The sequence below is a fragment of the Mangifera indica genome, chromosome 18, assembly GCF_011075055.1.
Source record: "Mangifera indica cultivar Alphonso chromosome 18, CATAS_Mindica_2.1, whole genome shotgun sequence".
NCBI classification, from domain to species: domain Eukaryota; kingdom Viridiplantae; phylum Streptophyta; class Magnoliopsida; order Sapindales; family Anacardiaceae; genus Mangifera; species Mangifera indica.
In genome coordinates this window covers 3,124,175-3,196,263 of record NC_058154.1, presented here as the reverse complement: position 1 = coordinate 3,196,263, position 72,089 = coordinate 3,124,175, and the positions used below count along the sequence as shown (strand labels likewise).

Genomic DNA, 72,089 nt, shown 5'->3' with positions numbered 1-72,089 from the left:
ACTTTAAATTATATGAGAATAGTTTAGAAATAATATTGAAAAAATAGCATAATTTATTAATTTTTATAAGTTAAACTTCATACACAAGTAAATAATCCATTAATCAAATTAGAAAAAGTTAATTCTAATAATTACAAGAATAATGCTCATTCTAACAAATATGAAATTAAGAAATTATTCACAGTAAATTTAGTACATCACATATGATTACAATTACTCAACTAAAACATTAATCAAAATACATCGATTACATATCATTTGAACAAAGACATAAATTATATAATTAATAAAACTAAATAGAAGGTTCTCAAGATCTTGATCCTTTACCTCATTCGGATGAACCTCATGGGATAGAGCTCGGAACCGGTGCTGGACTTTTACATTAGGTTCAGACATGCCCTAGTTGCTTACAACGACTACATATCTTTGGTGTAACATTTTTCCCTTGTGAAGGGCATTGATTTCTGTTGGAAGGTTGACCCGGGTATGACAATCGAGAACGGGGGCAGGATAACTCTTTCTTCTAGTGCATGCAACCATTCTGATTGGTTTCCGAGAGGGTTGATAGGTTTCGCATATATTGCATGATAAAACTCGGTCCTGAAGAATGGATGAACCCATGCATTGACATTTGTGAGCTTTATGTGTATTCCAATAGCAATAACATGCATGTATGGAATACATGAAAGCTAAAACGTTTTGCACGTACAAGACATTTCATTGAAGTCCACAATGCCCATGTATCCACCAAAATCAACAACCTAAAGCCTAAGAGTTGTAATTGGTTGAACTTTTAAGTGCATAGACTTTAACACATAACGACTGATCTTCTCTTTCGTCCATGGGGTAACATAGTTAGAGCATTAATCTATAATTTGAAAAAAAAACAACACCACATCTGTTAATAACAAACATAAGGGAAGAAAGACATGCTAAAATAGATAATTAATAATAATTGGCTACGTACTTGCATGGTTTCTCCTCTCATAAAACCATCACTATAATGTGCCCCGAATGAACTTGACGAGCATCGTGATAAGCAGACCTTCTGCATATCTGATAAGGGCATTAAACGACTACATAATATTAGTTGTCATTATGTTATACTGATGCCCCGAAAAATATGTCCTACTTTATCGTTGAAATCCCACCTCACGTAGGTAAACCCTAGCTTAAGGATTCATTGCATCATAGTCTCAAAATCTACTTCTGTATATGATTTTATGATTTTACGATTTTCCAATATGCACCCGCAACCTGCAAGGTAATAAATAATATGAGAACTTCATGATTAAAATTTATAAAATGTTAAACGGAATAAAAATTTTATACATGTTTAAACACGTAACTTTTGAGTTGCGTTTGTATTTTGATCGCATGTTACACAAAAGATGTTGACAACAACATCAATAATGGACATCTAGAAAGACTTTAGCCATTACAAAGTATATAACATGATGTCGATTTGAGATTATCAACAACTTAGGGATTGTATAGATGCATTATTTAACCTTTCCAAGAAACTAATACCATATGTCGTGATCTTTTTTTTTATCGATATCGAAAGCAATTGGGTATATCTAGTTATTACCATCGAGGCCCACCATAAGGAATAAATAACCGAGATATTAACCTTTAAGGAAAACAGTGTCAATGCAAATAACAGGTCAAATATAGTGTCTAAATGCGCGACGGAACATCCCAATACCATGAAAAAAATACTTAAATCAATGTTTATCATCCGTTTCAATAGCAGTCACAGTTCCTAGATTAGTATGCTATAAATTATAGTAATAATCTGGTAAGTGCATAAATGATTCTTTCGGTGAGCTCTTCAGTGAATTTAAAACCTAATTTCTTACCTGTCAAACCTGTGAATATGAAATGTCAATTTTATGCTGGTCGGCAATGTCAAAAATTATCTCTTTAGACTGATAAATTCGATCAATCAAGATAAACTTTGACCTCATTAATTAACCTAGAGCCCAAGCCCCAGCTTGTGAGTGATGTGACATTATTTGATCAATTGAACATGCGTGAAGTGGATCCATTTTAATGATTTGGAAGACTTCACTGACTTTGGCTTTAGTTGTAGATAGAAACCAATGACAATTTTCATCATTACATTTAATCTTCCATCGCCTTGGGTCAGACTTAAGTACCCTTTATTGAAATCCTTTCTCTAAGGCAAATTGATTCACAACATTTTTCAAGTATTGTTTGTTATGAAAAATATTACCAAGCTTTACAGCATTCCCTTCTCGGATCGATCTTGTACCACTTGATGATGTTGATGGCTATGGAGAAAAATCAGGAAGCTACTTAAACGAATCAGTGGGGACATTGTCAAAAAATGGCCCAAAATAATTTCTGCCACCCAAGATAGGATCTTCAAATTGTAAACTATTTATACCCCCGATAATATGTGACATATGCTCGGACTCTACCTTATCAAGAGGAATATCAATCATGTTGTTCCTTTCAAAGTCATCTAATTGAGAACTCTATTTTTCTCTCCATGAGCTCATTCATTTGCAATATACAATGCATTATTACTGAAATCAATCAAGTCTTCCAAAACATATTATTTTTTAACTTTACTAATTTGTTCTTCTTGTCGTTCGATCTGGGTACATGCGATAAAAATAAGAATATATTCTTGAAAGTATTAAGACATACTAATAAGACCTTGGACATATTCATCATTTTGTATTTGTACTGGGCAATCGAGCTTAATTTTTTTTTTGCTTCATAGATAGTAGAAAGTAGTTTCTAATTGGATCAAGACCATAATACTCACTCAAAGTTGAATGAATCTTTCAAATATTGTTCCAGATGGAATTTTAATCAATTGTTTACATCCTCCAACATATTTCATTGTGTTGTCATCATGTTGAACCCATTGTCTTTGGAAACGAATCGGCGCATAACTAACAATTTTAATTATGAATCCTACAATGACAAATTTTTGGGAAAAATTAAATATTTATAAGAAAAAATCCGTAATAACAATTTATTGATATATATGCTACATATAATTTCTCAAAATATCTCAACCTACTAATAACATATCATTTAAAACCATTTAAAAATATTTACTATCAAAATACCACTTATATTTTTTTAAAATTTTAATTAACCCCCTATAATTATCTAACATTTTATAAAATATCCTCACATGTTGTTTTGTATCAAAATACATCTACCTATTCCTAACATTTCATTTAAAACATTCTTATAATGTTTAATATCAAAACACCCCCATTATTTTTTAATATTTTATTTAACCCCTATAATTATGTAATATTTTATTTAACACCCTTAAATGTTGTGTTCTTTCGAAATGCATCTATCTACTTATGACATGTCATTTAAAACCGTCTAAAAAACATTAATATCAAAATGCCCCAATATTTTTTAAATATTTCAATTAACCGTCTATAATTATCTAACATTTCATATAACACCTTCACATGTTGTCTTGTATGGAAATGCATCTATCTACTCTTAATATATCATTTAAAACCGTCTTACAATATTTAATATCAAAATACCCTCATATTTTTTTAACATTTAATTTAACTCCTATAATTATCTAACATTTCATTTAACACCTTTGTATGTTATCTTGTATCAAAATATATTTATCTATTTATAACATTTCATTTAAAATGTTTCTATAATGTTTAATATTAAAATAGCCCCATATTTATATAATATTTTATTTATCTCTTATAATTATCTAACATTTCATTTAACACCATTGTATGTTATCTTGTATCAAAATGTATCTATCTATTCTTAACATATTATTTAAATACTTTATTTATTGTGTAATATCAAAATGTCTCCATATTTTTCTATCATTTCATTTAACCCCTAATTTATTATCAAATATCCAAATGTCCTCTTTATATGATATACGAACTAGATTTAACAAATAAAATTAAGTTTTGAGTTAAAATTCGTATAAATACTTTTTTCTGATGTATCAACTTTTTTTTTTGAATTCAGAAATACAAACTTCTTGTTTTCGAACAAACTCGCAGTAATAGATATTGAGTAAAAATGAGAGTAAGAGTGAATATTTGAGTAACATGAGAAGTGTATGTAATGACAGTGAAAGTGAGAGAGTTTATATAGATGTGGTGAAAGATAGTTTTGATATTTTAAAAATATTTAGGGCATTATTGCTTAGGAATAGAAAAAATGAGCATTTTTACTTAGAAATAGGAAAAATAAGCATTTTTGCTTAGAAATAGGAAAAATGGGCACTTTTTCTTAGAAATAGAAAAAATAGACATTTTTGCTTAATAAAAGGGCAAAATTGATATTTAATTTAATTTCCCTTTTTGAAATTGTTGAAAGACGTTAAAAGTTTAAAACTTTTTTCAAATTTCCAAAAACCTTTTGAAAAAAATCATTAACACCCTTAAATTTTCAAAAATTATAAACACTTTTAAATAGATGAATATACATCATTAATACCCCCTAGCTCGAGTTCAACATGAATGAAAAATACCCAATTCAAGTTTGATTCGAATTTGTTGAGCCCAAAATTAAAGGTCGCTTGAGTTTTACTCGAATATAAAATGATTCGAGTTGGTTTGACTAGAGTTTGACTCAAATTCATAGCTTGAATTTGTATTTTAATTTAGCTTGAATTCATGGTCTGAATTGATAATTTGAATTTGTGAATCTGATTCATGACTTATTGACAAAACAATATCCTTTTATATAAATAATATACAAAACTATCGATTCGACACATACATTCAAGTCCAATCGAGTTGTAAATTTGAACCACCTATTTAAATTATAAATTCCAAGCAAACTAAGCCACGAATTTGAACCATATATTCAAATTATGAATTTGAATCGAAATTGAGCTGAGCATCTCTTAACTCAAGTTCCGCTAGATTTTCAAAATGAGCCAAATATTTCGATTTGAATTCGAGTTGAACCACCTTTTGAGACCATACTAACTCAATTCGAATCCAACCTTACTTTTACTTCTAAATTTTTTTATATTTAATTAAAATTAATATAAAATTGAGATAAAAATTATGTAATAAAAATTTAAGAACAAAAAGTTATTTAACTTGAGGAATTTTTTGTCATTTTAACAATTTTATAAAAAAAAAATTAATAATTTTTTAAATAAATTTAACATAAGGGAGAAAAAATGACTTTTTTGAAACTTAAAGGGTAAGAATCATCATTTCTTCAAACCTTGGATGGAAATAGTTTAACACACACGCATGAAAAAATACAGTTTACAATTTGGTTTGGTTAGAAACCGCCTAAACCATAACTCAAGCTATAAACTGTTTTTTAAAAATTCATAAACCCAAACCAAATTGTAATTTTTGAACGATTCGATCCAATTTTACGGTTTGAATTAAATTAAATACACCTCCAAGAAGATTAATTGGTTAAATAACTCTTAAACTTTTAAACTATCAAAACGTGTTTTGAGTTGTAAACTCAAAAACAAAGCCGTGATAGACTATATATTTAAATGAATAATATCTTGAGAGTGGGTTAAATTATTAGATTGAATGTCACGTAATACTTCTATAAAAATTTCATCAACTACCTTTAAATTATAGAAAACTATCCTAAACTTACCTGTGGCATAAGTTATGAAAACTAAGTGAAAGTATCAAAGTAAAATAGAATGATTATGCCATTCTTTTTTCTAAATAACTTTAACATAAATCTTTTAAACCGAAAATTAATGCAAGACGTTTCTACAATGCCATATTATTTGTAAGATTATGAAAAATAGATGCCACAATAATTAGTCAGCCATTTAAATTGTTGACTGGGAATCAGGGTCATATTCGAACAATTCGAGTATTTTTCTTCCACCACTATTTCTCGATTTGGTGTGTTCGTGAGTTTAGATTAGTTGTATACCATCAATATAATTTTAAAAGTTAAAAACATTTAATATATACCACTAAAATCTAATACTTACACCTAAAACTTACATTTACTTGTGCCAAACTTTGATTCTCAGTATGAAAATTTTATCAATGCTATTAGCTTTTAAAATTTGCACATAAAACTTAACTTGGAACTTTGAATATGAGGAAATTGACAATAGATATAAGCTACATATTTTAACTTTAATTTTTTTAGTAAGCTCAAATCAATAATTTTTATCTCAAGTTTGAGTTTAATAAGCAATATTTCAATGCTACTTAGTTGTAGAGGCGTAGTAGAAACTCAAAGAGAGAGGCAGATGGGGCTTTCAGTTATCATATCTTTTTATAAAAATGGTTTGAATGCATTCACAAGATTAAGGAATATAAGTTGGGAAATTTCTAACACTAAGTTTAACCACAATAGGTAATAACAATGTCAGTTATGTTCGACATAATCAAATATATTTGACAATTTCTAAATTAGCAATCAGAATTCAGCAGAGTGACCTATTCATCTCTTCATTTTTTATATCATTCTTTTGTTTTAGGTAGGCTTTATACGGCTATATTTTTTATAAAATGTTTTTTCAATTAATAACCATTTTTTCATTTTCAACCGAATTAGTTCTAACTTTATATATATATATATATTAGTTGTAGTATAATTTGGGTTAGAGAATACTTCCCACTACAGCTTGGGTTTCAAAGGGCTAGCTTCAACTACGTCAAGCCTAAATATAAGTTGATCATTTGAGTTCGGTTCGAATTTATTATCATGAATTCAAATTCAATTCAAATTAGTTGAAGATATCGTTAATAGGTAATGACATGATAAATAGTATTTTCAACAAGATAAATAATATCAACTAGATAAACAGTATTATCAGAAAAGGATTTGAATTGAACTTGAATTCATTTGTAAAAACTTTACCTTAAATTCACTTTGAATTAAGTGGAATGTTAATTCAAAACAAATTGACTTGGCCTGAGTCAACCCCTCATGGATTTATGGTAAGTAATATAAAAAAGACCAAAAGACTTATTCCCTCCCAAAGGTTTAGTCCATTCTCAAATACCCCACCTATAGTGTTTGAAACACCCAAAATCCCAACCATGAGTCAATTTCTATTAAAATTTTTTGTTAGGGTCAAAGGTAAAATGGTCATTTAACTATTAATATTAAAAAAAATAAAAGTTTATATCATTTTACCCTATTGTTTGAAAAACTAACAATTTTTCCCAATATTAAGTTTTGAGAAATTATATTCCTCTCTTAGGGTTTCAAAATCGTCCATCCATTTACCAGCGACTATCCAACTCCGTTTGATTGCTTTCTCTTCTCGTGACTGGTTCAATTTGTCTTTGGCTGCTTTGTCTTCCCAATCTATCATCGTTGAACGGAAAATGACAACCCAGACGAATCATCTCCAGATGATGACAAAGATGATTAGTTTTCGTCATTGTCTGGACAAAGATGAATCAAACGATCCGTCTTTGCTGTCTGGGGTATAGACAATGAAGATTCGTTATCCAAACATTGACATGTGTCATCTTGGTTGCCTTCATCGTTAAAGGGAGAACAAGAGGTGTTATTGTCCATCATCAATGGCGGAGGAAGAAGTTAGACAGAGATGGATGGTTGCTAGTGAATGGATGGATGATTTTAAATCTCTAGGAGGGAAAATATAATTTTTTAAAATTTAATTTTAATAAAAAATGATTAGTTTTTCAAATTAAGGGGGCAAAATGATACAAATTTTTATATTTTTTAATATTAATAATTAAATAACTATTTTACCTTTGATTATAATAAAAAATTTTAAATAAAATTAGTTTATAAATGAGATTTTGGGTTTATCAAACCTTATAAATGAATATTTGAAAATGAACTAAACTTTGGATGGGAATAAATGTTTTGACTTGGATGCGTATTTTTTTATGACTTGGATGAGATGGGAATATCATATTTGAAAAAGAGAATTGGACGCGTATTCTCTGTTTATTATAGGCCTTTTCAGAATAATAACATTCCGAGATATCCAATTATAAATTTTTTTTTTATGGGCTCGCATTTTATTTTTGTCTATTGAAGATATTAAAAAATATTTTTTTATTAAATCAATCAAATTTTCAAATTTTTCTTATAAAAATATAAAACTTTTAATGTTTTTTTATTGGAAATACCAAACAAATATAATAAAAATTGTTTATTTTGTTTTGTTTTACAAGTAAGGTAATTAGTTTGATATATTCAATAAAAAATAAGAAAGGTTTTATTTGATAGCAAAATTTGAAGTTCTGACTATTCTCTAAATTTATTTGAAAGTTTAATTTTTTTAAAAGAAAAAAATTGATAGTTTAATATCTTTATATATTCATGTCACGACCTTAATTGTATATAGAAGTTATAGTAAGAGGGTCTTTTACTAAAACCTTGTAATCTTTCTCTTTGATAATGAATAATTTAATCAGTTTGATTATCATTCTTTTGTTAATTTCTTGATTTATTTTACTTCACTGACGTTTTAAATTCGTTTTTAGTTATTGATCGTGAGTTAATGAGTTAAACATAGAGACTTTGAAATTAATTTAAAACATTTTTATATCAATAGGGTTAACCTAGAGTAGACTTGAATCAAGTTAGCTAATTCGATTTGAATTGATGTTTGTTTTAATTCAAATTGAATTTAAGATAAAGTTTCAATTTAATAGCTTGACTCAAATTTAATTTGAATCCTCTTTTGATAATATTATTTATTCCACTGATAATATTATTCATCTCATTGATAATACTATTTATTCTGTCAATGATCTTTTGATGACATCTTTGACTAGTTCAAATTCAACTAAAATTTGATTCAAACTAGACGTAATAAATTTGACTTGAATTAGAGTCAACTTATGTTCGGACTCAATTCAACATAAATCTATTCCTATGTTCACCAAATTATATAATTATTCCTGGGAGAAAATTACTAATCACTAAGAAAGCTTTTAGGGGGTGTTTGGTTTGGGTAATGTTTTATTACTAAAATAGAAAGATTATCTTGAAGATAGATTACTTAAAAGATTACTGGGTATAAATGATTACTATGTTTGATAAAATTTGATAGGTATAAATAATTATTGTATTTGGTTAAAGGTAATAAAAGATTACTAGTACATTATTTTACTTAAATGTCCTTGAATATAATTATTTTTAAATAATTTTCCTATTATTTGTCATATTAATTAAAAATAAATTTATTTTTGTCTCAAAAAATTAATAAATACTAATATAATTATAATAAAATCAAGATTACCTTGATAATCTTTAAATACCTAAGGTGAAGGTGGTAATCAGATTACCACCTATATTACCTGTCACGTCAGTATAGGTAATAGATGATTACTGTTACCTTGATAATCTTTGATAATCTTTTATTATTGATAAACCAAACAAAGGAATAAAAAATAGATTACCAAGGTAATCTTTAAAACCCATAACCAAACGGCCCCTTAGATGTTTTTATGAAAGATATTTGTCAATAAAACTTATGCCAAGCTATCTCTGATGAATATCGATTGTCTTCACAGTATATGAGGAAGCATTTAGGGAATTAATATAAATTCGGCAAAGTTGAGCGAATCTACTCAACGTAAAAACGAATAAGTCTGGGCTGCAATAAGAATCAATCAATTTAAGAAAAGAAATTGGCAAGTTCAGCAATCGACCTTCACAAGAAACTTGGAAGAAGAACAGTCTCACACACACACACACACACAGAGCGATGCTTTGAAAAAGTAGAACATTACGTAACTCACCTCCTTTTGAACGTAACTGTAAAGAGCGAAATGGTTTTCACATTTAATATATATCATATAAATTTCGCTATAAATAATACATTCTGACTTCAAATTATTAATTTTTCTTTGAAATTGTCAAAACAAATAATATCAATTTGTAATTCGAAAATGTAGAACGTTAAGTTAAATTTTGCTACAATTGTTATACTGAAAATGTAGAACGTGAGAACATTTGCAATTTGATTTAAACAAAAAACTGCTTTAGTATTTGACTTGTTTTAACTTGTAGTTGTGCCGGTTCATGGTTAAACCACAAGTCAAAACGAGTCAAAGATGGTTGGAAATGACAAGACCGACAGAAATGGAGTTGTCAATGGGGGAAAATGGTGCAACGATGGGTGGAAATGAGGAGATCAATATGAAATGGAGCTGTTATAGACAAAATCATTGTGAGATGGAGCTGTTGGAGTTAAAATTGTCACAGGATATTGTAGAGACAAAACGTCACTGAATAGAGCTGAAGAGATGAGATCGTTGTCGCATGGGTTTTCTCCTTTTGCGTTCCATTGGCCTTCACATTCCTTTTATATTCCCGTCATAAAAAAAAAAAAAATTTATTTGATCTCTGCACAAATTGAAAATGTAAAATAACCCTAACATAAATATTAGTTTGATCCTAAGCAAAGCGAAATAGACAAAATTACTCCTAAACAGCTCATCCATCCAATTGCTAGTTGACCCAAACCGCCCCTTCATCAGGTGAATGTTAAGTGTAAATTGCAGGCTGCTTGGCCAGGTCAAATATTGTAAGATTTGACAAAGCCTTACTTCTCAAGGAGCTAGCCTTACCAATTTCTCCCTATAAATAAGAAAGAAGAGCAAACAAAAGCTACCCAACAACAAACTTCTTAATTAAGAGTTTGCAAGCTAATTATTAAAAGCATCAATGGCTTCACGTACATTAATCCAGCTTCAGATTTTTCTTATTTTGATTCTTTCAACAACAGCTTTCTCAGACGTCTTGTCTCCGTATTACTATGAGAAAGTGTGTCCCGAAGCTTTGCCAACTATCAAACGAATAGTGGAAGCTTCTGTTTACAAAGAACGCCGCATGGGTGGCTCTCTTCTGCGTCTGCACTTCCATGACTGTTTTGTTCAGGTAAATTTACCAACTATTAACTTTTTCTCATTCTCACTTACCTAACAATCTTGGTTAATTTTATACGTTTCATGCATGCATTCTCATATACTTTGCCTTTATCGTCCAGGGTTGCGATGCATCGGTTCTCCTGGATGCGACACCCACCATTGACAGTGAAAAGAACGCACATCCCAACCTCCATTCCCTTAGAGGTTTTGGAGTCATTGACCAGATTAAGAAAGAGGTTGACAAAATTTGTGGAAGCCCAGTTGTTTCTTGTGCAGACATTTTGGCTGTTGCAGCTCGTGATTCTGTTGTTGCGGTATGCAATTACAAATCCTTATCAATCATTTGTTTTCGTTTTTAATTTCGAATAACAACAACCAAAAACATTCGGACTATAACATTTTTCTAATTGAAATGACTGATCTCTCAAATATTTTTACAAAAGTGACGGAACTTTCCGATTTTTCTCAATAGCAAAGGACAAACTTTTACTATTCTCAAACTAATTATCTTGTTGGGTCGATATATTTAATAAAAAATATTAAAAATTTGGTCAATACTTTCAATAAAAAATGTTAAAAGTTTGATTTCTTTAACAGAATGATATTAAATTTTGATCCTTTCCATAAAAAAGGTGACAGATGAGGCAATTAGCAACCAATGCATGAAATATGGGACAAAAATCTTTATATGTATCAACAAAATTCTGTGGCTGATTTGTATATTAAAAATGTGCAGCTTGGAGGACCATCATGGACGGTGGCATTGGGGAGAAGAGACTCGACCACTGCTAGCAGGAACTTAGCCAATATCAACCTTCCATTAGCAACATTCAATCTCGCAGAATTGATCAGTAACTTCAAAAACCAAGGGCTGGACGAGAGAGATTTAGTGGCGCTATCTGGTGGTCACACTCTTGGTTTCTCACATTGTCGTCTCTTTAAGCACAGAATTTACAACGTAACAAAAATTGATACTGAGTTTGCAGAAGAGCGCAAAAAGTCATGCCCACGTATAGGAGAAGACAACAATCTTGCTCCTCTGGACCCAACATTTGCCCGTTTTGATACTGCATATTTTTCAAACTTGATAAAAGAGAAGGGGCTTCTTGACTCAGATCAAGCACTTTTTAATGGGGGCTCAACCGATGAACTGGTAAAGACTTATAGCTATAACCCCATGGCTTTCTTTGCTGATTTTGCTAACTCTATGATTAAAATGGGGAACATACAAGTGTTGACCGGGAACCAAGGTCAAATTCGTTCAAATTGCGGGAAGGTGAATTCCTAAAGTGGTTTTATGTCTTAAAGATGTGGAATTTTATTTTTTTTCTAGTAAAATAATCAAAATTTCAAATTTATTCATGAAATAAATTAAAATTTTATTATTTTTTATTGAAAATATCAAACAAACACAATTAAAATTATTGATTTATTTTGTAAGCAAAATAATTAGTTTGATATTTTTAATAAAAAATAATAAAAGTTATTTCATTTAATTAGTAAATTTGAGAGTATGATTCTTTAATAAGAAAATCATAAAGTTCGATCTTTTTGATAAAAAAATAAAGTTAAGTGTTGTTAATAAAAAAATAATAATTTAATACTTTCAGATGTTATTATTACTCCTTCTTGTATGTCATTGTAATTTGAAATATTTAAGTTTATATCATTATCTTCTTGTTGTTACACAGATGTTTTTCGCACTAAATAATTACACCAAACATAAAAGTGATCATGGTTCTTGTATTTCAAACATAAAAGTGCTATATCTAATACAATGTATCCTTTCCTAATTAAATAAGTATAAATTTCACTAGAAAGCATAGTATTAGCTCTTATTCACAACTCATATACATGATGAATTTAGGGATGTAATAAAACTAAATCGAGTGCTATTTAATTTGAGTTTGATTCAATTATCTTAAGATAAAGTTTGAGCTTGAACTTGTCAAGTTGGTGAGATCTCAATTTCAGCTCAACTTCATTAAGTTGGTGAAATTTCGATTTGAGCTTGAGACAGAATTAGATGATTTGAGTTTTACTCAAGCTTGGATTAAAAAATTAAGCTTGAGACAGAATTATATGTAAAGCCATGAAGTAATATTTTAAATAGTAGTTCTATATACACAACTTTTGTGCATAACTTTATGTATAAACAATGACGTGTTATCATCTGATTAGATAATTGAAAATTAAAGATAAAATAATACTCAATCACATAATAATACATCGTTGTTTGTACATAAAGTTATGTATATAATATTATTGTATTTTTAAGGTGTAAGAGACAGTTTGGTTAAGGGGCAATAAAGACTATTTCGATAATTTATCTTTTATTATTTATATTACTTTATTTGGTTTATAAGTAACAAAAGATTTTGGTAATCTTTTATTATCAATAATGATGTGATAAGAAATCTAAGGAGTAATTTCATTACTATCTCTATTTTATTTATTAATATATTGTTAAGATAATCTTGATTTTATTATAATAATTTTGTTATTTATTAATTTTTGAAGGACAAAAATAATTTTATCTTCACCTAATAAAACAAATAACATTACAAAATATTTTAGAATAATTATATCTAACAGTATTTAAGTAAAATAATATATTAATGTTTTTTTATTATCTCTAAACAAATATAATAATTATTTACACCTACCTACTTTTACAATTTTTGTTACCGAGTAATCTTCAAAATAATTTATCTTTAAAATAATTTTTTAATTTTGATAACAAAATATTTCCCAAAGTAATTGCCTCTTATGTGTAAGATTTGAAATTTTTAAGATCTTACTAATATATTACTTAAACCAAGTAGTGAGCTCATCAAGTTGATTGTCTTCAAGCAAGAGCCCGTCTCAAGTTACACTCCTAGCTCTAACCTATCATATTCTAAATTTTCATTTCATATATTTCTACCTATCCTTGTGCTTATTCAACAAAGCATCTTCTCAAAAATATTAATGTAAGGTCAATTTACGATTTGGATAGTGTAATGTTAACATAAAAGAAATTCAATCTTATATGCAAGATTATCATATCAATGGTAAAATATTGAATTACATTAATCGAAATTTATTGAAATACCAAATATATAACAGTGGCTTGGTCATCGAGAGGCCACTTCTCATTCAGTCTGTAGGGCAGGACTGTGAACCAACAATCCAGCAAAAGGGCTTAACAGCTCTTTTATCAATCAAAGCTTTCTGAATAAATGCATTTAAACATTGATCACATTAAGTTCATAACAAACTTTTATTGAATTATTGAATTATTTGGTTTTATTTAACCAAATTATAATTAACATTAATCCACCTTAGTAAATTTTTAAACCTGTAGAACATTAGATCAAATATTTATTAATAGAGAAAGTAGTCATCACCTAAATATATCTCAGCCTTTTGAATAAATCGATGAGGCTGCTGAGATCAAGTATGTGACTTTTTCTTTTTGCAAAGCATAGATATAAATATAATTTGATTGCCTTTGAACTATAGATTAATATGCACTTAATTAATCTTGTCACTAACCTTTATAACAATATATTAAAGTGGAGAAGGTAGCGTGTTAGCACTCACAAGGTTCTATTTTAATCTCAAACTTGTTTAAAAGTACATAAATTTAGAGTTATCAATTTCTGTTAATGAATCATGTCAGTATTATGTCTTTACATAGTACTATTTTAAAGAATCTGTAATACTCTTTTCCAGTTACGTACCCCTACTTGGAATACGTACTCAAGGAGACGTACTAACTTAAAATATTTCTCACAACATTGAATATTAAAATAAATGCACGCTATTTAATTGAAATCCTACAATCTCTAAAAGTGTAATTATTAATAAAATCAAAAAAAAAGTTTTAGTATTGATTGTTCAAACGTTTTAAAACCAAATCATAAAAGTATAGTATATAAGTGACATAAATAAAAATCCTAATTACAAAGTCTTAGTCCAAAGAAGTAAAAAGACTAAAATACCCTCACCTCATGCACCACCTCGAGTTGACCTATTGGCTCTACTGTCACCTCGTTACTCTACAATCCTACCTATAAAATCACAAAGAAATATAGCGAGTGAAACACACTCTGTAAGTAGATAAATACACAACAAAATAATACCTAATAATTTCAATGTGTTATGTATCTAGTCATATTGTGGTATTTTGGATGTTTCCTTAACATCCTAGATGCCCATCCAAGTATCTCAACACCTTGTGCCCAATCTCTGATAACAATGTCATCTTGGATTACTCATACCAAATGATATATATTAGCATTCCAAACACCTAGTGAAAGCACGTGACATTTTTGATATCATCTATATGGTATACCATGTACACATGACGATCGAGGTTTTGGGTTAGGGATACCATCTCATATGGAAGTAAGACCCCGAGCTTCTCCCAACTTTGCATAAGTATCCTAGATGCTAAGACGTCTAGCATCGGTGGGTGCACAAACATCTCGAATGTTAAGGCACCTAACACTAGTGTAACATAATCTAAAGGTATCAAGTTCACACAGACTAACTCTGATGCTTTCATAACCACACTATACATAGCTCGGTGGCTCGAATTATCATATAACATCTTTTCAGTTTTTTACTCAAAACCATTTTGATCAAGGTCAGTGTCATCGTCTACATAGTCAAACACACCCATAATGATTTTCATCACCTACTACCTTTGTTAGGGTTTTATCAGTGGTTTTCTCATATTCATCCATTTTAGAAGAAAAATACTCATTATCATTATCATACAAAAATATTGTTAACTTTCTAAACCTTCTCTTTCATTTTCCCCAATTATACACAGAGGCATTTTAGTATTTTTCTTTGATTTAAATTGAGTTAATTAATGTTTTTTTTTTCCAAAGTTACACATGTCTGTGTATAAGGGTTTACACAACCATGTATCGTCAGTAGAATTTAAATTTTGGATAAGATCGTGATCGTGGCAAGATCAGGTGTTGCCTTTGTTGTACAACATGACACACACCCGTGTGAGTCTATACATGCTCGTATGTCACATCCAAGAGGCAAAAATAGCAATGCGTTTAACCTGGCTCTCTCATATTTTTCTCACACCCAGCCACACACAAATAAAAAAGCAATAAGAGGTTAGAAGCTAGCCAGAAATCACTATAACCACGCAAAGAATTACTTGTATGTCAGAAGTCAAGAAGTTGAGGTTTCTCTAGGCTAGTTATAGTTAAATCTTTGAGAAGTTTATGTATTGCCATCCTAAACCATGATATCTTGTGATTCTCTGAGAGTTTTGATAATCATATTCTTGCATATATGTATATAATCATAGCCAGATCTTGTATGAATTTTGTGAATAAGAAATTGGAATAGGTATGATAGATTGATGATTATAATGATTAAGGATTGAATTTTGATTGTGTTTATGTGTTGGCAATGTGCAAAGTGTATCTAGGGTACTTAGAAACATATTTACATACTTGTATATATTTTAGATCATTAGAAGCTAGTCGAAACAGTGTTAGAAGCGGTAGGTTGCGATTCCAAATCATAACACACAAATGTGTATGGTCTCAAACACACCCATGTGTCCTCAGTTCAAAATAGGAATTTCATAATTCTCGTGCATTCATTTTGAGGAAAGACATACACAACTATTTGGTATGGAACATATACCCATGTGTGACTTTCCAAAAATAGACTCTATGCTTAAAAAAGAGGCACACGAGGGTGCACCTTAGGCACACATACATGTAGTTAGTTAAAAGACTATTTTACCCTTACTTTAAACTTAATGAAAGGGAAAAAGGAGGAAAAAGAAAGAATAAGAGACTTTAGTAAGAAAGACAAGCCAGATAGGATTAGAAACAGTGTTCGACTATGTAAAAGACAGCAAAAGACCTCAACCAAGTTGAATTTGGGTTAAAAATCAGAAAAGTTAAGGGAAATGGTTCATATCTAGTTCACCACTAGCTAAACGCAAAAGTGGCAAGATACATGAAAACGATATAGCTGGATACCCGTTAGATGCATCATACACTTGACGCCAAGGCACATAACCACTTAGTTCATTTCAAGTATGCATGGTAAGGGATTGTGGCTTTTCAAATATTTCTTCACGTGGTTAGCGTGATGCATCACATATGTACCCACGGTAAGGTCATCCCAAGATGGTCTAAACAATAGTTCTAATGAACTTATATGATAAGGGAAAGGACTGTTATCAGATTATTATTTCCCATGTGATTAGGGTGTCCCAATTAACTAACCCAATAAGTCATATGACATGTGCACAAGACACAACAGATAGTGACACCAAGATGTCTTATATTTTCATTAAGTATCAAATATGTCAATTTCAGTTTAGGTTTTAGTGACCATTGTGGATGGCCTATGTCTAGACGCGAGGGTGCCAAGTTATGACCAAATCTTGATTCAAAATTGGAATGCCAAATTTGTCAAATCTATGTGTATTCAAGGTGTCAAGAGGTCACGGATTTTCAGAATGTTTTCACTCACCTATTCCTTTTTGTTGTTTGGCCAAAGAACTATTTTCTATCTAAAATTTATCCTAATCTAAAAAACATACTCACGACAGATGAAAAACCTAAACACCCACCCATAGACAAACTTTTATTATAATTTTTCATTAGCGACAAGGGTAAAATCGTTATTTTATCCCTAAATTCTAAAACCCTAAAAATTTATATCATTTTCTCCTCTTAATTTAGAAAACTAACAATTTCCCCCTTTATTAAACTTTAAAAAATTGCATTCCCCTCTAAGGGTAAGTTCTTCCATCTTGGGCGACTAGTTGTCATTCTCGCCGTCGACCGGCCTTTTCACCATCTTCTTCTTCCTTGATAGACGTTGCACCAGACTAATTTCATTAGACGAAGACGAATTGTCTTTTTTCGATCAATGGATCGACATCAGTAGAGTCTTTTGATGTTGATCTGTCGATGACTAGAGAATTGATGTCATCCTTGTCCGAAAGAATTGGCCTAGTGAACATCGACGACTAGAGAAGAAGATGGTAGGAACATCGGTCAATAGCGAAAAGGGCATCCGATCGTCAGAGATAGAAAAAAAAACCCTATGGGGAAAATGTTGTTTTGCAAAGTTCAATTTCAGAGGCAATCTTCGATTTTATATGCATAGATTTTAAATTTTTTGGGTGGATTTGAGAAATTGATAAGACATAGAAAAGAAAAAGGCCAAAAGTAGCTATGTTAAATAATAGAATAAATACAAAAATATTTTTAATATTAACCAAAAAAAAAGGTGTTCTTTGATGTGCCCCGGCAACAATATTGAATATAACAAAGCTTCATAAATCATACAAAAAAAAAAAAAAGACAATCGAGAAGAGAACGAGAAGAGGAGATGGATTTGTCTCGCCTTTTGTTTCTAGCTTTGGATTTTTCCCATTATTTAAAAAATAAATAAATCCCACGAGGGGATTGTGTCTCAAGCTGGTGAGCTCAAGAAAAATTGTTACTAAATTGCACAAAAATTAAAACGATCTTTCAGAGCTCATACAAATATGTGGCCTGCAACGCCAATGGCGATAGTGCTAGTGATGTAGATACCCGAGGGATTATATATGAAACGAAATATTTAAGGCCAAGAGACTTTATCACATCCAAGTTTACTCAATTGACAAAATCTTATCTGTTAATTTTAAAAATTCCAAACACCTCTACTTAATTATTACTGTTAATAAATTTTGTTAGATTTCAAGATAAAATAAAGTACATATATAATTTTCTTTCGCACATACTCTCCATTGGCATCAACACCTGAGATTTCTCTTTTCCTTCCTTAATCCTTACTAGCACAGATAACCGGCTAAATAATCTGCCCCAAGGTTTAGTCTCAGCACCTACACCCTTATCATTCGCAACCTCCACAGTCGGGACCCCATTAACACTAACCAATACTTGCTTCACTTGTCTTGACAGAATGGAATCATTATTTGAATCCTTAGACGGTCCAGACATAGCCACTCCCGATAGAGAACCAAAGGCATCAAGGAAAACCATTTTCCAGATGAAATCCAATGAGGAGAGAGAACAGACAGAATCGACCGAAATCCAGCCAATAGACAAGAGAGAGCAGGGAAGAGAACAGAGAAAGAACAAACCAGCCAACACAGCACGAGAAAACATTTCAACATTGGAAAGGATTTTCCTCATTTGGGGTGAAAGTGAAGAGACAGTTAGGGTTTTAAAGCATTAATTTGGGGGTATTTTTGCATCATATTAAAAAGCTGTGAATTAGGAATTTTTAATTAAACTTACAGAAGATACTAATAAAACTGGATGATAGGTGAGTGTTTAAATTTTCTAAAATTAATTTATAGAACATTTTTCAATTGAATAAACCTTGGGTGTGAATAAGTGTTTTGGCTAATAATTAAAATCAATGAAAGGTCCACAGCAGGAGAAAACAAAATCAAAGATTGGATTTGTTCTAACAGCTTTTGTTTCTTTGTATTGCAAAAAATTAAACCATGAATCCATGGGACGTGCATGTAAAATCTCATAGTCAGGACAATTTCTTTCTCATTTCTTGTAGACGCGTCGATAATTTTCTTTCTGAAAGAGCTTGCCATGGAAGTGGTATCTTAGAACTCCAAAAATATTATTGGGCCTATCATATTTCAAAAGTTAGGTCAAAGAGTAAGACTCTCTCTCTCTCGCAATTACGTACACACATCTCATATGTTTCCCAACTTCAATTAGGGAGTAGGAAACATCCTTCCCTCAATTGGGCTTTTTGGGTACTTGCACTACAATTTAATGTTTCAATACCCAATCTGGGTTTTGACTCACTCAAGGGTTCGGTCTACGCCAACTATTGGCCCAACAAACCAAATTGATGGTTGGACTAGTAAAATGTTTGAAGGTGGTTTTGTCTTTTTTTTTTTGGTTCGTGGGTCAAATGGATATATACTTAGGAGTGATTTTCTTGAAAGATAATAGGGTAAATCTATAAGGATACTGAATCCTATAGGGATGAACGTACCTATAGGTAAATCTCACTTCGATAAAATATGAGATAAGTATTTTTCTATCACTTGGAATGATAAGAGAAGACTTCGGTGTATGTACGATCCAGTTTGGTTTAAAAACTTTTACAAACCAAACTGAAAAAAAGGGTTCGAAAAAATTTTAAACCAAATCAAACTATTTTAGTTTTCAAACAAAACTAAAAAAATACAGTTTGGTTCAATTTAGATTATGGTTTAAACTAATTAAAAATCATTTACTTCTAAATATTTTCTACTTAATATGTTAAATTAAATCAAAATTATCTAAAAGATTAAATAAACATGGAAAATGAACATGAAACACATATATAATTAACATGTATAGAAAATGATAAGATAAGTATAAAAAAAAGTGGTGTAAATCCTTAATTTGTTGCATTATGTTAAATTCTTTAGAGTTATAATAGTCATTTTTAAAACTATTGAAAAACATTAAAAGTTTAAAACATTTTTTGAATTTCCAAAATCCCCTTGTGAAAGATCATTAACACCCCTAAATTTTCAAAAATTATAAATACCTTTAGATAGACAATTATACGTCATCAACACCCTTAGCTTGAGTTTAGCATGAATGAAAAATAGCCTGATTTGAGTTAGGTTTGAATTTGTTGAGCCCAAATTAAAGGTGGCTCGAGTTTTGCTCGAATATAAAATGATTTGGGTTGGTTTAGCTAGAGTTCGACGTAAATTAATAGTTTGAATTTGTGGTTCAATTTAGCTTGAATTCATGGTTCAATTTAGCTTGAATTAATGGTTTGAATCTATAGTTTAAATTCGTGAATAAGATTCATGGCTTACTGATAAACCAATGTCATTTTATATAAATAATAGGCAAAACCATTGAGACATGCATTTAAATTGAATCAAGTTGCGGATTCAAACCACCAATTTGAATTATAAATTTCAACTAAACTAAATCATAAATTTGAACCATATATTCAAATCTTGAATTCAAATTGAAATTGAGTCAAACTGAGTTGATCACCTCCTAACTTGAGTTCAGCTAAATTTTCAAAATGAGTCAAATCTTTCAGTTTGAATTTGACTTGAATTTGTTTCATTCAAATTTGAGTCAAGCCACCTTTTGAGACTGAGTTGACTCAATTCAAATTCAACCCTACTTCTACTTTTAAATTTTTTTTCTACATTTAATTAAAACTAATATAAAATAGAGATAAAAAATATTTAATAAAAAATTAAGGACAAAATGTTATTTAGCTTAAGGACTTTTTTGTCATTTTAACAATTTTATAAAAAAGATTATAATTTTTTTAATAAATTTAACATACAGGAGAGAAAATGACTTTTGAAAACTTAAAATATAAAAATTTATCATTTCTTCAAACCTTGGGTGGAAATAGTTGTTTAACCCATATATATATATATATATATATTAAAAAATATAGTTCACAATTTGGTTGGGTTAGAAACAGCTCAAATGGCATCACAAATTGTAAACCATTTTTTAAAAATTCATCAACTCAAACCAAACCGTAATTTTTGAACTATTCGGTCTGTTTTTACTGTTTAAATCAAATTATACACACCCCTAAGAAGATTAATTGGTTAACCCTTGAGATTTTAAATTGTCAAAATGTGTTTTAGATTATAAAACTCAAAAACAAAACCGTGAGAAACTATATATCCAAATGAACAATATCTTAAAAATGGATTAGATTGAATGTAACATAATACTTCCATGAAAATTTCATGAAATACTTCTAAATTATAGAAAATTATCCTAAACTTACCTTTGACATAAGTTATGAAAATTAAGTGAAAGTATCAAAGTAAAATAGAATGATAATGACATTCTTTTTTCAAAATAACTTATACATAAATCTGATAAACCAAAAAATAATTCAACTAGTAAGTGTTATATATATTCCTAACTACAACTTAGTAAGTGTTACATTTCAAACAATGTCATATTATTTGTAAGATTATGATAAATAAATGCCACAATAATTAGTCAACCATTTAAATTGATGACTGGGAATCAGGGTCATAATCGAGCAATTCGAGTATTTTTCTCCCACCTCTATTTCTCGATTTGGTGTGCTTGTGAGTTTAGATTAGTTGTATACCATCAATAAAATTTTATAAGTTAAAAATATTTAATATATACCACTAAAATCTAATACTTATACCTAAAACTTACATTTACCTGTGCCATACTTTGATTCTCAGTATGAAAATTTTATCAACGCTGTTAGCTTTTAAAATTTGCATATAAAATCTAACTTGGAACTTTGAATATGAGGAAATTAATAATAGATATAAGCTACAGATTTTAATTATATTTTTTCTAGTCAAACTCAAATCAATAATTTGTATCTCTATTTCGAGTTCAAAAGCAATATTTCAATACTACTTAGTTGTAGAGACGTAGTAGAAACTCAGAGAGAGGCAGATGGGGCTTTCAATTATCATATCTTTTTATAAAAATGGTTTGAATGCATTCACAAGATTAAGGATAATAAGTTGGGAAATTTCTAACACTAGGTTTAACCACAATATGTAATAATAATGTCAATTATATTCGACATAATCAAATATATTTGACAATTTCTAAATTAGCAATCAGAATTCAGCACAGAGTGACCTATTCATCTCTCCATTTTTTATAGCATTCTTTTGTTTTAGGTAGGCTTTATACGGCTATATTTTTTATAAAATGTTTTTTTTTTCAATTAATAACCATTTTTCATTTTTAACATAATTAGTTCTAACTTTATATATATATTAGTTGTAGTATAATTTGGGTTGGAGACTACTTCCCATTACAGCTTGGGTTTCAAAGGGCTAGCCTCAAGCACGTCAAGCCTAAATATTAGTTGATCATTTAAGTTCGATTCGAATTTATTATCATGAATTCAAATTCAATTCAAATTAGTCGAAGATATCGTTGATAGGTAATGATATAGTATTTTCAATAAGATAAATAATATCATCAACTAGATAAACAGTATTATCAAAAAAGGTTTTGAATTGAACTTGAGTTGAATTGTAAAAGCTTTAACTTAAATTCACTTTGAATTAAATGGAATGTTAATTCAAAACAAATTGACTTGGTTTGAGTCAACCCCTCATAGATTTGTGGTAAATAATATAAAAAAGACCAAAAGACTTATTCCCACCTAAGGTTTAGTCCAATCCCAAATACCCACCCCTAAGGTTTGAAAACACCCAAAGTCCCAACTATGAGTCAATTTCTATTAAAAATTTTTGTTAAGGTCAAAGGTAAAATGATCATTTAACTATTAATATTAAAAAAATATAAAAGTTTATATCATTTTACCCCTTGTTTGGAAAACTAACTATTTTCCCCAATATTAAGTTTTGAAAAATTACATTCCCCCCTTAGGGTTTCAAAATCATCCATCCATTTACCAGTGACTGTCCATCTTCGTCCAGCTGCTTACTCTTCCTGTGATTGGTGCAATCTGTCTTTGGCTACTTTCTCTTCCTAGTCTATCATCGTTGAATGGAAAATGACAACCTAGACAAATCATCTCCAGATGATGACAAAGATTATTAGTCTTCGTCATTGTTTGGATGAAGATTAATCAGATGATTCGTCTTTGTTTTCTAGGTATAGACAATGAAGGATTCGTCATCCAGACTTTGACTTATGTCATCTTGGCTGCCTTCATTGTCAGAGGGAGAAAAAGAGGTGCTATCATTTATCATCAATTGCGGAGAAAGACGTCATATGGAGATGGACGGTCACTGGTAAATGGACGAATGATTTTGAAACTCTACGTGGAAGGAATGTAATATTTTAAAACTTAATTTTGATGGAAAATGGTTGGTTTTCCAAACCAAAGGGGGTAAAATGATACAAACTTTTATATTTTTTAATAGGCCAACAGACTTATTCCCGCATAAAAGTATATTGATTTCTCAAGTTTTTTTTTGTTAACTTTAAAAATTATATTTACCTACTCATAGACAGTTAAAATTAACTAAGTCTTTTAGTTATATCATCTCCCTCCTTAAACCATAAAAACTAACAATTTCTCCCAACCCAAGTTTTCAAAAACAATATTTTCCCCCTAGGGTTTCCAAACTTTCAGATTAAATTTTTTGACGATGTCTCTTCCTTTCCAGCATCTCCTCCTTCTAGTTGTTCTCCTTTCCATCCTCCTTAGCATCGTCATCAATGAAAACAACTCGTCTTCATCGAGATGAAGATAAACCATCTTTGTCAACAACGAAGACTCTTTGTCAATGAAGAGTCTTCTTCTCTAGACGAAGATGATTCGTCTTTGTCAATAACGACTCCGAAAAGGACGGGAAAGAGCATGGCCAAAAGGAGGAGACACTGGAGAGAAAGAAAAGTTGCTTGGAGATCGCTAGTTGTCATTGAAAAATTCAATCTGAAAGTTTGGAAACCCTAAAGGGGAAAATGTTATTTTTGAAAACTTGAGTTAGGGAAAATTGTTAGTTTTTAGGGTTTAGGGAGGAAATAAAATAAAATTTAAATTTATTTTTAATATTACAGGTACAATAATGATTTTACCTTTGAAAACGTTAATTTTAACTATCTGTAAGTGGGTAAATGAGATTTTCAAAATTAACGAGAGAGAACTTGAGAAATCAGCATACTTTGGATGGGAAATAGTCCTTTGGCCTTTTAAATATTAATAATTAAATGACTCTTCTACCTTTGATTATAACAAAAAATTTTAAGAGAAATTGGCCCATAAATGAGATTTTTGATTTATCAAACCTCACAAATAGATATTTGGGAATAGAGTAAACTTTGGATGGGAATAAGTGTTTTAACCTATAAAAAACAAAAGATGAAAGGTTTTATCTTATAGCTCAATTAAAAATCAATAAAAAACATATAAAAATATGAGCCAAAGGACTATACACCTATCAGACTTGAAAAACTAAAAGTCCTACTTATCGGCTAACTTTTGTTAAAAAATGTAAGACTAAAATCATCATTTCATTAATAATATTTAAAAAATATAAAATTAATTATGTTTTTCCCCCACAGTTTTAAAAACTAACAATTTCATCATTGTTTAAAGTTTTCTAATTTTCAAAAATAACATTCCCCCTTAAAACCTGGGGATTATTTTTCAGACGTCCTCTAACCACCATCTTTGCCAACCGACAACAACACTTCAACCCACTATTTCATCAGTCATAAGATCTTTACCCTCCGATGCAAGAAGAGGCGATGAAGACTCGTCTTCATTGATTCTAGATGAATCAATGAAGATGAGCATCTTTATCAATTCCAGACAAACATCTTTATCGATTCCAGACAAATCAACAGAGTCAATAAAGATAAATTTTCGTCGATTATTCTAGAATTGACGAAAATGCATCTTTGGTGCATCATCTAGAAGCTTCAGAGAGATGAAGGATGGCTGGTGAGATGGTGGGTTGAAACGCTTTCTTCGATGGCCAGAGAGTCTTTAGAAAATAAACGTTAAGTTTTGAAGGGAGGGGGAATGTTACTTTTGAAAATTAAAAAATTTTAGATAAGGGTGAATTTATTAGTTTTTAAAACTGTGGGGGAAAAATATAATAAATTTTATATTTTTTAATATTATTAATAAATAATTATTTTATCTTTATTTTTTAATAAAAATTAGCTCATAAATGGAATTTCTAACTTTTCAAACCCTACAAATATAATTTGTAGAACGCATTAAAATTGAGGGGAAAACATTCCTTCGGCCTAAAAATATGTTTTATAACATCAATTATCAATGTGTCTCGAATAATAAAAAATTAAATACATTTGGTGGTGACATGACACTTGGCAGCCTCAATAGTTTAGGTAGAATCAACTATGATGACTCAGCAGTTTAACCTTTTATATCAACTTTGGAAAGGAGTAGGTTAGGGTTTCCTTACTCGTCGCACCAAAAAAAAGGTGCGACCCATGGGGGATGTACAATCCAATTGGTGCTCCGATAGCCAATTACATGAGAGAATTGGACGCGTATTCTTTGTTTATCATAGGCCTTTTAAGAATAATAACATTCCGAGATATCTAATTATAAATGTTTTTCTTTTTTTTTATGGGCTTGTATTTTATTTTTATCTATTGAAGATATTGAAAGATATTTTTTTATTAAGTGAATTAAATTTTCAAAATTTTCCCATAAAAATACGAAACTTTTAGTGTTTTTTTTTTAATTGGAAACACCAAAAAAATATAATAAAAATTGTTTATTTTGTTTTGTTTTACAAGGTAAATAGTTTGATATATTCAATAAAAAATCGAAAAGGTTCTATTCGGTAGCAAAATTTGAAAGTTCAAGCTATTCTCTAAATTTATTTAAAAGTTCAATTTTTTCAAAAAAAAAAATTGATAGTTTAATATCCTTAAATATTCATATCAGGGCCTTAATTGTATATAGAAGTTGTAGAAGTTGTAGAAGTTGTAGTAAGAGAGTCTTTTACTAAAACTTTGTAATCTTTCTCTTGGATAATGAATAATTTAATTTGTTGTTTTTCACCGTAAATATAGGTAATCAATTTGATCATCAAGCCACTGTTAATTCTTTTGTTAATTTCTTGATTTGTTTTACTTCACTAACGTTTTAAATTCTTTTTTAGTTATCGATCGTGAGTTAATGAGTTAAACATAGCGACTTTGAAGTTAATTTAAAACATTTTTATATCAATTACAATAGGGTAGATTCAAATCAAGTTGGCTAATTAGCTTTATTCGAATTGATGTTTACTTAATTCAAACTTAACTTAAGATAAAGTTTCAGTTTGATAGTTTAACTCAAATTTAATTTGAATCTTTTTTCGATGATATTACTTATTCCATTGATGATATTATTCATTTCATCAATAATATTATTTATTCTGTCAATGATCTTTTAATGACATATTTGACTAGTTTAAATTCAACTAAAATTTGATTTAAACTGGACATAATAGATTTGATTTGAATTAGAGTCAACTTATGTTCTGACTCAATTCGACATAAATCTATTTCTATGTTAACCAAAATATATAATTATTTCCGGGAGAAAATTACTAATCACTAAGAAAGCTTTTAGATGTTTTTGCGAAAGATATATATTAATGAAACTCATGCCAAGCTAGCTCTGATGAATATCGATTGTCTTCACAATATATGAGGAAGCATATAGGAAATTAAGTATAAATTCGGCTTAGTTGAGTGAATCAACTCAATGTAAAAACGAACAAGTCTGGGCTGCAATAAGAATCAATCAATTTAAAAAAAGAAATTGACAAGTTCAGAAATCGACCTTCACAAGAAACTTGAAAGAAGAACAGTCACACACACACACACAAAGCAATGCTTTGAAAAAGTAGAACATTACGTAACTTACCTCCTTTTGAACGTAACTGTAATGAGAAAAATTGTTTTCACATTTAATAAATATCATATAAATTTCTCTATAAATATTAGTTTGATCCTAAGCAAAGCAAAATAGACAAAATTACCCCTACTCTGCTCATCGACCCAATTGCAAGTTGACCCAAACCGCCCCTTCATCAAGTGAATCTGCGTTCCGGCCACGAAAACAATGTTAGGTGTAAATTGCAGGCTGCTTGGCCGGGTCAAATATTATAAGATTTGATAAAGCCTTACTTACTTCTCAAGTAGCTAGCCTTATCAATTTCTCCCTATAAATAAGAAAGAAGAGCAAATAAAAGCTACACAACAACAAACTTCTTAGTTAAGAGTTTGCAAGCAAATTATTAAAAGCATCAATGGCTTCACGTACATTAATCCAGCTTCAGATTTTTCTTATTTTGGTTCTTTCAACAACAGCTTTCTCAGACGTCTTGTCTCCTTATTACTATGAGAAAGTGTGTCCCGAAGCTTTGCCAACTATCAAACGAATAGTGGAAGCTGCTGTTTACAAAGAACGCCGCATGGGTGCCTCTCTTCTGCGTCTGCACTTCCATGACTGTTTTGTTCAGGTAAATTTACCAACTATTAAATTTTTCTCATTCTCACTCACCTAACAATCTTGGTTAATTTTATAAGGTTCATGCATGCATTCTCAAATACTTTGCCTTTATCGTCCAGGGTTGCGATGCATCGGTTCTCCTGGATGCGACACCCACCATCGACGGTGAAAAGAACGCAGTTCCCAACCTCCATTCCCTTAGAGGTTTTGGAGTCATCGACCAGATTAAGAAAGAGGTCGACAAAATTTGTGGAGGCCCAGTTGTTTCTTGTGCAGACATTTTGGCTGTTGTAGCTCGTGATTCTGTTGTTGCGGTATGCATTTACAAATCCTTATCAATCATTTTTTTTCGTTTTTAATTTCGGATAACAACAACCAAAAACATTCGGACTATAACATTTTTCTAATCGAAATGACTGATCTCTCAAATATTTTTACAAAAGTGACGGAACTTTCCGATTTTTCTCAATAGCAAAGGACAAACTTTTACTATTCTCAAACTAATTATCTTATTTGTTCGATATATTTAATAAAAATTATTAAAAATTTGGTCAATACTTTCAATAAAAAATGTTAAAAGTTTGATTTCTTTAACAGAATGATATTAAATTTTGGTCCTTTCCATGAAAAAGGTGACAGTTGAGGCAATTAGCAACCAATGCATGAAATATGGGACAAAAATCTTTATATGTATCAACAAAATTCTGTGGCTGATTTGCATGTTAAAAATGTGCAGCTTGGAGGACCATCATGGACGGTGGCATTGGGGAGAAGAGACTCGACCACTGCTAGCAGGAACTTAGCCAATATCAACCTTCCATTAGCAACATTTAATCTCGCAGAACTGAGCAGTAACTTCAAAAACCAAGGGTTGGACGAGAGAGACTTAGTGGCGCTATCTGGTGGTCACACCCTTGGTTTCTCACATTGTCGTCTCTTTAAGGACAGAATTTACAACGCAACAAACATTGATACTGAGTTCGCAGAAGAGCGAAGAAAGACATGCCCACGTATAGGAGGAGACAACAATCTTGCTCCTTTGGACCCAACATTTGCCCATTTTGATACTGCATATTTTTCTAACTTGATAAAAGAGAAGGGGCTTCTTGACTCAGATCAAGCACTTTTTAATGGTGGCTCAACCGATGAACTGGTAAAGACTTATAGCTATAACCCCATGGCTTTCTTTGCTGATTTTGCCAAGTCTATGATTAAGATGGGGAACATACAAGTGTTGACCGGGAACCAAGGTCAAATTCGTTCGAATTGCAGGAAGGTGAATTCCTAAAGTGGTTTTATGTCTTATAACATATTAACAACTCTTAAAGATATAGAATTTTATTTTTTTCTAGTAAATAATCAAATTTTCAAATTTATCCATTAAATAAATTAAACTTTCATTATTTTTTTATTGAAAATATCAAACAACACAATTAAAATTATTGATTTATTTTGTAAGCAAAATAATTAGTTTGATATTTTTAATAAAAAATAATAAAAGTTTGTTCATTTAATTAGTAAATTTGAGAGTATGATTCTTTAATAAGAAAATCATAAAATTCGATCTTTTTGATAAAAAAAATAAAGTTAAGTATTTCAATAAAAAAATAATAATTGAATACTTTCAAGTGTTATTGTTATCCTTTCTTATATGTCATTGTAATTTGAAATATGTAAGTTTATATTATTGTCTTCTTGTTGTTACACAGATGTTTTTTGCATTAAATAATCACACCAAATAATAAAGTGATCATGGTTCTTGTATTTCAAACATAAAAGTGCTATATCTAATGCAATGTATCATTTCCTAATTAAACAAGTATAAATTTCACTAGAAATCATATTATTAGCTCTTATTCACAGCTAATATACATGATGAATTTAGAGGTCTATTAAAACTAAACGAAGTGCTATTTAATTTGAGTTTGATTAAATTATCTTAAGACAAAGTTTGAGTTTGAGCTTGAACTTGCCAAGTTGGTGAGATCTCAGTTTAAGCTCAATTTCATCAACTTGGTGAAATTTCGATTTGAGCTTGAGATAGAATTAGATGACTTAAGCTTTACTCAAGCTTGGGTTAAAAAATTAAGCTTGAGACAGAATTATATGTAAACCCAAGAAGTAATATTTTAAATAGTAGTTCTATATATACAACTTTTGTATACAATTTTATGTACAAATAATGATGTGTCATTATGTGATTAAATAATTGAACATTAAAAATAAAACAACACCTAATCACATAGTGACACATTATTATTTGTATATAAAGTTATGCATATAATATTATTATATTTTAAAAGTGTAAGGGGCACTTTGGTTAAGGGCTCATAAAGATTATTTTGATAATCTATCTTTTATTATTTGTATTACTTTGTTTGGTTTAAAAGTAATAAATTATTCTGGTAATCTTCTATTACTAGTTGTAATGTTATAGAAAATATAAGAAGTAATTTGATTACTATCTTTACTTTATGTATTAAAAAATTATCAAAATAATATTGATTTTATTATAACTATATTCTTATTTATTAATTTTTTAGAACAAAAATAATCTTATCTAATGGTATTTAAATAAAAAAATATACTAGTATTTTTTTATTATCTCTAACCAAATATAATAATTATTTATATTTATCTATTTTTATCCATTTTTGTTACCCATTAATCTTTAATATAATCTATCTTTAAAATATATTTTTAATTTTGACAATAAAATATTTCTAAAACCAATCACCCCTTATGTGTAAAATTTGAAATTTTTAAGATCTTCCTAATATATTACTTAAACCAAGTCATAAGCTCATCAAATTGATTGTCTACAAGCAAGAGCCCGTCTCAAGTTACACCCCTAGCTCAAACCTATCATATTCTAAATTTTCATTTCATATATTTCTACCTATCCTTGTCCATATTCAACAAAGCATCTTCTCAAAAATATTAACGTTAGGTCAATTTACGATTTGGATAGTGTAATGTTAACATAGACAAATTCAATCTTATATACAAGATTATGATATCAATTGTAAAATATTGAATTAAATTAATCGAAATTTATTGAAATACCAAATATATAAGAGTGGCTCGGTCATCGAGAGGCCACTTCTTATTCGATCGATAGGGCGGGGCTGCGGACCAACAATCCAGCAAAAGGGCTTAAAAGCTCCTTTATCAATCAAAGCTTTCTGAATAAATGTGTTTTAACATTGATCACATTAAGTTCATAATAAATTTTTATTAAATTATTTAATTATTAAATTTTATTTAATCAAATTATAATTAATATTAATTCACATTAATAAATTTTTAAACCGATAGAATATTAGATCAAATATTTATTAGTAGAGGAAGTAGTCATCACATAAATATATCTCAGTCTTTTGAATAAATCAATGATGCTGCTGCGATCAAGTATGAGACTTTTTCTTTTCGCAAAGCATAGATATAAATATAATTTGACTGACTTTGAACCATAGATTAATATGCACTTAATTAATGTTGTCACTAACTTTTATACCAATATATTAAAGTGGAGAAGGTGTCATTTTAGCACTCACAAGGTTCTATATTAATCTCAAACTCGTTTAAAAATAACATAAATTTAGAGTTATTAGTTTGTGTTAATGAATCGTATTAGTATTGTGTCTTTACATAATACTATTTTAAAGAATCTATAATGTTTTTTTCCAATTACGTACCCATATATGAAATACGTACTCAAGGAGATATACTAACTTAAAATATTTCTGAAAACATTGCAACATTAAAATAAATGCACGGTATTTAATTGAAATCCCACAATCTCTAAAAGTGTAATTATTAATAAAATCATAAAACAAAGTTTCAGTATTGGTTGTTCAAATGTCTTAAACCAAATCATAAAAGTATAGTACATAAATGACATAAATAAAAATCCAAATAACAAAGTCATAGTCCAAAGAAGTAAAAAGACTAAAATACCCTCACCTCATGCACCATCTCGAGTTGACCAGTTGTCTTTACCGTTGCCCTCTGGCTCTATCGCCACCTCGCTACTCTACAATCCTACCTGCAAAATCACGAAGGAACACAGTGAGTGAAACACACTATGTAAGTAGATAAGCACACAATAACATAATATCTAATAATTTCAATGTGTTCCGTTTCCAATCATATTGTGGTATTTCAGATGTTTCCCTAATATCCTAGATGTCCATCCAAGTATCTCAATACCTTGTGCCTAATCTTTGATAATAATGTCATCCTTGATAACTCATACTGAATGATGTATATCAGCATCTCAAACACTTGGTGAAAGCATGTGACACCCTTGATATCATCTATATGGTGTACCATATACACATGACGTTCGACTTTTAGGTTATAAATACCATATCATAAGGAAGTACGACCACAAGTCTCTCCCAACTTTGCACAAGCATTCGGACTTGGGGGGGGGGGGGGGGGGGGGGAGGATAAGCAAGAAACACAAATATGAATGTCAGATATCTCATCCATACTGGGTTAGGCAATATGGCTCTCAACCTAATGATACCCTTAAAGGCTTCTCTTTAAAGTAAAGTACTCCTCGTAACACTTCTTTGTAATTTGTACACTCACTCTGTCATAGCGTTCTCCTAGAGTTATTAATATTATAACTATGAACATAAGTTCTTTAATAGTAGACAAAACCATGTTAAAAAACCAATTTGTATCCAAGTTCTACATTTATTTTGCAACATTGTAGTGAATATTAGAGTCAATTATCAGATTTCAATGTCGGTATCATAGTCTATCTTAAGCAAAACTTTGAATTACATAAATCAGTTGATGATAAAACAACTCATTAATAATAATCAAATTTTGAGCAAAGTTGAAAAAGGAAACAATCATAGATAACATACAGATGGTATGGGAAGAATGTAAATTTGGCAAATTCTTTCACCTATATGAGACTCATAATCGGTTATATTATACATTTTATTTGCATTGGAATCATGAATCAAAGTCTAGAAAAAGAAATAAAAAATCATGATATGAACTAAAATGATAGCATTTCGTATATGTAAAAAGAAAGATCCCACATGATTTATCTTGATTTATTCAAAATCATGTTACTTCAAACTAAGTCAACATTATTCCATATTTTATTTTCTCTCTTATTACAATGAATATATTTGTCATAAAATTGTTATCAAACACTCATATAAAAGAATAATATGTTTATATCTAATAGGATTATCATCTCTAAACCAAAACCCTATTAGGATCCTTATTCCTCTGATAAATCTTAAACCTATTATTCATGAGGTAAACTCAAATTTTCAGTAATATCTAGTATTGGTTATGTAACACCCTATTTGCTACATAATGAGTGGATGGTTAAACACCGCTTACCCGCTACATAATAAAGAATGGATGGTTAGAAAACATGATTAAGGAGACTGCCTCCTGTACCCACAATACTAGCAAGACCCGTATGCATCAGCAGAACCAGACTTCACCACTTGATTATCCATTTTACTGAACTGGCTTCACCGTTTTTCTAAGCTGAAAAATCTTGTTCAAGAAGTATAAATGTCTTCACAAAAGATGCAATGATCAGAAATTAATCTTCCCATGACGCTTCCCTCTTTTATTCTAACTCTTCTACTTTGCCTTTTACTCAAGTGTTTCCCGTAAATGTCTCCACTCAGTTGATGTAGCTTCGCATTCACCTATTTCGAATTCGCATGGGTTTCTGGCATTTTGAAAACCTTATTATTCTGTTCCAATCAATTGGATAGAACGCCATCGGCAACAAGATTGTGAAGTTAATGTTAGAACATGTATATGGTCTATATCTAAGCATATATATATTGAGTATGCAAGATAGAAACCAAAATTAATATGCGGAATATTAAACACTAACCTCCAGCCATTGCTTGACGATTTGATGCAGTATAATCCTCTGGAAATTGCTTACAAGTTTCGTCTTCCAGGTGATCTCTTTTTCTCACAGAATGGTGTATGTGTTTCTCTTGTAGAAAAAGCTCACCCAGGGACCCTATTTATAGCCTTCAAAAGCATTCTACCATCAAGAATGCTACGTAACCTGTGGAGTTACGGTATGGAAGTTATAAACCATAATGCATGGGAGTTACAGACCATTACACCATGAAGAAGTAACTGCATGAAGCAGTTACCATTAAGCCATGAAGAAGTAACTGCTGCAGTTACCATTAAGCCATGAAGGAAAAAAAACTGACATTCTCCCACTTGGTCTGTAACCCATCAATCCACATACTGAAGTAAAGAAATAAAATACACGAATCATGGCGATAAGTCCTCTAAGAATGAGTATTATCTTCCATGTATCACGATGTATTCATTCCTTTATATCTTAATGAATAAACCTTATGTTTATTCTGGGTCCAAATTTGATTATTTTCTCAACCAAAATGTGCACATAAAATGAGAAATCAGTTGAAAAACTGAATAATTTTATTATAGAAAATGTATATATATCAAATCACATGATGGAACCAACTCCCATCACTATTACAACATGAGACTAACTCCTATTCGCTCTACATGATCCTTAAAACTTTTTGGTGGCATGCCTTTTGTCAAAGGATCGGCAATCATCAATTCAGTGCTGACGTGTTCAATGACCACTTTATTTTCTTTTACACGTTCCTTAATGGCTAAATACTTAATGTCGATATGTTTACTTCGACTACTACTTTTATTATTTTTAGCTAAGAAAATAGCAGCTGAATTGTCACAATAAATTTTTATCGGCTTAGAAATAGAATCCACAATCCTAAGCCTAGATATGAAACTCTTCAACCATACACCATGTGATGTAGCCTCAAAACAAGAAACAAACTCAGCCTCCATGGTAGATGTAGCAATCAATGACTGCTTAGCACTCCTCCAAGATATGGCTCCGCCGGCAAACAAGAAAATATATCCAGATGTTGATTTTCTTAAATCAACACAGCCAGCAAAATCCGAATCAGAGTAACCAACTATCTCTAAATTATCAATCCGTTTATATATAAACATGTATTCTTTGGTCCCTTGAAGGTACCGCATCACTTTCTTTGCAGCTCTCCAGTGGTATATACTTGGGTTACTCTGATATCTTCCTAATATCCCAATAGCAAATGCAATGTCAAGTCTTGTGCAAACCTGAGCATACATAAGGCTTCCAATAGTTGAAGCATAGGGAATGTTCTGCATTTGTTCCTTTTCAAGTTCATTTTTAGGGCATTGGTTCAAATTGAACTTATCACCCTTCACAATTGGTGCTATACTTGGTGAACAATCTTTCATCCAAAATCTCTCTAAAACTTTGTTGATATAGGTTTCTTGAGATAGACCTAGTCTGCCTTGAGGTCTGTTCCTATGAATCTTAATGCCAATGACATAAGACGTCTCACCCATATCTTTCATATCAAAGTTTTTAGAGAGAAATTGTTTCACCTCATAAAGCAATCTTTTATCATTGGTTGCAAGTAATATATCATCCACATATAGAACAAGGAAACAAATTTTACTCCCACTGACCTTCTGGTATATACATTGATCCATGATATTCTCTTCAAAACCGAATGAAGAGATAACCTCATGGAATTTCAAATACCATTGACGGGATGCTTGTTTCAATCCATATATGGACTTCCTAAGCTTGCACACCAAATGCTCACCATCACTAGAGGAGAATCCTTCAGGTTGTTTCATATATACCTCTTCCTTTAAATCTTCATTGAGGAATGCTGTTTTCACATCCATTTGATGCAGTTCCAAGTCAAAATGTGCTACTAATGCCATTATAATACGAAAAGAATCTTTCTTAGATACAGGAGAAAAAGTCTCTGTATAATCGATTCCCTCTTTTTGAGTAAAACCCTTAGCAACGAGTCTTGTTTTATATCTCTCGATGTTACCTAATGAGTCTTTCTTTATTTTATAGACCCATTTACACCCAATAGCCTTTGCCCCATTAGGTAACTTGACAAGATCCCAGACTCCATTATTCTTCATAGATTTCATCTCATCTTTCATAGCATTGTACCATAAAATAGATTTATTGCAATCTATTGCTTGTGAAAACGTAACAGGATCATCTTCGGCTCCTAAATTATGGTCAATTTCTTGTAAATACACTATATAATCACTATAAATAGTTGATTTCTTCATTCTAGTTGATTTTCTTAATGTTGTAACACTATCCTCTTGTGGAGTAGAGTGTACAACTGGTGATTCAACAATATCTGAAGGTTGTTGAACAATTTGATCTACTAGAGTATTATCAGCAACTTGTGGAACTTCATTAATTGGTTGTTCAACATCCATTTGAACTTGAGGGGTGTTATAAATAACAACCAATCTATTACTCGAAATGGGTGGTTGAGTATCTGAATGATCTTTCTCAAAAACTAAATCCTGAGATTGATCGCTCCCACTGATTAAGTCATTTTCAAGAAATTTTGCATTTCGAGATTCCACTATTCTAGTGCTATGTGATGGACAATAAAACCTATAACCCTTAGACTTTTCGGCATATCCAATGAAATAATCACTTATAGTCCTTGGGTCTAATTTCTTCTCATGTGGATTATAAACTCTTACTTCAGACAGGCATCCCCAAACGAGTATATGTCGTAAACTCGGTTTCCAACCTTTAAATAACTCAAATGGTGTTTTAGAAACAACCTTTGTTGGAACTCAGTTCAATATATACACTGTCGTTTTAAGAGCTTCTATCCACAGTGATTTAGGAAGTTTGGAGCTGCTAAGCATACTCCGCACCATGTCCAATAGAGTTCGGTTTCTTCTTTTCGCTACACCATTTTGGTCTGGAGAACCAGACATAGTGTATTGGGCAACAATCCCATTTTCTTCAAGAAACCTTACAAATGGACCAGGTGCTTGTCCATCATGAGTGTATTTACCATAATATTCTCCACCTCTATCTGATCTCACGATTTTAATTTGTTTTCCAGATTGTTTTTCTACTTCTGCCTTGAAAACCTTAAAGGCATATAATGTTTCATTCTTGTTATGGAGCATGTAGAGATACATGTATCGTGAATAATCATCAATAAATGAGATGAAGTATTTTTGACCATAAGCATCCATATTAGGACAAGAAATATCTATATGTATGATTTCTAATATGTCTGAACTCCTCTTGGCACATTTCTTTGACTTGTTGGTTTGTTTTCCCTTTATACAATCCACACAAGTATCAAAGTCAGTAAAATCTAAAGTATCTAGTACTCCATCATTCACTAACCTTTTAATTCTTTCTATGGAGATATGTCCCAATCTCCGATGCCACAATATAGAAGAATTTTCATTCATAACACTTCTTTTAATACTAACATTATCTTGAACATGCATCAAATTAAATGAAACATTGTTTTGTAAATGAATTCGGAACAAACCATCAGACAATATACCATTTCCCACAACTGCAGATTTATAAATCAAACTAAATGCAGTTTTATTAAATGTAAAGGAAAATCCAAAGGGTACAAGTCTTGAAACAGAAATTAAGTTTCTAGAGAAACTTGGAATATAAAAGGTTCGTTCTAAATCCAAAACAAAACCAGAATCTAAAACTAATCTGCACGTTCTGACCGCTTCCACATGTGAACACATCTTATTTCCTGAATAGATGCATTGTTCACTGGTCATCGGCTTCCTTTGGTTTAGAAAGCCCTGCAAGGTATTTGAAATATGGATTGTAGAACCAGAATCAATCCACCAAGTGTTATGACAAACATCAACCATATTAGATTCATAACATACAAGTGAGATTGGATTACCTTTCTTTTCAAGCCAAGTTTTAAACTTAATGCAATCCTTTTTGACATGTCCTTTCTTTTTACAGAAAAAACATTTGGATTCCTTCTTAAATTCGGGCTGATTGAATATTTTATCCTTTCCTTTATACTTAGTTTGGTTTTTCGTCTTCTTCCCTTGTGTAACCATATGTGCACTTTCATTCATTTCAATCAACAACCTTCCTTCCTCTTGAACACACATGGTCAGAAGTTCATTGATTGACCATTTTTCCTTATGTGTGTTATAAGAGATTTTGAAAGGTCCGTATTGTTGTGGAAGAGAATTTAGAATTATGAAATCTGTATCCATGTACACACCTCCATACTTGTATAAAACTGCAAGCCTGGTTAGATTGGAAAGATTCTGAGCTAGTGGAATCTCACCAGGATCCTTATTTCCACTCATCATTTCATTGAACCAACTTTCAGCTGGAGTATTCTTGAGCAAAAAGGACAAGTCTGGAGTCACTGCAACTACTTTGAACTTTCTGTCGAGTATTGGTTTCAGGAGCCTAGACCCATTTCCAGAGTCCGGAATTCTTGAAAGCATCATCAAGCATCCATCAGGTTGAACTTTAAAAAAATGTTCAACAGCCGAGGATTCTCTCCTTCCCAAAGAACTTGCCGAGAAATCCATGTCATAAATGCCTGCACTTCACACTCTTAATTTAAAAAATAAAGAACCCGGCTGTGAAATTTCTGTGTCAAGTAATCTGACTTGAAAATCTCAAACTCGAGTAGTGTCTTGAACCATGCAATTATTTCTTCTTCTGTGAGACTCAAAAGAGGTTTCAGAGGCCTTTGATCACTAGTTGTATCAGCTTTCTCGATCACTTCCTGAACAGAAAGCAATGGTATTGCCTTGAATTCTCCGACTTTTATCTGTAGCCTCTCCGGAATTCCTCTAGCAGACTGTAGAGAAACATGACAGACAATACTGTCTTGATAGATGATGAAGATCAAGGCAGCGAATGTGACAGTAGTAAAGATAGCTGATTTGGCTTGGTTAAACAGCACGAAAGTGAACATTTTCTGAAATTCTCTTCTGGGATTCATGGTGTACATAAATAGCGAAAGAATTTATGACGGCCCAGCCAAAGTAATATGAATAAATTGTAATAAAGTTTATTTATAATATATTAAATTATTCATATATGAATTTTTAGATATTATATTAATTTGATAAAATACAAATAAATTTTATTTTTAATATATTAAACTGTCTAAATTGATATATTCATTTATAAATATTATATAAGAAAATATAAACCAATATAGTCAATCTACACTAATGTATAATGGGATATATATATATATATATATATATATATATATATATATATATATATATATATATATATATATAGTATATATATTAAACTAAGAAACCATATATTTGAAATATATTTTGACATATTTTACCATTCTTTAAGTGCAAGTAGGTAAAGAATTTGCTAAATTGACTTCATAATGCAAGTCAAAAAGTGAAGACATTTCAATCTCATCAATATAAGGTGCGAAAGTGAGCTAAAAACTGTCACTACTAAGATGTCTTTGTGAGTGTACTCATACTTCTACGTAGGTGATAATGTCAGTGCACCCAATTAATAAGCTCATATTTTCATATAGATGATGATATGAGTAAATTATACTAATAAACTCATTTTTCTATATAGGTAATAGTATGAGTATGTCAAAAAGAAATACCGACGGGAATGTTTAACTCTAATACCATGATAAAATAAGAGTAAATAGTATTTTTGTGTATTAAATTGTCTCAATAATATATGAATTTATACATATTATGATAATATATCATTAGAAAATACCTATATTTAGAATATATATTAACCAAAAAAAACTATATGTTTAGAATATATTTTAAGATAGATAACTGTATATTTGAAATTTATACTGGCATAATTAAATACTCCAAGCTTTGTATTATTGGTGTGGGGTTTGAAATAATCCAAGCGTGTATTTGGTAATCGTCGTCATCCTTAAGTAGAAGATATTGAAAGCAAGCGACATCGGTGCATTCCTCCAGACTTGTCGTTTCAGTTGAGGAATACTCCTGACTTGCTATCTCAGGCATCTTCCACGGCAGAAATGTCCTGTATCATGGCAATTAATATGTCAGCATTGCAGTCAATTTAGTTTTTCAAGACTCGACTCTTCCTCAGGAGCCATGAAACGGCCAATGGGATATACACTTTTTAATTTTAAAAAAATGGAAATAATTGATGGCTCAGCCTTGTATTCCCATTCACAATGTTCTTCTTCCAGAGAATTTGCGGTCTATCTGGCGTTGGGAGACAGAATCCAAGTTCGTAAATATGCATTTTATTATCAGATTAGATGTGTTTGTTGTATTATATGCATTTACTGTATTTTATGTATTATATGTGTCTGTTGTGTTTTAACATTTTGAACATGCTCGGTTGTATCTTTGAATTTGACATGTTTTAAACAAGTATTTTATATGTTTGTCATATTAAATGATGGTATCATGTGTTGTTGTATTTTTTAATTTTCTATTCATTTCACAAAGGATGATACAACATCATTTTACAAGATACAAATAACTTTGTTTTACATAAAATATATAAAACTCAACCTATAATCAATAGTAAGTTACGTTCATTTTCTTTTAAAATCGAAAATTCCTTACAATTCCATAATTTTTTTATTGGGTTTGGGTCTACCCATGATGGGTCGACCCAATCCAGATTCATTGAACTGCCAAGAGCAGTTAGTTGGAAGCAATTATAGGGGAGCTAGTTGCAATTGGAAATTATAAAATGTCCCAAAACTGCCAAATGAAAAATAACGCCATTCTTGTTATTTTGCTTCTCCTCCTTGTAACATGCAAAAAAGGCAGTAAACAGAAAACCAAAGTCTCCCAACCAAAGTGCAATACTTGGGCAAATGGAGTCGGGGAAATTGACTCACGTCAGACCCTCAGAGTTTATTCAAACCATCCATGCAAATAGAATGCAATCTAGGTACGCGTTTATATTTGCTATGAAATTACATAATGGTATATGGCATGCTTAAATTTTTTTCAACATTGGTATCAAAGCCTAAGTTATACTATGCCATGGATTATGTATATTTGAATTGTGATTTTTCTGGATTTTTTAGATGAAATTTTGTTGAATTCATTTTTTGGGCACGAATTAAATTCAACCAAATTGCATGAAATTGGATGTGGGAAACATGTTAGGATGATTGTTGGATGTCTTTTACATATCCTAGTCCGACAATCACGTTGAAAATAGCCCAAAATTAATGAAAATCAAGCCAAAAGCCGAGGCCCAAGCCGTATCATTGATGTCATTGTTTCATCGGATTCAAGTGACGTCGGTGTCAGAAGTTGATCGAGCATGACTGTCAACATCTTTACTTCAAAACCCCCACGATTAATTCATGAATTGATGGTCGAAAATGGAAAATTGATGGCAACGAAATTAAGGTTCTTTGTAACAAAACAAGTTGTAATGGGGTTGGGAAAACCTAATTATCCTATCCATTTGGTCAATAGGTACACAAATTGTTGGTTAACGGGTCAACCTAATCGGTCAATCAGGTAACCCAAACTAATCAACACCTATCTGGGTAGTTGATTGGTCAACAATGGTCAATAGTTGACCAGTTATTGGTCAGCAGTTGACTAGTTGTCAATCAATGACAGCCTTTCTAATGCATGCGGTTCATCTCTGATATGTTTATATGCGTGCAGGCATTGTTTCGGTGTTGAGGGTACATAGGACATCATTTCAGTGCATGAAGGTGTGTGAACCTCCACTGTTTGCGGAGTGCCGCAACGAGTGAGCTACTGTTTTCGACATGTTTAGGCACATAAGACCCATTTTCTTGTGTGTGGCTGCTATGTGATGCTCGGATCTGTGCGTGGAATAAATTTTATGGGTCCTACATTGTGTAAAGGCTTGTAATATCTTATTCCAACTTATGAAAACATGTATCGGTGTTTCAAAACACATGTTTCTAAGTCATGCAAGCTAGTCGATTAGGGACCATCACATTAAGTATATGAATAATTTAATGGTGCATTAGGACTATATAAATAATAAAGATTTAGACTTAAAGATAAGTTGTACTCTCTTAATTGGAAAAGAGATGATATATAGTCTAATTATATTCATGCATAACAACTCTTGTAATGAACGATCTTGTTTGAGACAAGGATACGAAAACTTTTGGGATTATATGGATGCATTACAGCTAGCTAAAGAGCAATGTATAGTAATGAATGTGAAGAAATCCACCATTTTATCGTTATTCCCAAATTAACAAAATGCGGAGCATTTCGTCTATCACTAATGACATGGAGACTTTATCATGGATAAAGTGATTCTAAGAATGATATGAGTTGATGAAATGGTTCTAGTATTAATAAGTGATACATTTGTTGTGTCACATATTATTTGTTAAATATGAGAATTCTGATATTGGTAAGATTTAATGAAATTCTTATTCAGAATTAATATTGGTGCAATTGAATTAAATTTTAAAATATCAAACATTTGAGTCATGGAAGATGATTGCGAACATAGTGAACTTTTGATTTTGTGTCTTATGTGAGATATTTTAAATTTTAATGTGTAATTATAATTGATGTGTATTTGATTGTATTAATTAAGGTGTCTGATATGTCTCTGTGATTTAATTAACCATAACATCCTAGAATATGATTGCTAATTTGAATAAAGATGAAATTGAATAGGGATAATTATAATGTATGACATTTAAAGATACACTATATCCAAGATAAGCAAAAAGCTTTGGAGGCTTTAAATCAAGTTATGATAGAGTCACAGCTGACTGAGGGATAAAAAACCTAAGTAATGTCTTTCATAAACATGATATGGACTCATATCACGCATATAAAAAGCAAGACTTACTTATGGTGATATCTTGACTAATTCCATGAATAACGATCTAATAAACGAGTTTCAATAATGCTTAATTGCATATGTCATAAGTATGTTTTTAATAGAAAAGTTTGGAGAAACTGTAGTCCCCAAACAAAGGTAATTGATCATCAAATTTGACACATATAAGAAAATCCTCAACAAGGCAACAAAATAAAATCTAAGGGACATGTCAAATATGGTTATGGAACTGAAGTCAACTAGGCATGACCTGACAAATGAATAATAGGTTCATGCAGTAGAACGATCTTTTCTTGAAAGTAGGAGCATATGAAGGTGCATATGACCCACAATGAGGATATAAGGACTTTTGTTGATAATTCTTACCACATTGAGTTAGAGGATAAGCACCTTTAAGGTAGTTATACCAAATACTCATGCATATATTGCAAAGTTAAATTCCAAAAGTAATTTATGGCTTCAAATGTAAGTGGTACAAGTCTAAGTAAGGGAAAGAGATCGTACTATGCTTAAAGAATAAGAACAAGAATTTAAAACAAAAAAGTGGCAAATATATTGGAAGAAAAGATAAAACCAAATTGATATGTTGCAATGTTGCAAGGGTTATTTCTTTGGTGAATGCACGAAGCTAAAAATGATATTGTCTCATTCTACATAAAGTAATGAAACTTTATTTTGCAGTGTTGTGCTATTAATTGAGTCTTATCCTATATGGATTATGGACTCAAAAGCCACTGACTAAGTAGCTTATGATAGAGGAGTTTTTGTGTAATTGTGTCAAACCTCAAAGGAGATGAGTTAGATTTATGTAGGCAACAACACAAAGGCTAAAGTAAGAGGGATAGACACGAACAAATAAGTTTTGTGAGGTGGTCAAATTTTATACCTACATGAAGTCCAGTATGCTATAGATATTTGAGAATCTTGGTCATAATATTTATTTTTCTTAAACTAGGATATAATTTGAATTTCTTTGTGAGCTCTGTCAAAATAAAATAGAAGTGATTTATATGGATTTAGTTTGTCCTTGAATGGTTTTAAGGTGTTCATCACCCTTCATTATAATAATGTTAGTTTTGCATTATTTGTTTCTCCTAAAAGTATGGATGTGAATGCAAATATATGACATGTCAGATTAATGTAAGTTGGCCAAGACAAAATGAATTGATTGGCCTGTGAAAGTTTATTAGGAACTCTCACGAAACTTGACTTGTCTCAATGACAGTATTGTCTAGCTAAAAAAACTATTTGATAAAACTGTAAGAGCTTAACTTTCTTTGAAATTTATATACTCAGGTATAAGTGTTCCTATAAATGTAAAGCTAGATATAGTTCACATATTTCATTATTTTTATAAAGGCCAAAGGACTATTTTCCACCCAAAGTATGCTGATTTTCCAAGGCTCCTCCCATTAACTTTTAAAATCTTATTTACCCACTTATGGACGGTTAAAGTTAACGGAACTCTAACTCTTAAAAAATTTATCTCATTTTCCCCCCTAAACATTTAAAAACTAACATTTTCTCCCTCAAGCCAAGTTTTAAAATATCACATTTCCCCCCTAAGGTTTAGTTTCAATATCTCGTCACTCTTTCTGACGCTATTACTAACCGTCTCTCCCTCCCGACAGTTTCCCTTTCTCTAATCATTTGCCTTAACGCCATCCCAACACCTCTGACACTCGAGAGAGGTCATCTGGAAAGATGGTTCCTCTTCCCAGATGACATCTCTTAGATGTAGAAGGGTTGGGGTGGCATTGAGGCAAGCCATCGGAGGAAAGAGAACCATCAGGAGGGAGAGATGGTAGCGATAACGCCAGAAAGAGTGATCAGATATTAAAACTAAACCCTAGGGGGAAATGTGATTTTTTTCAAACTTGGTTTGGGGGAGAAAAGTTAGTTTTTTTAAATTTAGGGAAGAAAAATTAAATCATGTTTAAGTTTATTTTTAATATTAAATATAAAATTATGATTTTGCCTTTAAAATTAACAAATTTAAATGACTATGGGTGGGCAAATAAGATTTTCAAAGTTAATGGGAGAACCTTGGGAAATTAGCATACTTTAAGGGGGGAATAAGTCCTTTGGCCTTTTATAAAAGACTATACTCAATTCGGTCTTGCTTACCTAATCTCCTAGAACCAGAAGCAATAGATTGTTTTAGACAATATATAAATAAGGTTAAAAATCAGTTAGACCAAAGGATATAAGTTTTATGATCTAATCGAAGTCTTGAGTATTTGTCTGAAAGTTTAAGGAACTGAGTAATGAAAAAAGAATAGTATGACAACTAATAATTCCAAGAACTTCATAACAAAATGGTATAACGGAGAAAGGAAATTGAACTTTGTTGAAAATGATTAGGTTAATGATAACATAGGCAAGTCTTTAACATCACTTTGTGATAATATGACATTAATTGTTGTCCATGTACTTAACCGAGTGCTTACTAATTCAGTTACTTTCACTTGTTATAAGTTATGGATCTATAAGGAACTTAAATTAAATCTGTTGTGGCCCTGGGGTTCAGTAGTACATATTTATGGCTCTTCTCATAAGTTGGAAAAACTAGGACCGAGATAATAGGAATGTGTCATTATAAGATACGTTGAAAACTCCAAATGGTACGTGTACATCAGGGCGGATTTCACTGAAAGATTAACTAAAATTGTATCTAGAGATGCTACATTCATAAAAGATAATTTTTTTTCTAATAAGAATGATATTGATAAAGGTTTCATCTATACGAGATAGGAGAATAATGAAGATAATTACATCTCAATGACCATTAGTTGAGTTCTAAGAAATAATACTTATACTTATTCCAGAAAGTGGAAGCAAATATAATTAAGCTCCAACCTATTTTGGATAATGGGAGCATTGACCCTCAATTGCTTATTTCATCCATCTCAACTTAGTGGGAGCATTAAGATTAAGTTTTAATTTGTTTTGAATAATGGGAGCAATGATCCTCAATTACGTAAAAGTGGATATCTAAAACTACCCTAGTGATGTTTTGAAATTGAAAACGAGGTTTTCATTATCACTCCCCAAGATGATGAAAGCCTAAAAATATAAAAGAAGTTGTCTCATCCCTATGATAAGGAAAAATGGTAACAAGCATTGGAAGAAGAGGTGAAATACATAAAAACAAACCAAGTCTAGAGTTTGGTTGACTTACGACTAGGTCATGGTGGAAGAAGAGATGAAATACATAAAAACAAACCAAGTCTAGAGTTTGGTTGACTTACGGCTAGGTCATAGATTCCTTGAATTAATTGTAAGATGGATGACTCAATAAATAAATACAATTTCACCTTGTGGCAAATAGTTATACCCAATGAGTAGGTATAGATTATGAAGAAAAAGGTTTTACTAATTATAAGATTTACTTCAATTTGTTTGATTCTAGCTATAATAACACATTTAAATTTAGAATTGTATCAGATAAATGTCAAGACAATTTTCCTTAATGGAAAGCTTGACAAAGAAATCTAAGTAAAACATTTTGTAGATTTTGTGACTGAGTGTCAAAAGCACAAAATGTGCAAATTTCAAGAACGTTACATGACCTAAAACTATCAACCAAACAGTGGTACGTGAAATTTTATAAGACTATAATATCTTATGGCTTTAATATGATTAATGAAGACTACTATGTTTACGTGACAAAGTTTGATAAAAAATTTGCAATTTTATCTATATATGTGATGATGTGTTGATAACTGGAAAAGATTTGGAGTAAGCGATGACCATTACAAGATGGTTGTCCATGCTTTTGACTTAAAGGATATTGATGAGGCAGATTACATATTAGGAATTAAGATCCAGAAGAATTGTTTGAAAAAACTTTTGACTTTGTCACAAGAACATTATATTCAAAAAATTCTAAAGTGATTCAATATGGTAAACTATAAACCCGTTAATACTCATGTGTCATATGGCAAATTATTAAGTTGAGAGATATATTCTAAAAATCAAGATGAAAGTAGAGAAATATCAACAGTTATCTATTCAAATGTTATTAGATGTCTTATGTATGTTTTGGTGTGTACATGCCTAGAAATTTGCTTTTGTTGTTAGGTTGATTAGTCGATATTGGTCAAATCCTTGAAAAGGGCATTGATAGGTTGTCAAGAGGATAATGATATATCTAAAATGCACTATAGATTATTGTTTATGTTATTAAGGATCGAATTTGCGTTTGATTGGCTATTTATATGCCAGTTAGGAAAGTGAATTAGACCAACACAAATCAATTTTTGGCTATGTTTTTGTTACTTCAACAAGGCCCATATCTTAGAACGATAACATATAAACATGTGTACCCTTATCCATAATAGAGGTCAAGTATATAGTATGTTTGGTAATTGTGTAAGAAATTGTTTAGTTAAGAAGATTCTTCGTAAATCTTGGTAAATAGGACAATATTATTGAAGCAACAGATGTCCATTGTCATAATCAAGATGAGATAGCTTTCACAAAAGATCTCAAGTTTTATAGTATAACCAAACATATTGGCACTAGACACAATTTTATAAGAAACATCATTTCTAAGAAGAAAATGAGCGTACAATATATTTCTACGCATCATATGGTCACTAATCCTTTGACCAAACTTATTCCAAGAAATGTATATCTTGCACAAGTTAAATATCTTGGACTGCTTAGATTGTGATTAATAAGTTGTTGAGTTTATATATTGTATTGGAGACACAATGTCGAAAACCATGAATTCAAGTTCATTTTATTTTGAACTAACATCTCAAAATTATTGGGTTTTCACCATATACACATCATGTTTAGCTCAACAAGATACAATGTTACACAAGTTAGAGATTGACTCACTCACACAAGCAATCGCCTTTGACTTTGAAAGAGTGAACAAAGATGAGGTATTATTTTTTAGAAAAGTGACTTTGAGAGAGCATGCCATGGGAGGCAAATTTCTCTAGAAAATAATTATTAGAGTCGAAATGTCGTCTTGATAATCAATTAAGATGAGGACATAGATTGATACATTTGATAATGATCGATTTGGATTCTCTATGTCCAAATAACTTGTGAATGTCATATATGAGTTTTTAATAAAAATAAAACCTCTTAGTGTGAAGATAATTAAGAACTCAAGTTAGACATTGAGTGTAATAACTGAACTAAGATCTATACAATATTGATATAATGACATTAATGGAGAATACACACTATAGCACATGATTCATACTATGTGTGCATAAGTAAAATGACCAATTGAAGTAGTGAGAGGATGAATCTCTACCTCCTCATTGTGTGAGACTTTATAAGGTTTACCTCATGTTGGTACCTTTTGACTTTTTGTTGTTATTCGATGTTTATTCTTACTATTGCCATCTTAGCTTGCATCTATGGTCACACATGATTTGGTTTGTGGAACAACTAAGATTAAATTGAGAATTTTGAGTACAAGAGAAAAACTTATATATTATATGTGTCCACTGGCTGACCGATCTTATCACTTATATGGGAGAATGGACTTGATCATGGATATATAAGAAAATAACACAATGATAAAATAAGGGATTAAAGGGAGCTAGTGTTATCGTATAAGTTTGGAGTACAACAAGTCTAACATTTTGTTATATTTTTATTTGGATTGAAGCAGTTATACTATTCCTAATATATGCATAGTATTTAGCTCCTAAGTACAGGTTGCTCGTGAGGTTATATGAGACATTTGCAAGTATGAAATGTACTGTTTTGTAGGATTTTTGTGCCTAAGTATTTGGTTCGGGTCTTCCATCATATATGAGTGGAGATATTAGGTCTAGGTCCACCTATAATGGGTCAATCTAACCTAGATTCATTAAACTGTCAAGGGCAATTTGTTGGAAGTAGTTATAAGGGAGTTATTAGTAGTTGGACATTTAATGTCCTAAAACTGCCAAATGAAAAATAATGCCATTCTTGTTATTTTGCTTCTTTTCCCTATAAAATGCAAAAAAGGTAGTAAACAAAAAACCAAAGTCTCTCAATCAAAGTGTAATACTCGGGCAAATGGAGTCGTGGAAATTGACTCACGTCAAACCCTCAGAATGTATTTGAACCATCCACATGAATAGAATGCAATTCGGGTATGCGTTTATATTTGCTGTGAAATTACAAAATGGTATATGGCATGGTTAAATTTTTTCCAACATTTTCTTTTAGATTTTTATTTATTACCATCAACTTATAATTTTATTTTTTAATTTGTTGATCTTTGAAATGACAATTCACTTAAGTGACCCAATCAAGGTTGCTTTGTTAGATTTACACTTGTTGCAATTATTGATTTTGTTCTTTAGTGTTTTAGTTGTAATAAAAATCTTGCTCTTAATTGATAATGGATTGAAAAATATTTTTTATCTCTTGAATGGTCTTGCACTATAGCCCAATCTAGATCCATTTATGAAAAAATACGTGTTTGATTAAACATGTTTTGTAGCATAATTACTAGGACTTCAAATTCTTTTTAGTTTTGACAAATGATGTATGACAAAATAAACATTTTTGAGATATAATGTAAGTTCTTTAGGATTATTATTATTTAGGGTATAAATTTTTTATTAATATTTACTTCTTAAGTATTCTTTTATTCTTGAGGATGATGTACATTACTTGAATTTAAGTTAACGTATTATGTTATATAGGGTTTAATGGTCAATTAAATACTTTAATTTGAAATCTTATATTTATTTTAACTACGTTTTTCATAAAAGTGTTTAAATTAGGATTGATATTATTGTATTTTTGGCACGTATTATTAACGATATGTCATATTAAATCTATATATACAAATTTTTTTTTTAATTTTTACTGTGTCCAAATTTTATGGCTGTATTTTTAAAAATATATTTTTCATCATTTATTGTATTTGTTTTTGTATTTACTAACTAGTGGCAGAATCATTGGTTCTCACCTGTCCAGACGAGTTCTTCTAGATTACTTTTATAACTCATCAATGATTATAATATTTATAGTATAATGGTGATCTAAATTTTTTAACAAATATTTACCTGGATTCAAGAAGTGCAAATTATTCTATTTGTTGTATACGACTTTGTTGAGAAAATGCAATAAGTGAATACATATGTTAAGTATCTATCAGTTGGAATTTATATATAAAAGTTTGTATTAAAATGTATGTAAATAAAGTGAGAGAAGATGTCACAAAATAGAGGACAAAATATTCTTTTTCTTTATCTTGTAAGTTTTTTTCAATCATAGTAAAAATTTTCTCCATAGTCTGCCCTTGGTTTTTCTTATATGAAGTTTTTTTTATGGAAATACTTATGTTTTTGTATTGAGTATTTGTGTATTTTGCTATTTGTTTTCTTGAGGTTCCATAACACTATTTAATTTCTCCCCACACACATTCTTCTATTATGTGAGCCAAGTAGAATTTGGTATGTGAAGCCAAATTTATTGCTATAATTTTATTATTTAAACACAAATTTAGAGTTGTTAGTTCATGTATATGGGTCATATTTGTGTCGTGTCCTTTTGTGTTACAAATCATAAAACACTCAACTCAAACATAACTTGTTTAACACATTTTAGAAATAGACTAAGGACGTGCATAATTCGATTCAAACCATAAAACAGAATTGAATAACTTAAAAATTATGGTTTGGTTTGTAAAATGATTCGGTTTGGATTGAAATTTGTCAAACCGTTTTTTCCAATTTGGGTTACGATTTGAACGATTTTTAAACCGAACCAAACTATAAACTGTATTTTTATAAAATATATATATATATATTATAAAATATTATATAAATAATTATATATAATTGTTTTTTCATATTTAATAAATAATTAAATGTACATTATTTTTTATATTTATTTTATATTTTTTATACATGTGTATATTATATTTTTATATATATATAATTAATTAATATTATTAAATTATATATATATATATATATATATATATATATATGATTTTAAAATATTCAAACTATGGTAGTCGAATCATGTATTATATCATATAGTAAAACCCCAATTTACCATATCGTGTATCATACTGTATGATACACTTTTTAAAATTTAAAATAATAAATTATTAATAAAATATTATAATTGAAACGTCATCATTTTAGAAAATATCACAAACACCTTTGACATTTTAAAAATTTTCATAAACACTCATAATACAAGATCATTTTATCTAAAAAAATGAATCATTTCGTATAGGTAATATGTATTGTATCGTATGATATGTTTATTGTATTGTATTAATTCGATACACTTTATGATACGTATCATTTTCCATCTATATCATATCATATCATATGATACAATATGTATCATGAATCGTAGGATCAAATAATTGTAGTTCAAATTGTAATCCAAATCGGACCAAATTGTATTTTTTCAGTTTGGTTTGAAACCTAAAATGGTTTGATTTGATTTGAAAAATTTTCAAACTTTTTTTTTTAGTTTGGTTTCAAAAACCTCTTAAACTGCACCAAACTGAATCGTGCACGCTCTTGAAATAGACTATATTATAAAATAAAAACAAAAAAAGTCAGTAAAACTGGATCTTTTACTAGATTACCATCCAGTCAATTCTAAAAACATTGAAAGGAACAAAAAGGTAACATTGGGGAGAACTAGAGAGTGAAGAGAGCAACATTGAAGAGAACAAGAAGAGTGAGGTAGGTAAAGAATGTTAAGTACAAAGACCAAATGGTGTATTTTAAGTTACTCAAAACGAACTGTTTTACTTGGAAAAAGGCTGACAAAAGGAAGTCTTCACTTTACTTTCTTACTTTCACACAAATGAATCTAAAGCTTACTTTAAGTAACTCTAACGTAGCTTCAGATGTGTTGACTTTGATTTCTGATGAATTCTTAGCAAGATCAGACAATCGAATGGCCAATATAAGTCCTATAGTTAGTTTGTTATTTCTGTTTTTGATTGTATGGTTAAGATGAACTCAATTAGTTGAGTTTCTGTTGTCAAGTGCTTATAAATATACTGTATTTGTGATTCCTTAATTAATAAGAGAAGAAGATGATGTATTTCCAGTAAAGATTTGTTGTTTTCTTGTTTTTGGTTGAAAAGTCAAGTCTTTCATGGTATCAGAGCTCTTTGACAAGCGTCTAATAGCCGATCCTTTCACCAATACTCCTTTTAGTGCTTCAGGTGCTCTCAAGGGGTCTGAATCTTTGGGTTCTAGTGGAAAGCATAGTAGATATGGAAAGCAGTTAAATTATTCAAGCTCTTTTCTAGTATCAGCACTACAAGTTGTAAATCTGAGGCTAATTGATGATAATTATCGTTATTGGCATGCTCAAGCTCTTTTAGCAATTGGAGCTCATGATTTGGAAAAGTATTTGACAGGTTTAATTTCATGCCCTAAGCCATTTTTATTGGTTAAATCAAATAATAGTCTTGGTAAGGTTAAAGTTCCAAATAGTATGTTTTCAGTCTAGAAAAGATTTGATAAGTTGTTAATGGGGTGGTTGATTTCCTCAATTTCTAGTGACGTGTTTAGCCTAGTGTTAGGGTGTCATTCAGTAAATGAAATGTGGGAATCTTTAGAGACATTTCATTTCTGAATCAAAGGTCAAAATTAGTAATCTTAGAAATACCTTACAAACTTTCAGAAAAGGTAATCTATCAATTCAAGAATATATGATGAAAATAAAAGATATTTTTGATACTTTGGTGTCAAGTGGTCAGACAATAACAAAAAAGATGGATTAGGGGTTGAATATGAGCCCATGATGATTTATATCATAGGTGGAATGGAGTCTAAGAGCACTAGTTTAGCTAAGGTTAAATCAATCTTACAAAAATATGAACAGAGGCTCAACAGAACATTAAGATTCTCTCATGAGTTTAGTGGTGGTGTAAATGTTAATATGGTGAAACAAACCAGTAGGTATGGAGCTGAGTCTACGAATGGAAGACCTAGTGTCTTGAGTGATAATAGCAGTGGTGTTTTTTATGTTAATACCAATCAAGAGTAGCTAGGCAGAAATGATCATATAAGACAAAAACAATTTAGCACTTATCCAGGTGATTTTGGTGATAACAATCAAGGCAGGGGTAGAGGCAGATTTAGCGACAAAACTAGGATTGTGTGCTAACTTTATAGGAAACCTAGTCATGTTATCATGCAATGCTACCATAGTTTTAAGATATATTATACAAGACCAAACCAAAATATGAATATACCAGTTGCATAAACATACACCCGTCCACCACCTCTCATCTCCTTCAAATCAAAATTTATATACATATCAACCTCAAACACTTTAGCCTTCAACACATCAACCAAATTACATCCATCATCCTCAATCTTCTCATCCTTAATCTTCTCATCCTCAAATGCAGTAACCAAATCACAACCACCAGTCTCAAACACAATAACCAAATATAGTGTTTTACTCTTCTACATCACAACATAATAATCGAATCAACCATGTTACAACCCAAATACAACCATCTAGACCTTTTAGCTATTTGTTGTATATCCCTACAACTCACCTAATTACACTGTAGACTTTCCACAGATAGCACTACTAATCAAAAAAGTCTTTAACCTATAGTAAAACAAGTCCTCAAATTGTAGAAGATGTTAGCTGGTATATAGATTCAAGGGTAATTAATCATTTGACTACTAAGGTGGATTAGCACCTAATTACACTGTCAAGGAAAACTATATAGGATCTCATTAATTGCAATGAAGGAATGGTGAGTGTCTTAGAATTTCACACACTAGATTCACTATTATTTCTTTTTTGCTTTAAATAGATTATTGAAACTTAAAAATATACTTTGTGTTCCTAAAATTACCAAGAATTTGCTTAGTGTTTCAAAATTCACTAAAGATAATAATGTTGTTATTGAATTCATGAGTGACTCTTGTTTTGTTAAGGACAAGGATACAAGAGTTGTGTTACTTCGAAGGACTCTTAAGGATGGTTTATATCAGCTTCAGTCACCTTTTGATTGCATGCATTCTTTTATTCAATCTAATTTCTTTGTGTGTTAATTCTGTTCAAAACAACTATCAAATTTTGTACCTAATCTGTTTGTTTCTTCAATATCTAGCACTAATAGTCCGTTAGGTGTAACATCTTTGATTTGTTCTGTTTATAAAGCCTTGAATATCAATAAAATTGATCTTACAATTTGGCATAAAAGATTAGGTCATCCTGGTGATAAAATTTTGAAATGTGTACTTCAAAAATTGAATTATACTTGTGCCAATTTGTTAGTTTTACCCTTTTGCAAAGACTATTAGTATGGTAAGAGTCATCAACATCATTTTTCCATTTTAGATTTTAGAGCTACTACACCCTTAGAGCTTCTTCACAATGATGTTTGGGGTCTAGCCCTAATAACCTCTTAAACTAGTTTTAAATACTATGTTCATTTCCTAAATGACTGCACAAGATTTACATAGGTGTTTCCCTTTAAAACCAAATCTAAACTATTGCTTTTATTTCAAAACTTTCATAAGTTTCTTGAGAACTAATTTGCTAGAAAAGTCAAATGTCTACAAACTAACTGAGAAAGTGAACATATAACCTTAAACTCTTATTCAGACACTCATGCATCATATTTAGGCACCTTTGTCCCTATACCTACTAACAAAATAGGAGATTTGAAAGGAAACACAAACACATTGTAGAGTTAGAATTAGTTCTTTTGTCTCAAGCTCACATGCCTATCAACCACTAGTAGGAAGCCTTTCAAAATTCAACCTATATTATCAACAAGTTACCCTCACCTATTTTAGGAAACACTTTACCATTTCAACTATTGTTCTAAAAAGAACCAGATTACACAACCTTAAAAGCCTTTGGATGTGTCTATTACCCTTACCTTAGGCTATATAACAAACATGAGTTAGAATTTCATACTAGAAAATGCGTGTTCTTAGGGTATAATCTTGTGCATAAAGGGTACAGTGTTTAGATAAAACAAGCAAAGTATATATTTTTGCTTCATGAACTTTGATGTGACTGATTTCCCTTTTGATAATGATCATGTTTTTGCTTCTGATTCTCTATCTGTCTTGCATATTTCAAACACTGTTAACCTTTTCCTCAGTTTATATCTTTTTTCATTTAATCATCCTACAACACCTTCCATCTCAAAAGTTTCTTCTAGCAGTTCAGCAAATATGTATCCACAAAGAATTCACTCATAATGGTCTTTTGATTTCCATAACAACTTAACCAAATCCATTACATCTTTATCTATTCACACACCAGTTCAACCATCCCAAGATCACCCACTTCACACAAATAGTAACCTAAACACATCTCCATTCTCACACCAAAATTCCTCACTAAATTCTGAACTCAATATAAACCCAGTATTTATCAATACTACCAATACTCAACCTTCTATAAGTGTTCCAATATATGATTTGTCTAATACTAATCCTACACTACCTATTGTTACTATGTCTTCTGATAAGTCTAATGTAACTGTTGAGCAACCTCTTCAGCCCTATCATCTTATGATCACCAGAGTAAAATCTAGGCATCTACCACCACCTAGAAAATTGTCTCTTGTTTTGTTAGCAATGCCAAAAGAGCCTACATCTGTAACAGAGGCTTTAGGTGATCCTCAGTGGTTTAAGGCTATGGAAGATGAATATGAAGCTCTAATTAAGAATGACACCTGGGAATTAGTTCCACCAGACAATACTCATAATGTTATTGGTCATAAATGGGTCTACAAGACCAATTAAATTTATATGGCAGTGTGCAAAGACTTAAGGCTAGGTTAGTAGCTAAAGGGTTCCAACAGACCCTAGGAGTAGATTTTCTAAACACATTTAGTCTTGTAGTAAAATCTGTAACTATAAAAGTGATAATTTCCCTAGTTGTTACCTATAACTGGCTTGTGAACCAAATTGACATCAATAATGCCTTTCTAATTGGGGATTTGGTAGAGGAGATATATATGCATGATGGGTGTCGAATCCACCAAAAATAATTTTTTTTACTCTCTCAATGAAAACTTATAGATAGGGCAAGTAGAGTCGTATCCATAGAGATTGGGCTATTTATATGAAATCTAACAAAATAAAGTAAGGGGGATTTTGTTGTTTCGAATCCTACCAAATAAACAAAAATAAATTAATTCAAAATTAAATAATCAAAGCAATTAGAAAATTAGATTGAAACAATAATAAAGCGAGTTCTAGCTAAGTAATTCAGGTATGGTTCAGTTCAATTGATCATCTATAAAAAGATTAATCTTTCCTTTTAAATAAACCGGTTATGAAACATCAAGACACTTGTTGTTCTGTTTTTCCTTGGGTGTCGGTAATTAAGAAACATTCTTTAATTAGTTCTCTTGTTTTTCAATTAATTATAGATATGATCGTAGAATTTAAATTGAAAACATAATTAAGAATTAGAAAAGCCACCGATTCTAATCAACAAAACACAGACACTGTTTTTATTTAAATTAGATTAACCTATTCCACTAACATACAATAGTTATTCTACTTCACCAAGCATGCTAGTTAGCCACTTATGATTAAATCATCAAATAATTACGAATTCAATAATTTAATCTAGCAAAGTTGTTTTCAATCCAAAGTAAATAAGATGTCTTCTATTTAATTGAACAAGACAACAATAAATAAAATCAAGAATAGATTAAATATTTAAAAGGAAAGAACAGGTAAAGAAGATCTTACAATCGTCGTAGAACCATGATCCGATTACTCGACTGAAGAAAAGAGTTAGCCACTCATGTTCATGTTCATGTTCATGGCTTCACAAAAAATTAAAATAAAAAAATCCTATGCTAATTGAAGAAGAACCAACCAAGGGTTGCGGCTATGTTTATTTTTGAAAGAAAATGATGTTAAGTAGATCCCTAAAATAGAGAGCAGTTTTCCCTTTTATAGTGCCAAGTTTGCTTCAGTCATTAAGAACATCTTTTTTTGTGCCAAATATCATCCCAAGGCCCTGAACTTCCTCCAATTGTCAATTAAGTCCCTAACTGTGAATTTCTCAACAAATAGCGAGATTTTTTCCTTTCCACAATCAGTCGTCTCCTATGTATTTTGTTGTCTTTGCGTCTTGATATTTGACAACTTTAAATCCCTTTTATTCCGCATCTTTTCTCAGAATAATGCAATTAATGCCCAATTTCCTAAAACAAGCAATTAATTGAATAATTAATTAATTAAATACCACAAATAAAGGAAATTAGATGCTGAAAAATATGAAATTTCACACATTAACAATGTAGCAACCTTAAGGATTTGTTGATCCTCATAAACCTCATTATGCATGCAAACTAAGGAAGACTCTCTATAGACTAAAGTAGGCTCCCAAAGTTTGGTTTGAAAAGTTGAAGAATGCACCACTGGCTAGAGTTTTTATTCCTATGATTTCTAATTCAAGTCTGTTTATTTTAAGAAATTCAAAAGTAAGAGTATATAGTGATATATGTGGATGATATTTTACTAACTAGACTAGCTTCTAATTACATTCAATCTTTAATCACAGATATGAACTTTCAATTCTCTTTAAAAAATCTAGGTGAATTAAACTTCTTTTTAGGAATAGAAGCTCATAGAAACTAGAATGGCCTATTGTTAACTCAGCCAAAATATGCAGCAGAGCTATTACAAAAGACCCAAATGCAAGATTCCAAGCCATGTTAGACACCTATGGTTGTAGGAACCAAACTCTTTATAAGAGACAGTGAGTTATATTCAAATCCATCATAATATAGAAGTACTATTGAGGCCTTATAGTACCTCACCATGACTAGGCCTAATCTCTTATTTACTATCAACAAGCTCAACCAATTTTTGAAGGAGCCAACTGAGTTACAATGGGTAGCATGCAAACATGTGTTAAGGTACATTAGAGGAACTCAGTCATTTGGTCTTTTAATCAGACCCACTAAGATGTTTTCTATAAAAGTCTTTATCAATGCAGACTAGACTGGCAATATAAGTGATCAGAGATCAGCAAGTGGTTTAGCCTTGTTTTTTGGTGAAAATATGGCTCAGTGGAGATCCAAGAAGCAAAAAGTTGCGACACTCTCTTCAACTGAAGTAGAGTACAAAACAATTGTCAAGCCTCTATTGAAGTTGTCTGGTTGATTAGTCTTCAAAGTGAAATAAAAATACAAAGCATTGTTGTCCTTGTGGTGTAGTTTGACAACACTAATGTTAGTGCTCTAGCCTCCAATGCAATTCTACACAACAAGTGAAATACCCAAAAATTTGTTCATGGGGATAAAAGTTACTTGTTAGGAATGTCTAGCCCAAAATAGTAATTTGTTAAGACTTATAAGGTTATGTGAAATATTGTGTAAGTATAAGGTTTAAAGAGTAAATTTTTCTTTAACTTATTAAATAAGCCATTAGGCTTTCTTCTTCTTCTACGGGGGAAAAACAGAAAGCGCAAAGGAGAAGAGAGAAAAGAGAGAAAAAGAGAGAAGAAAAGAAAGGAGAAAGAAAAAGAGAAAAAAAATGGGGAAAGAAAAGAAAGAAGAAGAAGAAGAAATTGATAGGAAAATAAGGATAAGGTATCAAATTTTCATCTGATAAACTCTAGGGTTTGAAATCACTATTTAAATTGGGGATTTCCAAATTTGAACTATGTTACTTCAAATTGGTGCAAATAGGTGAAGAAGATGGAAGATTCATAAAGAATTCCAGCATCAGCTTTGGGTCTGCTCAAATTGTGAGTGGGAAAGAAACCTTGAACTATATTTTTAAATTATGCAAACTTATGTTTTTGTTTTCAATCCTTGATAAATGATATTATGGATTTTATTATGCATATTGTTGATTTTGACTGTGGGTAACTGTAGAGTAAAGGCAACTTAAATTCAATGTTATGTATTATTAAATTTGAATGTTAAATTAATTGAGGCTATATGTGTGGCCGCGAGCAAAAGTCAATTAAGTCAAAAATGGTTGACTGAAATTCTGAATATTTAATTATTGACGTTGTATGTAGCTGTAAAATTGAAAGATATTTAAACCAGTTCTATAAGGGCCTAAAATGGCTAAATGTTATTTGAATTGATGTTTGTGAGCATGTAGAGTTGAAGGTGATTTAAATCCAGTTTATGGATGACCAAAATTGCTAAATAATTTATTTATTAATGGGTGTATAACGGTAGAGTTGAAGAAACCTTAATTCAATGATGGATATGACTATATTGCTGAATGCTACCAAATTGGTATTGTAGTAGGATGTAGAATTGAATATAGTTAATTCAGTATAGCGAGGTCATGGTTATCTGATGATGATTAGTCTAAGATTTTATTAATGAGTTATTAAATTATGAATATGGTATTAAAAGAATTATGTCGTTGCATATCTGGTGATCAGTTGCTCTACCTGCGCAGTATTTCACGCCAGGTATGACAAATGTTAGTTGTTTTGCCTGTGCAGTATTTCAAGCTAGGTATGACAGATTTTTAGTTGCTCTACCTGTGCAATATTTTACATCAGATATGACAGATGTTAGTTGTTCTATCTACGCAGTATTTCATGTCAGGTATGACAAATTTGCAATTGCTCTGCCTGTGTAGTATTTTACCTCAGATATGATAGATTTCAATTGCTCTGCCCAAGCAAGATTCAGCACTTCAGATATGACAGTTCTTTCTCGCTCTACCTGTGTTGGGGACACCCATCGGGTATGACAGATTTCTCCTTGAGAATATTAGTAGTGATGTACAACTTAAGTTATTGTATTGGTGAGAGGTTCAAAAATAAATAAAGAAAATAAAATATGAGTTGTTGATAATCAGAGCTTCTTTTTAAAGATGATATTCCCTAAGCATAATTTTATCACTCGTGCAATGTGTGTTCCTTTAAATTTATTCAGAATATTGAGTATGCATAGGAACTGTTGGCAACCTCATTGTCATAAGTGTGTTACCCTATAAAGAAAAAAATATTGGATGTGGTCATGAACTTTGTTCAATGGTAAATGCAACTTTTGAACTACTTTGGGAGGTTGTGTGCTCATTTAGTAAGAATTTCAATAATTAGTTCAAGTGCGATATTCTTGATAATCTTAATTATTAGCAGTAAATGATTTTATTTTAGTGGTGATGGTTCTAATTATTTCTTAGGAATTAAATATCTTCGAATGGGTTACTACATTAGGAACTCTTGCAGATTTTTATTGATATATATGTAGTATTCAAGAATGTTTTATAAACTATCCACTCGCTGAGCTTTTAGCTCACTTTTATAGAATTTTGCCCTCCAAGACATCTCCAGGACCGTATCAAGCAATGACTTTGCTCAAGGTTGTGCCACGATATAACATCTTCAATAGGTGTCCCAGTTTGCATACATATATTTGGATTTTCTTTGAGAAACTTATGAAACATTGAAGGCCGGAGGCCTAGTTAAACTAATTTCATGATTTTGAATGGAAATCAAGATGTAAAAATATTGTTATGCATATGATAAGGCCGGAGGCTAATCAAAAGCTTATTTTATGTTTTGAATTTGAAATCAGGTTGTTATTTTTTTGTATAATTATGGTAAGGTTAGAGGTCTAGACATGATGTTAAAAAAAATTAAGTGTTATAGATATGTGTGTTGCAGAATATTTAAAAATTTTACAGGATACGTCTCGATCTCCTAAGTTCCTATAAGAGTGTTTGGGTGTTATAGGGTTAGAGAGTTAGGACGGTTCCTGTCAGCAAGACTAAGCATATTGAAATTGATATACGTTTTGTCTAGGAGCAAGTTACAAGTAAAAACTGATAATGCAACATGTAGCCACTCTTCATCAAACAATTGATGTATTTACAAAATCTTTATTTGTGACAAGATTTGAGGAGCTAAGGAGAAAATTGTACGTGGTAAACTGGGCAAATTGGAGGATTACTAACAGTGAAGATAGTATAGACAATATAAATTAAGGACAGTTGTTAACAAAAGTATCTGAGGAGAGCGCAGAGAGTAATACCAACAAAGGAACTGTTGGAGATGAAGATGAACAACAATCTCAGACACTGTACTGTATAACCTGGAAGGATGAGAAGATAAGTGCCTTTGAAGAAAGTATGTAAGAATGAGCAGATTTTTTTGGAGTATAAATGTGTAAGTGGGTTGATGGTATCTTTTGAGTTCTTCCTTTTTGGTTTTTTAAATTTCTGAAACTGGTGCAAAGAGTGACTCAAAAATTATGATTTGTATGTGAATAGTACCAGGTGTAGTTTCGGGTAGTAGAGAAGTTTGGAATTTGTAGTTAAGGAAGGATGCTAGATTGTAGTAGAAGTTGTATGGAATTAAGGCGTGTGTATGAGAATTATGTCATGTCAATTATGACCGTTCAAGGAAGATATCAAGGTTATGACTTTGTCAAGTTGTGATTTTATCAGTTTTTTTTTCAAATGGGTGAATATGAGTTAGCTAGATTGTGGTTGTTTTTGGGACTAAGGAGGATATGATTTGGATACTAGGTGTTATTATTTATTTTGGCTCCATGGAAGACATCAAATTTATGGTTGATGAATAAATGTATGGTCACTGCTATTGACGAGTGTTAACTGATGTTGATATGTGATGTTAATGTGTATTAGCTACACTTAAGAAATGGGCTACTCTAAATTTCTAAAGATTGCAAGTCTGCCATTGCATTCTACCATGTTGGCTTGAAGGAGGATGTTAAGTACAAAGACTAAATGGTGCATTTTAAGTTACTTTAAATGAACTGTTTCACTTGGAAAAGGAAGTCTCCACTTTACTTTCTTACTTTCACACGAATGAATCTAGGGCTCACTTCAAGTAACTCTAGCTTAGCTTCAAATGCGTTGACTTTGATTTTTGATGAATCCTTAACAAGATCAAACAATCAAATGGCCAAGATAAGTCCTACAGTTAGTTTGTTATTTCTGTTTTCAATTGTATGGTTAAGATGAAATCAGTTTGTTAAGTTTATGTTGTCAAATGATTATAATTATATTGTACTTGCGATTCATTGATTAATAAGAGAAGAAGATGATCTATTTTCAGTAAAGATTTGTTGTTTTCTTGTTTTTTAGTTGAAAAGTCCAGCCTTTCAAAGAGAATAAGGAGGGTGAAGAGACAAAAGAGAATAACATTGAAGATTCTATATCTAATAATCATGTCCAAAGTATAACCCAACAAAAAGAGTGAAGAGGGTAAGTATAAGATTCTAAAAAGCAAGAAAGAATTGTTAATATCCAAGAGGTAGAGATGTCATGAGCACTAATTCTTTTTAAAACGCCAAAAAAGACGGCAAAAAGGAGGCTGGAAGTTGAAGTTAAAGAGTGAGGGTGAAACTGCTATTTTTGAAAGTTCTAGGGGGTGGCTGCAATTTGAAAAATATGAAAACACTAGGTTTGAGGCTGAAAATATTACTTTTCAAAGTTTAAAAACTTTAGACAATAATGAAATTATTAGTTTTTTAAACCTTAGGGGAGGGGGGGGGGGGGGTTTATGAATAATAAAGCTATATCTAATAATTTTTTAATTAATTTATCCTTATAATAATTTTTTTATATAATAAAAAATTATCATAACCGAAGGCACCTTTAATATCAACTTTCAACTTCCTTGAAAATTAAAGGGAAAATGACTATTTCCCACCCATTTTTTACCCCATTCTCAAACTTATACCCACGACAGATCAAAAACCACTTTTCCCATCCATGACCAAACTGCCATCCATTTTTTCAGTTAGGGATAAAGGTAAAATCGTTATTTCAATTATAAACCTCAAAACTTTAAAATTTCACCATTTCCCCCCTCCAGGTTTTAAAAACTAACACCTCAACCCATCCTCAAAGTTTGAAAATTTTAGATTTCACCCCTAGGGTTTGCTTCCTTCTCCGGCCACCACCGACGGCCAACACATTCCACCGATCTCTCATCTCCGACTATAAAGAACGACGAAAGAAGACCCTTTATCACCTAGATCTGGACGACGAAGCGTCATCCAGATCTAGAAGAACAGACGAAGGACGACGCTTCGTCGTCCTTCGTCGTCTGGGTGGATCTCTTAGTCGCACGGTGGTGCGACGAAGAGATCTCTATCTCTTCATTGCACCATCGTCGTCGCACCAGGAGAAGGAGGAGGTCGGTGACGACGTCGGAGATGACGTCGAAAGATGAAGTTGAAGAACGGGGGTGAAACTGCTATTTTTGAAAGTTATGGGGGGCGGCTGCATTTTAAAAAATATGAAAACCCTAGGTTTGGGGGTGAAAATATTACTTTTTAAAATTTAAAAACTTTAGGTAAAGGTGAAATATTAGTTTCTAAAACCTATGGGGGGTGAAAAGTAATAAACTTGATAACTTTTTAATATAAATAGTAACATGACTATTTTACCCCTCCCTTTAACAGAAAAAATGGACGACAATTTGGTCATGGGTGGAAAAAATGGTTTTTGATCTGTCGTGGGTATGGATTTGAGAATGGGGTAAAAAATGGATAGGAAATAGTCCTTTTTCCAAAATTAAAATAACTAGAAGTGTGTCACCTTCCATATCAAATCTGATTGATAAGTATTAATATAAATATTTCCTTTTTTTTTTTTTTTTATCTTCATGGTTGTCTGTATTTACTTAACTTTACATCAAATTCTGATTTAATTTTTTGAAAAACAAAAAATTTTTAACATATGGGATTGGGGTGTACTAAAAGAACAACGCACTTATAATAATTAGGGTGGATTTGATTCTCATTTATGAAAACTAACATAATCTTTTACTCAAATTTAATTTATTTGATTTAAGTTTAAACTGTTCATATTAAATCCAACCCTAATAATAGTTACTACTATATAAAATACATAATATATTAAAAATTAAAAGAAAAATAGAGGGGCTTATATAACACAACTCTGGAAAATAATAATTTTAGGTATATTAATAATGAATATTAATTTATATATTAATAATGAATATTAATTTATATATTAATAATAATATATTATAATATAATTAAATAATTTTATATTATAAATAAAATAATACTTAACTATAAAATTATATATCATCGTGAATATATAAATTAATATTTATTAAAAGGATCATAGTTTTTCTCAGCGGGAAAAGCCCAACATCAAAGTTTATCATATGTGGCCCATAATGGCCCGAAGTTACACTCTAATCCGCCCATATTAAGAAGAGGGACTAATTGCTCATTTGCTTTCATGAGAAAAAAGGCCAAAAAACATATTCCCACCCAAAGTTTATTACACTCTCAATTGATATAATTAATTATTAAAAACTTAAACACTTATTAATAGGTAATTAAAATTAATAAAACTAATAAAAATTATTTATTTTTCCCTTTAGAAAACTAATAATTTTTTTTTAGAATTAAACTTTAAAATGTTATATTTTTCTTTTAGAGTTTTTTTATTTTCTCCCTTCCTTTTCTAACATTGTCATTGGTAGACTTCACTCTCTCCCTCTCTTTTCCTATGTATCTTCATTTGAAGACATATTGAAAAGGGAAGAAAGAGAGTAAAGTCGGTCAACAATGACACCGAAAAAATGAGGGAGAAAAGAAAGACATTTTAAGGGGAATGTAACATTTCAAAGATTAATCATAGAAAAAATTATTAGCTTTTTAAATTTATGAGAAAAATAGATAATATTTTATTATTTTAATATATTATTAAAAAATAATAATTTTATTCTTAAAATTTAACTGATTTTATTAATTTTAATAATTTATAGATAGATGTTTGAATTTTAAATAATTAATAAACACCAATTTAAGATTTGAATTAAATTTGGGTGGGGATAAGTCCTTTGGCAGAGGAAAAATGCATGTGAACACAACAGCAACAGACGTGGAGCTGAAAATAAGGCCCCAAGCCAGCACTGGCTCGCTACCGAAGCAATAACTTTGCATTCTTCAAGAAGCTGAAAATAAAAAACCCATCTTTAATTGTAAAATATCGAAAGAACTTCTGAATTTCATTACTCTAGTTGCCACTTGCCAACTTCTCCAGACTCTCTCTAAACAAAACCAAACCAAACCCATCAATAAAAAATAAATAAATTCAATATTTTGAGTTCAATTTCTCCGGGCCTGAAGAAAATAGTAAGTGAAATGGGTGGGACAGGTGGCAATGTCCACCATTAAAATGATTGGTGGGAATTCAGAAAAAGTAACCACTGACACTGACATTTAAATGAAGTCTCTCGAGATGCAAACATTTATTTTTTTGCTTGAGATTCTCGCGTTTCAATTGGATGAAATCGGATCCGTTATAAGCATAGCCACAAGAAACACGGTAAAAAGATTAATAGAAATAAACAAGAATTGACTTGCCACTTCTGGATTTCTCTCTTTGTAATTCAGCTTACATGGTTGTAACTTGAAGTGGGTAACTTGAGCGACTGAGAAAGATGGAAACTTTGACAACTTCCGCTTCGAAGATAATCTTTGACAAGTATAGACACAGATGTTACTTTTCTTCTAGAGAGTTGTATGTTCACAGACCCCAGCTTTCGTTTTTACCTTCCAAGAAGCATGTAAATGGCCGCTTCTTGGAACTCTTTTCTCTCAAAGAAAAGACTGTGTGGTTTATCTCTTGCATCGAGGCTGATTCTCAGGTCTTTTTCTCTTCAGTGTTTCATATTATTCTTTACGAGAAATTTGTTTTCCTGTTCTCTTCTGTTATAATTTTTCAGAATCTCCTTTCAAGAATAGATTCTTTACTTTTCTAGCAAAAGATTGTCCTTCAAATAGAAAGAAAAATTTAATAGGGAACCTGCTTTATTGTTCCTCTTTTCTGATACAGACTTAAAAGTATGCCAGAAGCTTGAAATTTGGATTTTTGCAAACTTGAGAAAGTCTTATTTTTTTTGGTTCAGTAAAGAATCAATGTATGATTTGCTTCTGTTTTAGGATAATGATGGGCTTCGAAATGCTTTATATGATCAAAAAGGTTATGACTTCTTTGTGTAAAAAGATGATCTTGTAATACAAACCCAGACTAAAAATTTTTTACTTGTGCAGGGAGAACTGGAGAATGTAGCTAAGGAACATACCTGTAAGTTCCTGCTGATTTTGCAAATCTTAAGATATTTGGTAGTATCTTAGCCTGATGTCATTGATTCTGTTGTGCAGATCAATCAAATGTTGTTCATGTCAAATTCCAGTTACAAAAAGAATGCAAATTCGGCGAGCAATTTTTCATTGTAGGGGATGATCCTATGTTTGGCTTATGGGACCCTGAAAGTGCAATACCATTGGACTGGTCAGATGAACATGTTTGGAGTGTGGAGCTGGTAAGCAAGAACTTCCATATAAGTTATAGATAAGTATGCACAATTATGTTTTCTAGAGGATAAATGTGGATCTGATACTATGTTTAGGATGTACCTGTGGGAAAATCAATCTGTTTCAAGTTCATACTGAAAGAAATCACCGGCGACATTCTATGGCAACCAGGCCCTGATCGAACCATTCAAACTTGGGAAACTAGGAATACAATCACCATTTTGGAAGACTGGGATGATGCTGAATATAAGAAAATAATTGAGGAAGAACCAATGGCTAATCAAAATGGAGATCCTGCTGTCCAGTCAGAACTTATACTTCCAGATGACTTTATTCAGCCCAAAAAGGGGCTGATCTTCAGCGTACGCGACACATCAGATGCAGTTGATAGTGATTTGCATTGGTCATCGACACCGGAGAAGCCTATAGAGGAAACACCTGTGACTGATGAGAGTATGGTGATGGCAAAAGACATTATGGGACATGATGGCAGAGTTGCAACAGTCAAGAAGGCAGAAAACTCAGACAAGGAGGGAGATCTAATCTCCTATGAAGGGGAACCTGTTTTAGTACCTGGCTTGACTCCATTAGAAACTGTGTCAACTGAAGGAGACATTCAAAATGAAAATCAGTCAAGTGTTGCTGTTGATGCTTTGCTTGGAATGAAGGAAGCTGAGAACCTAAGTTTGCCTGAGGTAACTGCTTGATGAGTGTAATGTTCTGTTGTTCCCTTATCTTATCTTTCTTCATTTGTTCTGTTGCTTTTACCTGCCCTGCAATAACATTACAGTTTCCTTAAGCCACATCTTTGAATGTTAGTAGAATCCACATGACCTGTGATGTTCTGTTGTTTATTCAATTACACAACAAAACTTACAAAGCTACTTTTGCAAAGGATGGGATTGTCTCACTGTCTAAGATGAAAAGTATAGTCATCAAAACATTTTTTGTAACATCTAGTCTAAGGTTAGCTGTCAAGATATTATCTGTTTTAGACACACTCTCCATCACGCTTTTGGGATCTCATATAACCTAGGTATGTATGAATTTTATATCGCTTAAGGATGATAACAAAAGCTATTAAAACGCATTTTTGGTTGTAAAACTCAAAAGCAAAATTGTGACAAATTATGTGTACAATATCGATATGGAATGTTCATACATACCCATCTCATAGGCTATTTAATCAATCTTTTGTCATCATCCCCAAAAGATATGAGATATACATACATATTCAACATTTTCCGTATTTTTAACCACAGGAGTTAGCAAAAGTTATAGAGCTGTAAGATTTCTCAGGAGGAGGGTTTGGGTTCAAACTGCATTGACGAAATTCTACCCATATTGTGACAATTCTAATCAAATTCTACATTAACAAAGAATGAGAGATGTTAGGTATTTATAGGATGATAACTCCTGGGACTCTTATATTTATCAAGACACAGTCCCAGTCTGTGTACAATATTATCTTGATAATGGCTGATGTTCCCAAAAATAATGAACATGAAACAAAATAATAAAATCCATGTCATTTAAATGCTGATATCATATGAGATGCATTTTTGTTTTCCTTTTTCCTATTCAATTTACTAACATTGACTAATATCCAGTCAGATGAGAAGCAAGAACCTGAGAGTAATTCTGGCCAGGTGAAAAAAGTCAAGATATTATCCAGTACAGAGGAGCAACAGCTTGATGATCCTGATTTAAACAAAGAGAAAAAGGAGACTATGATGACACCATTGGAAAGTAAAACTTTGCCAAATGACATCAAACAAGTAGACGATCCTCATTTAGCCAAAGAAGAAAAGGATACCCGGGAAACGCCAGTGGAAAGTAATGTTCTGCAAAATGACATCCAATGGGGTCGTAGGACTATAAAGATACTTCTAGATACTTTAGGACTGCTGTAACATCATAAAACAGAACTGAGATGGAAGATTTGTTACATTAGGTATTTCCTGCAACTGTGCCGCTCGATCTCCTAGTTTTTGTGGTGACCTGCCATATGCCGTAGAAGAGTGTGAAAGGCTGTTGTTGTATGCACATATCAACTTCATTTCCTTGACCTATGATTGTTGTATGCTATTCTTTCAGAATTCTCAGGATTTGCATTTAGTTAATAATGAGTGTATACCCGAGTTATTTTTTCCTGCGGAAGGCCAAATATCTATTTTCCACCCAGGGTTTGATGTGATTTCTGCAAACCTTGGATGCGAAATTGTCCTTGGCCTCTGCAGAATGATAATTATCCTTGCATAAGTGAACTTTCTACAGGGCATGATGAGTTTCAAGTACATTACACGAGTCAGAATGGTAGCCTCTCAAAGTATTCACAAGGACGAATGACTGTTTCTTAGCCTTTTTTACGCACATTTTATCTGGTTCTGGTAATGAAAACCAGTTTAATTTGTTGATAAAAACCAATTTAATTGCATCGTAAATAACTATTTTATCTTTTAAAGAGAAATTATGTAAATGTCTTGACTGTTTAATCTAAATGTTAATTATTAAATTGTTTTTTCTATTTTAATTTACAAAAATCTTATAAACTAATTTTTTATTGAACAGGATCATCATTTGCCCCTAAATTTTCTAGTACGGTTTCGTTCAAGTGCAAAAACGAACTCAATTTAAGTGAATTCAAATTTAAATATAAGAGTTTAATATTTTCAAATTTACACTTTTAGAGAGTTCAACTCACCAAAGTCATGACTCTACACAATTTTAATACGAATTAATTAAAATAATTTTTTTTAATCAATATACATCAAAACAACATCATTTGAATCATTTTTTATTAATTATAGTATCAAATTGTGTTAAAAACTCGATTTAAACTCAAATTCAAACCGAAATTAAACTCAACTTCCCTCAAACAAATCAAATTCGAATAACTTTGAGACAAATTCAAACTCAATTCCACTTAAAGTTGATTTTAAACTAATTCAATTCAACTCAAATTCAATCCTACTTCAACCTTCCTCCCTGCTATCAGCCAGGAAATCCTCGAAATCATTGCATCATCATTGTCTCTTGTTCACAAAAAAAAATTGCCCAAAATCCATCCCCGACAAAAATGAAAAATGAAAAAAAATCTAAATTTATTGTGATTTGATAAATAATTAGAAGTCAATGGAGGGGTAAAATTGAATTTTCTGAAATTATTTGCAAGGAACCAGCCCGTACCCTCTCTCAGTTGGCGTAGCTCAAGGTGGGGTAATCTCCATTAAAATTGGACGTATTATGACCACTTGCCTGAGAAAGCTTTCTTTTTTTTTTTTTCTTTTTTTTAAATGCTAATTATCTGCAAAATTAATAATATAATAGCCAAAAGCAGAATCCCAAACGTGTCCACATTCATCAGATCACTTTGGGGGAGATTGGGCGGAACCCTGTAGATATAGGTTTGTAATCCACGTCCATCATCAAATACTTTGCCATTTCATATATCTACTGAACCAATATGAGACTTTACATGGTCTAGAGGTAAGCTCTGCCCTAAACATCCACTAAAAGAGGAAAATGTGCAATAGGAAAGGAGACGACATCATCTCTCCAAAGTAAAACAAAATTAGAGAAGAAATGTAATCACCTCCACCGGAGGACAACTTCAGCTATGCTGGCGAAGATGTGTCATATTAATGTACAAATTGCCCCATCCAAAGCCCCAAAATGGGTTTTCATGAAACAAGATGCCCTTTCTTCTGTTGCCAAGAGGTTGATAAACTATCTGAACCATGGAGTTTTTCCTTTTGACAGTTTGCTTGGAATAAACTGCAGTGATCTGGAAAAAATCCACAAATTACTAATACACGAAACTAAAAGATCAGCCACCACCAAGCTCTAAGTTGCCCACTACTAAGCCTCTTAATGCTATCATTATCTACCATAAGCAAACCCTAAAATTTCCATTAACTATAAATTGATTCCGAGAACACATGAACAGAAACTGCAAATAAGCAACTCAGTAGTGGTCCACATGCATCATATGATCTAACGCTCAGGGAACAGACAGAATCTTCAATCGACCTAAAACAGTCTTTATTAACCTCTAAAAGCCTACAAATAAGCAGATAGAATTCATTCACAAGGAAGAAGGGGGAAACGAACTGGTAAAAATAAGCGGACCAAAATGTAGTGGCCCCATATAACTCAAAAAATGTAAGTCCCTCCTCTCAACCCCTCTTGGGAGAATATTTACTTATTCCTCTTAATGGAAAAAACATAAGATGCAAATTTTTACTGTTTTATTTTTGAGTTACCTGGGGAAATTGGCATGTTTTTGAACTTATAGATTTATCAAACTGGAGGAAGCACTCCCACGTCCAATATCAGTAGCCTGAAAGGCATTTAAAAGAAAACATAAAAAATTATTTTGGTCCACTAAAATTTTATGAAAATCCTCAAAATACATGGGAGTACTTGGATAACGGGTAGAATCTAGAGACTGACCACCAAGCCCTTACCTCTTAAAATAGAAATACCGGAGCCTGGTCAAGGCAGAAGTAGCAGATATGAAGCCCGCTCACTCCCCTTTCAGTGTTCTAGCTCCCACATCATGGTGCAATGGAAAATCCAAAAGAAGAGTGGTTTCTCCCAGATAACACGACCCCTCATCTGGAAATCTCTTGCCCACATACCCTTTATCCAAGCCTCACCTATGATTTTGAACAAAGAAATTAAATCAAATATTGAAAGCATCACCTGAAATTCCCACCTCAGGAATGCTTTCTTTGCGTAACTGGTCTTCTTTCGGCCCTTCATCTGGTTCAGGATCAACAGTATCCCACAGAAATCCATTTTCATTTTCCAGAGAAGGCTTATCAAAATCTCTGTCCACAGCTCCACCATGAGGTGTTATGTATGTTACATATTTGTCTGGAATGTCATGCACACAAAATACATTCAGTGCTATATGTCTCCACTCAGAAACCAAAATGAACCAGATAAATAGGTCCTAGAGAAATAAAATATAGAGATAAAGTTAAGAAAATAACACGTTTTCCAGCGTATGTGCACTAACTTCATGATCATACAATCCATAAAAGTAAATAATTCATAACAACTACAATAAACCCTTGAGCTCTAACAAATACTCAGAGAAACACCATATCAGACAACAAAGAATATTACCCTCAACAAAAGCAGCGACAACCATAACCCCCTACAAACACAGATTCATTACGAGTCTCCAACATCAACAAGTTCTATTTGATTGATTTAGTTAAACAAACGTCTAAGCTCCAATGTTCCTTGATTCACATGATAGCAACTATACTCTAAAATAAGCTGTAACAGTCTAAAAGAAAAAATCTTAAATAATGCAAAGTATGCGATTGAAAGTAAACTAGTGAACTTTTTACCTGCTAACCTATGCAAGGCATTTTCAGCAGCTTGCTGCTGAGCATCCCTCCTTGTCTTACCCATTCCAACACCTATCTTCTCACCAGTGAACAAAACCTGAAATTAAAAAGCTTGCAAGAGTCAGTAAGCAATAACAAGAAGTTCTTTCTTAGGCTTAAAAAAATAAAAATAAAAATAAGAGGAAAAATTAAGAAATTATCTAACAAACAAATTTGTAACCACGACCCTCAAGGTGACTAAATCAAATGAAACCATGGCTCCCAACAAACCATGTACAAGTAAATTAAGTAATAATAGTAAATGTCGAGTGATTAACAAGAGTGTCTAAAGAACAGCAAAGTCTTTCACAAAATTCAATAGCATTGCCCATTTACTTCAGTGCTTACACAATAATAAAATAATTTATTAACAAAAAATTGATTATTTAAACTATTCTAAGGACAACAGTAACTCACAACTCATCAATAAGACAGTAAAAACACATGAATAAATAACCAAGAAACAAAAACTTTCCACGGACCTCAACAGAAAATTGCAAATCCTTACTGGTGCTTACAACAGACCTGAACTCAACCTGCACCATCAGACATTATGTGATTAGGACCATGAGGCAAGTAAGAAGGCTACAAAACTCCAAGGGAAAGCATTGCGTACCTTTGAACTGCATCTCTTTCCAATTTCTTGCAGCACACCAATATACAAATGGGATGGCAGAAAGTTTGTTTTTCCACCTTCAATCTCAGCTTCTTTACCATTAGAAGATGCATGATTTTGAGATACACCAACCTCTGCAAGAAACTTCAATCAGCAATCAATTTCCTATATATGATTACATGAAATCATAATAGCATTAAATTAAGTCCAAACA

The 72,089-nt window shown here is 31.3% G+C and overlaps 4 protein-coding genes and 1 pseudogene across 6 annotated transcripts in view; 3 read left to right on the top strand and 2 right to left on the bottom strand.

Moving 5' to 3' along the window:
- The first annotated feature begins 10,665 nt into the window (after positions 1–10,665).
- On the top strand, positions 10,666–12,156 carry LOC123201256 (peroxidase 2-like). Its single transcript, XM_044616672.1, has 3 exons — positions 10,666–10,878; positions 10,988–11,182; positions 11,605–12,156. The coding sequence occupies exons 1-3, from the start codon at positions 10,666–10,668 to the stop codon at positions 12,154–12,156; spliced, it is 960 nt and encodes a 319-aa protein (XP_044472607.1).
- A 15,473-nt stretch (positions 12,157–27,629) lies between these two features.
- Positions 27,630–29,133, top strand: LOC123202443 (peroxidase 2-like). Its single transcript, XM_044618392.1, has 3 exons — positions 27,630–27,855; positions 27,965–28,159; positions 28,582–29,133. The coding sequence occupies exons 1-3, from the start codon at positions 27,643–27,645 to the stop codon at positions 29,131–29,133; spliced, it is 960 nt and encodes a 319-aa protein (XP_044474327.1). The 5' UTR covers positions 27,630–27,642.
- Positions 29,134–37,961: 8,828 nt separating this feature from the next.
- On the bottom strand, positions 37,962–38,719 carry LOC123202260 (annotated as a pseudogene).
- A 26,091-nt stretch (positions 38,720–64,810) lies between these two features.
- On the top strand, positions 64,811–67,977 carry LOC123201990. The gene is made up of 5 exons (XM_044617685.1): positions 64,811–65,184; positions 65,591–65,624; positions 65,702–65,862; positions 65,950–66,549; positions 67,465–67,977. Exons 1-5 carry the CDS (start codon positions 64,978–64,980, stop codon positions 67,765–67,767), a joined length of 1,305 nt encoding a protein of 434 aa, XP_044473620.1. The 5' UTR covers positions 64,811–64,977; the 3' UTR covers positions 67,768–67,977.
- Positions 67,978–69,281: 1,304 nt separating this feature from the next.
- LOC123201989 (RNA polymerase II C-terminal domain phosphatase-like 2) overlaps positions 69,282–72,089 on the bottom strand; it is a 7,249-nt gene continuing 4,441 nt past the window's right edge. Inside the window, exons 11-16 of one of the 3 annotated variants that reach the window (XM_044617684.1) lie at positions 71,876–72,009; positions 71,742–71,795; positions 71,221–71,317; positions 70,575–70,735; positions 70,120–70,196; positions 69,282–69,641 (exon numbers count right to left, since the gene is read on the bottom strand). In XM_044617684.1, coding sequence (XP_044473619.1) covers positions 70,146–70,196; positions 70,575–70,735; positions 71,221–71,317; positions 71,742–71,795; positions 71,876–72,009 — 497 coding nt within the window. In that variant the 3' untranslated portion in view covers positions 69,282–69,641; positions 70,120–70,145. Of the gene's footprint in view, positions 69,642–70,119; positions 70,197–70,323; positions 70,736–71,220; positions 71,318–71,741; positions 71,796–71,875; positions 72,010–72,089 lie in introns of all 3 variants that reach the window. The other 2 variants (XR_006498893.1, XR_006498894.1) reach the window with 2 other exon arrangements.

Bases quoted from the DNA above. Each gene is read 5' to 3' on its own strand.
- LOC123201256 (XM_044616672.1), top strand. From the start codon at position 10,666: ATGGCTTCACGTACATTAATCCAGCTTCAGATTTTTCTTATTTTGATT. The intron at 10,879-10,987 runs GTAAATTTACCA...TTTATCGTCCAG, and splicing joins TCCATGACTGTTTTGTTCAG to GGTTGCGATGCATCGGTTCT. The intron at 11,183-11,604 runs GTATGCAATTAC...AAAAATGTGCAG, and splicing joins CTCGTGATTCTGTTGTTGCG to CTTGGAGGACCATCATGGAC.
- LOC123202443 (XM_044618392.1), top strand. From the start codon at position 27,643: ATGGCTTCACGTACATTAATCCAGCTTCAGATTTTTCTTATTTTGGTT. The intron at 27,856-27,964 runs GTAAATTTACCA...TTTATCGTCCAG, and splicing joins TCCATGACTGTTTTGTTCAG to GGTTGCGATGCATCGGTTCT. The intron at 28,160-28,581 runs GTATGCATTTAC...AAAAATGTGCAG, and splicing joins CTCGTGATTCTGTTGTTGCG to CTTGGAGGACCATCATGGAC.
- LOC123201990 (XM_044617685.1), top strand. From the start codon at position 64,978: ATGGAAACTTTGACAACTTCCGCTTCGAAGATAATCTTTGACAAGTAT. The intron at 65,625-65,701 runs GTAAGTTCCTGC...TCTGTTGTGCAG, and splicing joins TGTAGCTAAGGAACATACCT to ATCAATCAAATGTTGTTCAT. The intron at 65,863-65,949 runs GTAAGCAAGAAC...TACTATGTTTAG, and splicing joins ATGTTTGGAGTGTGGAGCTG to GATGTACCTGTGGGAAAATC.